Source organism: Daphnia pulicaria, chromosome 1, assembly GCF_021234035.1.
Source record: "Daphnia pulicaria isolate SC F1-1A chromosome 1, SC_F0-13Bv2, whole genome shotgun sequence".
NCBI lineage: Eukaryota > Metazoa > Arthropoda > Branchiopoda > Diplostraca > Daphniidae > Daphnia > Daphnia pulicaria.
Genome location: NC_060913.1, coordinates 37,510,715 through 37,582,803, shown reverse-complemented (window position 1 = coordinate 37,582,803; position 72,089 = coordinate 37,510,715). Strand labels below are relative to the sequence as shown.

The 72,089-nt window shown below is 39.2% G+C and overlaps 3 protein-coding genes, 1 long non-coding RNA gene and 2 pseudogenes across 5 annotated transcripts; all 6 read left to right on the top strand.

Annotated features, from left to right (window-relative positions):
• Positions 1–29,224: 29,224 nt before the first annotated feature.
• Positions 29,225–29,665, top strand: LOC124323834 (speckle-type POZ protein B-like). Its single transcript, XM_046784351.1, has one exon. It carries the CDS (start codon positions 29,225–29,227, stop codon positions 29,663–29,665), a length of 441 nt encoding a protein of 146 aa, XP_046640307.1.
• Positions 29,666–30,300: 635 nt separating this feature from the next.
• LOC124312842 lies at positions 30,301–31,975 on the top strand (annotated as a pseudogene).
• Positions 31,976–32,597: 622 nt separating this feature from the next.
• Positions 32,598–36,068, top strand: LOC124312827 (annotated as a pseudogene).
• A 5,614-nt stretch (positions 36,069–41,682) lies between these two features.
• Positions 41,683–42,444, top strand: LOC124312850. Its single transcript, XM_046777356.1, has 3 exons — positions 41,683–41,871; positions 41,939–42,020; positions 42,119–42,444. The coding sequence occupies exons 1-3, from the start codon at positions 41,767–41,769 to the stop codon at positions 42,352–42,354; spliced, it is 423 nt and encodes a 140-aa protein (XP_046633312.1). The 5' UTR covers positions 41,683–41,766; the 3' UTR covers positions 42,355–42,444.
• Positions 42,445–46,005: 3,561 nt separating this feature from the next.
• Positions 46,006–46,870, top strand: LOC124323818 (alpha-aminoadipic semialdehyde dehydrogenase-like). Its single transcript, XM_046784350.1, has 3 exons — positions 46,006–46,137; positions 46,212–46,737; positions 46,809–46,870. The coding sequence occupies exons 2-3, from the start codon at positions 46,227–46,229 to the stop codon at positions 46,868–46,870; spliced, it is 573 nt and encodes a 190-aa protein (XP_046640306.1). The 5' UTR covers positions 46,006–46,137; positions 46,212–46,226.
• Positions 46,871–46,899: 29 nt separating this feature from the next.
• LOC124312855 lies at positions 46,900–48,464 on the top strand. 2 transcript variants are annotated; one of them, XR_006910650.1, is made up of 3 exons: positions 46,900–46,985; positions 47,049–47,195; positions 47,440–48,464. It is a non-coding gene; the product is annotated as an uncharacterized LOC124312855 (long non-coding RNA). The 2 variants fall into 2 exon arrangements; XR_006910649.1 differs by lacking the exon at positions 47,440–48,464 and having other exon boundaries at positions 47,049–47,228.
• Positions 48,465–72,089: the final 23,625 nt, after the last annotated feature.

The following is a 72,089-nucleotide window of genomic DNA, read 5'->3' as shown; positions in this document are numbered from 1 at the left end:
ACGAACCTCATCATAGAAAGTCGTCTCCCTACCTACCTATGGGCAGAGGCTGCACGATTCACTGTATACACTTTAAATTGAGTGCTCTGTAACAGGCCACTTCCGCTACCCCTTTTTAAGCCTGGAGCAACAGCAAACCGGATGTGTCCCACCTACGAGTTTTCGGTAACGTGGCCTACGTCCATATACCAAAGGTAGAAAGACGCAAACTGGGCCCGAAAAGCATTAGATGCATTTTCATCGGCTACTGTTAGACTAGGAAGGCATACCGTTTCTGGGATCCAGCCACCAAGACCGTCAAAGTCAGCCGAGATGTCACCTTCGACCATCATCATCGACTGGCAGGGACACCGGAAGAGGATCCACCACCACTGGCCAAGAGATTTGCTCACCGCTAGTCAACCGAGTCGAGGAGGAGCCTGCTGTCTCTTCTATCAGTGACCATCTGGTCCAGGAGGAGATTTTGCAGACTGCAGCAAGCAACCTTCGTGGTGAAACAGCCCATCAGAGCAAGTCTAAGACACTGCTGCATTTCCAGAGGATCCAATTTTACAGCTCTCTGTTGTGCCGGCAGTTCAATTGCCAGCTGAAAAAGGAAAGAGAGACAGAACCAAAACTACGCCGATCCTTACTTTGACGCGTACCGGTCAAAGAATGGCCCGTCAAGGTGGCCAGAATGCGGTCGTATGCTGATGAGATCACTATTCCAGCCAGCTATCGAGAGGTCATGTGTAGTCCGGACAAGAAAAAATGGAATTTTGCCACCCAGAAGGAGTTCCAGTCTCTAATAACAACGAAACCTTGTCGGTCGTGCAATACCCTGAAGGAGTGACGGCAATTGGCTCCAATTGGGTCTACGGCATCAAGCCTGGAATAAACGACGAACCCATACTTTAAAAAGCCCGTCTCGTCGAAGGGATAGAGTCAGTGGCAAGTAGAGGAGCCAGAGAGGATTGAGACAGGCCGGAGTGCCGTTTAGCCCTGGAATAATGGAAATAAGGATACCAGGAATGAGAAACTCTAACTGAAGGGACACTTTCAACTATTTTAATTATTGGATCATGTGATGCCCCCTCCATGATATCGTTTTCCTCGGGCAAGTCAATTTATAAGAACTTAAGCTACTAACTGACTAGCTTTGAGCCAGCCGTCTCGCCGTTTCAGCTCTTACCTACTACACCGACCCAACTGGGGCATCTTCGCTCCACGGAAGCAACCATCAACCAACTACACCGCTGCTCTAGATACTACACCAACACTGATCACAACGCTCGCTCCTACTATCTCACCGACTAGTGCCACTTTTTCGACTCCGACCACCAACACCTGGCCGCTGTTCGGTCCCCTTCACCACCTCTAGTAACAGCAGAAAGTTCTGCTCCAACAAATGTTACCCCTCGGTCCTTAACCGAGCTGCTGCAAAGCGCCTAGCAATAATCCGGCATTCTTCCCCTACTGCTACAAAGGAAAACCTGTCACGAAACTACGGCGAGTCTCCATCTCGTTCTCCGGCTGCCAGAAGCCACGACCGATCTTGGGCCCCGTCGCCACTCACGTACCAGTGCCAAGTCCTCAGAGCCGTCAATCCCGGCCGTATTACGGACTCTCGGTAATTGCTGTGATGACGCCATCTGGCACCACAGCTCCTACCCCCTACAGAATCTAGTTCGGCCCAAAAGCCACCTTTGTCATTGAGTCTTATGTAGCTCTCCTTGGCCGACGGTAACGTCAACTCAAATACAGATTCCGTAACCTGACTCTCCGTTCAGTTTCACTTCATCACATGGCGCAGTTGGTTCGTGTTCTTTACCTGACTTACGTTTCTGTGTTTGTACATTTTTCCCTGTGAAAGACTGACTTACCTGGTCCTAAGTTTAAGCGTGCCGCTGTGGGTGTTAAACGACGCACAGAAAACCCACCACATGACCACGCTTGTCGCTACTTGTTGACTCACGTTTTTTCTTACTCTTTAACTGCATCGTATCGGTATTTATCAGTGACATTGCCAAGTGTGTCGAACTTTTTATAGCTTTTGACAGTTTCTTCCATCTCCTTTGCCTGTTTAGTGGCCATTGCCGTAGTAAATCACGAAATTTTTCCGATTTTCCACCCTGGAAAGACAAAGCGAGCTAGACATTGGCTGGCTGTGGGAAGATTACGTCAACATGGCATTCAAACCCTACGGTAAGCAACCCCACTTTCGATCTCAACGAGTACAAAGACTCTTTTGACTTATGGCATAAAAAATGGAAGATTTTCCTCAGTCTGTCGACGATCGACACAGCGCTTGATGAAGATGCCGAGGTGTGTACAAAGCCCACACACTGCTGTCATGTTTGTCTACCGATACCCTTCAAGCCGTCCTCTCCATGGGCCTCACAGACGCTCAACTTGACGATCACAAGGTCGTGATCGGCCATCTTCGCTCCCGTTCCAACGCCGTCCGCAACCGCCACGTGTGGCGCCAGCAGTTCTCCACAAAGAAGCAAGGTGCCCAGCAAGCAGCTGACGATTGGCTGTGTGAGCTACGTGACTTGGCCCGAAAGTGTGAGTTCGAAACCGATTGTTGTGCCCGCTGTGAACCCACCCGCATTTTAGGCCAACTTATTTTCGGCGTAGAAAGTGACGAAGTTCGTGTGAAACTCCTCGAGCAAGGTGATGCGTTGACACTAGACGCAGCACTGACAATTTTACGTAGGCCTACAGCTGAAGCCTCCAACAAGCAGTCAATCAACTTGAAGACCGGAGACGCAGCAGCGATTCAAGGTGCCACTTCAAACTACATGCGATTAAAGCAGATGTCGGACCGGCCACCACCTCGTGAAACAGGCAAACCGCGCACAGGTGACAGTGAACTGGACTTCGAAAAGTTTACGGGCTGCTGGAACTGCGGCTCAAAATCGCCGTGTAGACCCTTGACGGCCTGCCCGGCCCAAGGCAGAAAGTGTAACAAGTGCGGCAAGCCCAACCATTACGCTCAAGTGTGCCGTAGTTAAGTCTACTACCCCAAACATCCCCGAGCGCGTGTCGAACAGTTATTAGTGCTCACAGCACTACTGGTGTGAGTCGTTTTTTTCTTTTGACACATCCCGCACGTGACGGACGGATTTTTTTTTGTATTGTTTTTTTTTTTATTGTGCATACAGCACGAACGGTGTGACTTGTCTCCGTCGACGCACCTAACCCTAATCACGTGGCGTACATTTAATTGTGCATTAAGCACGACCAGTGTGACTCATGTTTCATCGACACACCTTCCCCGTGACAGTGTCGTTGTGTTTTTCTTGTGCGTACAGCACCCCCACCACGTTGCAGGTTTCACGTAGTGAATCATTCACGTGGCGGCAGTTATTTTTGATTTCGTGAGCAGCCTCCCGACTCTCCCAGTTTCTTAGCTGTCCTTGGCCGACGGTAACGTCAACTCAAATACAGATTCCGTAACCTGACTCTCCATTCATCACCATTCCACTCCATTCCACTTCATCACAATTGTCGTAACACAACCTGCCCCAACACCTTTGTAAGTTGTTAAACTGCTTGTTTGTCCAAAGGCCCACCAACCTTACACCCTGTAGAAGATTTAAGAGTCCGATTCTAAACCCTTTCAGGAGCGTCAAGCTAATGTTATCGGAGGTCCCCACAAACCTGTGGGGACAATGATTTGATGACTAAATTTCCGATGATTACAAATAGCGCAGAGAAGGGCTCTTGCCCGCTTGGGTAGAACCACCACCTCCTCCCCCAGCACGAGAACCGATCCTGGACGACCTGTTTTTAGCAGCCGCTCTTGCCCCCCATATGCAAGGAATTCTGCCGATAGCCCGCAGATTCCTCAACGCTGAAGAATTAAGAGAAGCTCTTCACCCGCGTTACTACGGCGACATTCGATATCGGCCAGTAGAGGAACCGGTCCCTCAACCAGTTCCAGCTCCAATTCAGGTTCCATTCTTTCCACACCACTGCGTTTGAGAAGCATTTGCGCATTAAGGCGCAACAGAAGAAGGAGGTCGAAGATGAATTGCGCGCGGTCAAGGATGTTGTAAAACGCGACCCAACGCTGCGCATCTTTGTAAAGCGCATCGGACTGAATGTGCCGATGGAGGCCATTATGGATGTTTTCGAAACATTTGGCAAGGTGCTGGACGTTGAAGAGAATACAAACGTTGGACTTACTCGCTCGGTCTTTGCGACCTTTTTTCACCAGGACGCCGTACACCATGCTCTTACGCATGCCGCACCAATCATCCTCAACCGAGAAGCTCTGAAGATACTGCCTTGGCGGGCCAATGATGAGCCGGACTCGTTGGATGCCGAAGCTGCGGGAGGAAGCCGCCGCTATGTTTCATTCTTTTCGCTGTTGTAGCCCCCGGGCCGATTGTCGTCATGCCTGACGCTTAAAGAAATTTTTCACACTTATATGCCTCTCTATGCCCTACTTACGTCATGTAAACATGTATTTGATGTTCAAAGCACTTGATGCCACGAAGTTCAGCGCGAATGAATAAATTGTTTTTTCTATGGTTTTTAATTTTTCTCTTCCATTCTTTCCAGCCGGAGCACCGACACCAGTACCAGTTCCGCGTCCAGCATTAGTTCCGCGTCCAGCTCCAGCTACGCGTCCAGCATTAGCTCAGAAGTAATTATTTGTTAACTGTATTACAGATTAAAGTGGCCAAAAGAGTGGCAAGACTTGTTATGAGCACGCAACATGTGAGCTTCTCAAGTCTTACTGTGCAAGAACATTTAGAATAAGGAGAAAAGTGGGGAGAGCTCTTAACCATGCAGTCGTTAGCAGCAAGAGTGAGCAAGGTGCGTCGTCTGCTACTGGCTTTGGTTTTGTTCCCGATTCCTTTACTTTCGGTTGCCAGATTGAATAAAATCGACTTGGCCGTTTCTACTGAAATTACGTTGCAAACAAATTTAGTCAAAGTGTTACCAAGACAATGGGTATGGAGATATGGTTTCCAGTCTCCATGTTCAATTTACCATAAGAGGGGGCTCCACTCATTTTAATAAAAATTTTTAGTGGAATTGCGCCACCAAACGGGTGTGTAAGTGGACTACATGCTATTTCTCTTGAAAATGCATGCACATATTTTCATTTTTGCTACAATTGCTATCATTTAAGTAAATTGTGGAACTTAGTGGTGTTAATTAAGAATAGTTATGAAAGAAAGTATTAAGTTTCTGTTATTGTAACGTTCAGGAGTGGCAAAAAAAGTGACTGAAAACTAAACTAGATCTACAGACCACTCCTAGATGTCACACTTTTACCACAAGCTCCATAAAAAATCCCTAGTAAAAAAGTAGCTTCCCGTCGGATCCCCTTATGGGAAATTTAACATTGTCATTGGCAATCATCTCTCCCTACCCCTTGCTAGACAAAATTGCCACCTGGTTTTAACAAGCCGTCCGCCACTCAAACAGACCGTTTTGGGGGATTTTGCGGAAATCATTGCTAGGGTTTAAAGAAAATAAACAAATAAAGATGTTTTTTGTTAAAATTTTGGAGCAAAGAGGAAAAGTCCGGGTTCAAATTCCCGAGAAATTCGAAACTTCTATATATGAATAATTGCTATGAACGATATCAATATCAATTAATAAAACGAAAGACACTTGAAAAGAAAAATAGTAAATACAATTAAGAAATTAAATTGAACCATGCTTTTGAGAAATTCAAAATTAGTTGTCTTCAGACGTCTAAGTAACGTCCAGTCTACATCCAGTTGGATATCCAAATAGATGTCTCACGGATATCTCATTTTGATGTCATACGTAGCGACATTTGGATTATCGCTGGATGTCCAAGGAACATAACACTGGACGTCGAGTTCGTCTGTCGATCCATCTCCTGGATATCCAAGGGATATATCTGTGCTACTTGGGTTTGCTTTGGTTTTTCTGCGTTGCTTTGTGTCATACACATTAGCTTTTGAATCCTCTTTCACTTCAGAAGCCAAAAATAGTTTCAACTGAACTTACGGTGGTAAAAAAATTTAAAAACAGTTCAATCATTCGTTCGCTTTCGTTCATGGTTCTACATATGATTACAATAAAATTTGTCATCAAATTACATCAAATTATACCTAATCAACATATGATTTCACAGTCCATATATCGGATAATGGCAAACTTTCGAACGGTTATGGAAGATTAAAATATTTCGAGTTAAAAATAATAAAAATAAAAAACAGATAGTTTTGCATACCGGCAACTGAGAAATGAGAAGGCAACACGCCAAAAAGACATTTACAGCGAAGTAAGACTTGATGATGAGCTCCTTTTACGTTATTTCTTTGCAAATACTAGACACATTAATCACACTGGGCAAACGAGTAAAAATATTACTGATCGTAGAAATCTTTTCATCCACATCGACATGGTTGATTATGCCCCCGTCGAGCAAACGTTTCCCGTATTTCTCTGCTTGACTGCGATCGCACGCGAGACCTATCATAAGAAGCTAGTAAACCATTTCATTGCCGCAAAACACATTCCAATATTCCTTTAGTTGCCACATAGTTAATCAGTCAATTATAAAATTTCGGCTTTATTTTACAAATTTTACAAATTGAAAATTAATTGCTTTACTCACTTGCGATCGCAAACCAAATCACGGATGCATTTGTCCATGTAAAACATCATAAACTGTTCGCAAGTATGATCCACAATTTGCTAACCCGTACGAAACTTTTAGCTTAAAATTTTTCTGTTGGCTAATAACCGCTAATAACAGCTCACGCGGTACTAGGCTAAAAAATCAAACCTGTTATCATGCTGCAAACACCTCGAAATTTGTCATCTCAAAAAATTTCTCCTTTTTTTAGCAGATATCAGCTTTTATTTTCCAAGCTAGGTCGTTTTCTTATCTTTCTTGAAAAAATAAACCTTAAAACCAGCTAGAATTTTCCCCCCTCAATATATTTCCTAACTGTAAGCTAATTCCAGTATGGAAATTTTAATCTAGGGTTTCACTCCACTTTTTTTTAGCAGATTTCAGCTTTTATTTTCCAAAGCTAGGGCGTTTTCTGATCTTGCTTGAAATAATTAACCTTAAAATCAGCTAGAAATTTTCCCCCCTAATATATTTCCTTACTTTTTCAGCTAATTCTAGTATTGAATTTTTAATCTAGGGTTTCGCTTAATGTGATCGGAATAAATCCTGATATAAAAAATAATAGGTTAAAAAAGCGACATGTGGGGTGGTCCTAGACACAAAATATATGCATACAGATTTTTTTTATGAATAACGTAAAAAAAAGCCTAGTATAATTCTATATGTGTATGGGCAATAGCTGAAATTTTGAAAATATTTGTTTACATTAAAAATGGTTTATCTTTATACAAGCTTCTCATTAGTTTTTTAATTAGAAGTCTATGTGAAGAATTATAGACACAATTATAGTACCATCAAATAATTTTATAGTATAAATATATCAATAGATGCCAGATCAGGACAACCAGCGACAAGGTAAATTAGTGCAGCAAAGAAATTTACGGTAGTAAATGGATGGGTGACCCTGTTAACAATGGGATTCTCTTTTCATCAATTGGTATGGTAGCGAGAAAATTTCAAGCTACCTTCAATCTAAGAAATCTATCTCTAAATCTAGCTCTAGAAATCAAAGCTAAAACTACTCTAAAATTCCCAATGTGGAATTTAAAATTTTTGACCTGAAAATTCCTAGCTATATACCCCTAACTTCGTAGCTATATTCTAGTATAGAATTATAGAAATAGCTAAAAGTTTCGTACGGGAAATATTATCTCTGCTGTTCTCTTTACTGACTTCTGTCAATGTCAATAAACTAGTTATACGTCCTTTGCCTTGCTACGTCGCTTCAACCTGTACGATTCCAATAATTATTTTTAGTTCCAGTTTTTTTTTTTTTCAATTTACTTTTCTTTAGCTGGAGTTTAGTAAAGAATTTTACCCCGACCATGAGGCACCACGTCGTCTCTCGATACAAAGAGCAATTAAAAGTCACCACGGAGTACTTAACAGAAATTAGAATCCTCATTTTTTTATGCTGCGGATGAATTAATAAGTTAAACTCTTTCGTTTCTATTATATGCTGAGCGGGTGTCATATGATGATAGCAACTGATGAAAGAGAATATAAGACAAAACAGACCATCTTGCTTGATGGCTTATTTGCGACATTCAAGAAATGTCACTGTCCCTTTTATCACCAATTTCTTTTCTTTTCTCGAATAACGTTAGAAAATCGTTGGATATTACAACTGTGTGCTGTTAATTAATATTTCGGTTTGTTCGTCGCTTGTATTTTGATGGACATTCGCAGAGTTTGCGTCTCATTAGAAATATAAAGAACCGTCTTATTTAAGTCTTAATTTTTTTTTCCTTTTAATTGGACACTTTCGATTCTCCTAACTCTGCCTTTGCTTATCCTAATAATGTTTTTTGTCAACACCGTCCAGCTAATAATTAAGTCTTGTTTTGTTCACGAGTTCGATTCATCGGCATGTAGCGATATGCTGTTGGAAATTTGTTGTTACAAAATCATTTGTGTCGCGTCGAATGTCAGTTGAACTACTGTCTCAAATTAGGCTACTTATACGCTCCAAGCTGAACAGCATCATCCAGCGTTTAGGCTATCATCTTCCGTGGAGATATTTTTTTAGCTCATATTAATATTGCTGCTGAAGGAGGAAGTAATAAGTCAAACTCTTTCGTTTTTATGCTGAGCGGGTTATGTCATATAGGCCATGATGGGAACTGAAGGATGGGAATAAGCAAAAACAGACCATCTTGCTTGATGCTCGCTTATTTGCTACATACATATATTCAAGAAATGTAACTCAGTCCCGATGCCATAAAATTCCACCAGAATTTTTATTTTTATTTTACACAGAAGAAATAAATGATAATTCTCCTCTATAGGCAGCAATTCTCAGTCTATTATTAGCAGCTCAATAACTCGATTCAATGTTATAAAAATACATCTTGACTTTGTTGTTGGTTTTTCACGGTTTTTCGTCATCGCCGTGCAAGTTCAAAGCTAGCTAATAGCCTTGTGCCTTCAAAAATAATACCTAACATTCATCTCTTTCTAAATCGCTGATGCTTGTATAATATTCCCCAGGGTCAGTCATTGAATATCCCATCCACTCTAAAACGTCTGTCTCAAAAGCAGACAACAACGCTCGCAACAACGCAATTCTTTTGTTCTCTTTAATCGATACTATATTATTTCACATGGTCAGCATCTCCATTTCATCCGTTATTTCCTTTAATAATTCTGTTGCTTCTTAGTCGTGTTGTTCTTTATTCAGGAGAGGTTGCGTGTAGTCGTCGTCCTCCCACTTATAGTTGCGCCAGATTTGATTCAACAGCTGGCGAATTTGTTGTTATAGTGTATGTAGTATCTGATTTTCTGTTATATAAGTGTAGAGTCCTTCAATTGCTAATATTGTATTCAACTTAGGTACAATGCATATGGTCTACAAATAAGAAGAGTCTAAGAGGTTGGTCTTACGGTTCCGGAGCTGGAGCTGGAGCTTGAAGGAGAGCTGAGAGAACTCTGCCTTCAAGTACCAAAACCACGAGTATTTATACTCGAATAGGGGAAGGGAAACATACGTGAACATCCCAATTAAATCTGGGCGTGGATGGTTCCGGTCTCTCGTTTAAAGGAGGGCAGACAAGAAGGAGTTAGAACCTGTTCTTGTCTTTCCAGTTTACTCGTCAATTTACATGTATGAGCTGTGTATGCTCATTACATTCCTCCCCCCTTACAAAGGAAAGAATTAGTCCTCTAATTGTTAACAAACATATTTCCAACACCGAAATAAGAAAATATAGAAAATATTGTTTACATGTCGCTATATGCCTTTAGGCTTAACTATCCATCACCATATAGACGTGTGTCCTTCCCTCTCACTGGAAAGAATTCGTCCACGAATGTCAATCAAAAACGTTATCAAATAACACCAACAAAAGAAACGGAAAACACACAAAAATGGAACTGAATACATGCAACTAGTTCTACAACAAGTTTATACGATGAAAATTTATATTTTTCGGAGTGACGAAAATCAGCCAGATCGTGGAAAATTTCAGTTTTTGTCGATCGTCCTCTTCTTCAAGATGTGCTCTGCCGTTACGCCCTTTGTGATGTCTCCAAACGTGATTTTCGAAAGGAGGCTGCAAGTTGATAATGGGTTGTTCGTTTTTCTGTCAGCGACGGAAAACGAGAACTATTGGTGCAAGCTGACGGAACGACACTTGTCGCTATTTCTTCAAGGGTTTGAAGACGTTGATCCAGGGGTGTTATATCCGGCGTGTCGGCACTACTTTTCTCGTATACACTCCTTGGATTATTATTATGAGTAGGTTATATATTTTTTTTAGTTAGTTATTAGTTTTATGGTTATTTCATGTTCGGTGTTTTATTTTTTTTTTTATTTTTTTTTTTTTTTTTTTTGTTTATATTTATTTTTTTTTATTATATATATCAGACGCTATCCCGGGTATGCGGTTTATCGCAACTTGTATCCATTTAGTTGTGCAAGGCTACTGTTTTGGATGGAGACAGGTATCGATATCTGTTATCCACGGGACAGACAAGCCGACTTGTATCTAGAAAAACTCTTTCTTCCTGCCCAAGAGTTGTTAGAAATCCGGCGACTACACTGGATTCTGGAGGATTATTTCCGCGATCTGTGTTAGTTTGCATAGTTGATTCTATTTGTAGTATTGGTTAGTTGTTAGAAACCCTTTATGTTGGTCATCCTTTTTCCTGGTGCAAGAAATAAACAGTTTTTTTTTTTTCAATTGTTATTGAAGTGTGTTTTGTGGTTTGTGTTTTTTTTTTTTTTTTTTTTTTTAAGGCTTATCTTTTCATTATTTGGATTTAGAAGATAGATCCAAAGGGCTAACTTGGGGCGGGGCTACTGGAATTAGATGGGGCATTTTAGTTGGGATTGGTGTTCTAGATGTGGTAGGTTTTTTAGCTGTTGTTGGTATTTTAAATGTAGTTGCCGTGGCTGTTCCTTGTAGGCTATTCATCAACTTTTCTTTGTAGTCTTGGTATGCTTTCGTGATATTAGACCTTTCCCATAGATATATCTCGTAGAGGTCACGTCTATACCAGGCGCGGTTACAGAATACTATTTTCCTTGTATAAGCGGCGTTTAACAATGTTACATGTAGTTGAAATTCCCTCGGGCTGGTTATAACATATACAATTTTAGGCGCTCGTGCTTGCAAATCTGGTTTGTTATATTTGTTCGGTATAGGTGCCTCTATAGGCATTGCTTCAGAAAGTAAAACTTCTCTAGGAAAACCGGCGGCTTCCAGGTACATGAACGAATTGGTTCTTTTGTCTGAGGGGTCATAGAGAGGAAATCCTTCGATTTCTCGTCGTAATGGTTGTTGAGCAGTTTGTGTGTGTTCGGCCCTCAGGAGCGTTCTCATCAACGCACTGGAGTCTTTTATGAGTGTCAAGCACAGTTGTTTCGATGCCGAGGCAGCAGTTTCTGATGTTGACTTTCTCTTTTCTGCCATGCTATCTCCATCTGTAATCCTCATGCCATATCGTAGAAAAAGGTTTTTAATGTCGCAGTTGGTTATGTACTCGAACGCGAAGACTCCTGTTTTGTCTTCCTCATTGTCGCGTGCTCCGTGATGTAAGAAGATTTCGACGATTTCTACTCTGGATCCCATGACGGCTATGTGTAAAGCCGTCCTTTGTTCGTGCTTAGATATCATGTGGATATCTATTTTGTAGCGTGGGTCACACGCCAGTTTTGCTATTTTGACGTTATTGTATCTTGCCGCATAATGAAACACACTTTCGTTATTAATTGATGGTAAATGTTCTTTCACTTGCCGCCATAGCGATACAAGCACATCCTGGTTGTTGTAGGCCACTGCGGTTAATAAAGGGGTCTCACCAAGCTCGTTATATGCCAATAAATCAGCACCATACGATGCTGCAATGTTAAACAACAGCGTGTCATTTTTCTCCACTGCATGGTGTAATATGGTGCGATTATTCTCCCTGATGTTCACATCAGCACCATAGAAAAGTAGTAGGTCGGTTATGTCATATCGATTTTGTAAAACACTTCCATGGAGTAGTGTTTTACCATCATCAAAAATGATGTTTAAAAAATTTTGTGCGCCCCTTGGTCTTGGGAACGCTATTTTTCCTCGCAAGAATTCACGTAGATACTCCCGTGGGGCATTCAATAATGAATATGCGATAGTATTCGTCTGTAATTCCCTGATCGCAACAATTTCTTCCCGTATTTGTTGGGATCGTCCCGAAGTGTTAGCAGCGAAAGTTTTTAACTTACAATTAATGCAAGAGGTCCTGTTTCTTATAGTTGGAAATTGTTCGGTTGATGGTGATTCCAGCGTATGTTCTTTTGTTGTACTGTCATCTATCGTTTCCTCCAGATCTATTGTAATTGGGGAATCCACTGCTTCGTCGATTGATAGTTCGGGTGGGCTACTAGGTGAGTCGATAGCTAATGGATCGGGTGTCACAATGATGAGTTCCTCTGTTGTATCACTTCTCGAATCATCGTCGACATCACATTGGGTTGGTTTAGTTGATTCTTTTGGATCCATGCTGAATCGCAGTGAAAGAAGTATATTATTGTTCACGTAGTAGTTGTAGCTTTGTATGTCGTTGTAGGGCAACTGAGGGATAATGGTGGCTAGGTGGGGTTGCTTTATAGAATTATGTTAGCCAAGTCTTTGCTAAGCAATCGTTTGTTTCTACTCAAATCCAGGTGGAATAAATGGGTTGACCTCGTTTAATAGTAGGTTGAAGTATATATTGTTAGTGTAAGTTATTCATGTTAATTTCGTTTTTGGTTTATGTGTTCTACTCGACCTTATCATTTTTTTTTAAATATTTAATATCCCCTCAAGGTTAGTGTCGGTTATCTATAGATCCTTGAATTTTTTTGTGTTTGTAAATCTTTTCTTCCCGACCATAATTGGTCTGTCTTTGTGTTACCGATCGTACTCGCACTCACAGTGATGTGTCAGAATAGTTGATTGGGTTATTTTTTTTTTAAATGTTTGAGTGGCAGTAGTATTATGGAAATAAACAATTCTATTCTAGTCTGTGTTTTTTTTTTTTAAGTATATCTGTTTCGGGTTATCTTATTAAAAAGTTTTTGGAATGGCGCCCGAGTCTTGTTCCATGTTGCAAGTGCACAGATCTTCCCATACCATGCCATATCCAGCTACATAGCTGCAGGTGGTGTGAGAACCAGTGCAACTTGGTTTACTGTCACCCTTGGCGGGGCTTGAATGATGATTGAATTTAGGTATAAATTGGCAAAGTCGATTAGCAAGTGAAGGATACATTTTTCCTGTCGGGTTATCTTTTGTTTGAAATTGGGGATCTGATTCTGAAACTTCTTGGTGTAAATTCGGGGCACTCGGTCGAATGTTATGCCTAGCATCTTCTAGTGGTAGTGGGGCATATTCTCGAATAAACGAAGGTTCGTTGATTGTTGTCGGGCTGTAAACTGGTTCTGGATTTGGATGCAACATCTCCTGCATTTCTTCCTCTATTTGTTCCTGTGTGTTAAGATTCTCGTTTCTCTGTCTGCTTGTTCTTGTATGTCGGATATGTGTCATTATTTTACACGCAAAAAGAAGTCTTATGCAGATGATAAACAAAATAAATCCAATGGTACAAAGTCCCATTATTTTCAGCGTATCCATCCAAGAGAACATGGAAGCGATTGTGTTGTCCTGCTCTTCTGTTACTATAATATTTGATAACGCTGTGGATTCAGTCTCATGGAGGCGTCCAACTAAATCATTTAAAATGTTCAGTTGTTCCATCTCCATTACGTTGTGCGCAGGATGAGCTTTTAAAGCGTAATCAAAGTCATTCAGCTTAAGTTCTTCAAATTCAGCAATGAGTTCTAAGTGTGTAGTATGAATGGTTGGCTTTTGTTTAATCCATTCTCCACTGCTTCCATTATGTTCCCATGCGTACGGGTTTCCGTTTAAATTTACATAATGTGTCTTCCAAAAACAATCAGAGTATGGATGGATGGACCATCCGTCCATACCTACAGTGAAGTTATTTTCGGCATATGTAAAGAAAGGTTGGAAACCGCACGAGGTTTCTATAGCAGTGAGTGAAACAGTCTTTACCGCACACTGTTGTAGGATCATAGTTTGTCCAATCCCTTGTATTCGGCTACAAATTGGTAAACCCAATGTTGAAGCAGCCAATATGCCGTTGGTTTGTGATAGAATTATTGCCTGATTACGTTTCATGCTCGAAACCTGGCAATACATATCACGTATTTCTTTTGCCAATCTATTTTCGTGTTCTATCTCAACACTAATTTTATATTGTTCGTGCATTTTACCGATTTGAAACTGGACGACACTATTGAATTCTTGAATATTTTTTGGTAAGTCTGTGTTAGGGCCGTCAGACTGCGTAGTTACATCTTCGTTATTCACGGATTTGACGGTTGTAACAGGTATTTCTGCTTGAGGCCGAGTAGTCTTATTTGCCTGGTTTTCTTTCGAAGTGTTCAACAGTCTTGCAGACGTGTCTGACGTGCTGACTGGTGTTTTAGTGACATTCTTCATTTCATTTGTTGTATTTGTGGTAACTGTTGAATTTTTAAACTCCGTAGGCTTGACCGTAGGTTTAGTTGTAGGTGTGTTAGCTATATGTTGTCGTGCTATATTTGTAACTGGGATTCCTATGGTTTTATTCATAACAGGTTGAATCGGAGTTGGTGCTGTGCGTGTACTAATATTTGTTTGTGTGGTGTTAACTGCTAGTTGATGAGGTAATATATTAGGCCTAATGATTGTTGTGGCATTCGTTGTTTTGACTGAAGCGGGTTTACTAGTTGTAGTTGTAGTCGTTGTAACTGGTTTCTTTGTAGTTGTCGGCAAGGGTGAAGGTAAAAGTAATACATCTTGTCTTTTTGGTTGAGTTGCTGTATGTGTTTTCGGCTTTTCTGGGGATGTGTGTGTCTGGTTCTTGTCAATGGCTCCTCTATCCATGACAGGTGGGATATCTGATGCAGGCTTGTCATTCAACGTTTGCTCTGTATGCCATGCTATTATAGCGGCAGCCGACAAAGCTTTCGTTTGATGCGGGTTCTTGTATTCGAAAGAGAAATGCTGACGTCTTATTCTTTCGTGACAATGTCCAAGTCCTAACTTTCCATTTTTCACTGTTAAGCATTTTCTGTTGGCGCCGGGAGTTTCTAAACCGGTTCTGTCTGATGCCATGAATTGGCCTGTATGGTCAAATGTTCCCCAGATCGAGCTCGTATTTGCGCATTTTTCTAAAACTAACATTGTACTATTTGCTTTTATGCAGTTATTAGTATTAAAAGGTCTAATAGTGAAATCTGGCGAATATTCTAAAGCTTGTCCCACGGTCGCTGCGTTACTACAGTTTGCTACGGATGTTTGTGACTGAACTAACGGGTCGTTACTAGTTATAAGATTTTTTAGACTTGTTTGACAACGTATCCAATTGGGGTCGCATGCTTCCAGTGTTAGTGGACGTCCTATTCCATGATAAGTAATACATTTTATATTTTTATCTTCTCCATTTTTCAAAAGTCCCCAACTAATCAAGTCCCATACTATATTTCCGTATCCTTGGTTGACTTTAAGTAGTCCGCCAAAAATTGGTGAATTTATTGTAGTGGTGACTGCATGTCGTTGTTCGAGGCGAAAAGCTTCCATTTCTTCTAAACTGGTTTCAGGGAAATTTTCGATGATATCCGGGTTTACGTTTATCAGCTCAAATACCCATTGTTGTGCTGTAAGAATATCATGTCCTTGGCTGCAAGTAGTTAATATCAAGGACATTTCCTGCTTGTTTAGTAGCTCGATTGCTGTTAGGCACAAATGGTTTTCTTCGCATATGATTTGATTAGTTTGTTGATCATAAATCCAATGTGATACTTTATATGTACATTCAGCGAAGAATATATATGAGTTATTCGCTGCTATCATGCAAAATGGTTCCTGTTTGATTCGGATTGTGCGATCTACTATATACTCGAAGGTACGTCCTTGGGGCAATGTTGTTTCTGGGTCAATGTGACTATATAGCTGTACTTCGCGTTTTGGGTCAGATGTATTGTAATACATGAACACCTGTACCTCTTTGTTGATCTCGGACTTTGTAGAATCAGCGATCAATCTGGGGATACCTAGTTGTATGGTTCCCCAAGCGTAAGAGATGCTATATAATCTTTTCCCTGGAACTGTATCTTCGTCTTCGTGATTTAACAAGAATTTAATCTCTTCGTTAATTGATCTTTCTGCTCGGTGATCACGCCATTCGTTATCTTTTGGGAGGCTTCTGCATAGGGGAGTGTTTGCATGTGTAGCCATGGTATGGTTTTCGCATGGTGCAAATACATTTTTGTAGATTCGATAAATTCGTTCGCTTGTAGCTGTTGGGAATAGTAAAAACGTTTTGGGAATTCCTTCGACTGTGAAGAGGGGTTGACGCAACTCTCTTACTGCTGGGATATTGTAGAAAGTGATCTCGATCTGGCGAAAATTATCCACTAGGCGACTGCGGTTGGTATTTTCGTCCCAGTGGGTTAATTCCAGGTATGCTTGTCCGTGCAGGAGAGCGGTTGTTCCACTATCGGTCATTGTTAAATCACCCCATACAATTGTATTGTGATTGTATGTTATCTGGTGGTCTGTCTGGGTTGCATTAAGCATTCCAAACGGACTTTCGATCGGGCTTTCCGTGGTGTCTTGTCTGAGTGTGATTTCTTCCACTAGGCAGTTTAGGGCGTGGTATTCTCTGGTTGCGTACCATTTTCCTTCTCCTACTGGTGAGGCTGTAAAACTTAAGGTTGTTGCGCCAGCTTGCATTGCGTTTTCTCCACATTTCTTGTTGTTTACCATTTCCCAGCATTCCAAAGGGCTTACGAGATGAGTCTCCTGCGAATAAGTAGTATCGAAGGATCCGACCCAAAAAGGATCCAACAATTTTCTTTGATTTGGTCCATTGTTTGCAAGACCATCCTTTCCAGGTGAGGGTTGGTTTCTGCTTGGTGATGAGTGTATAGTTCGTGTTGAAGCGGTTTTTGTGAGAAACACTGGTCTTGTCTGGTTGGCAATAGTAGGGTTTATTGATGTCAAGAATTCCTCGAGTCTTGGCTTTGTTGCAGTCGCAAACAGGCATGTATAAGTTCGTAACGGTGTGTATAATTATTGCTATACAGATGAGCACTGGTATATGGTTGGCCATCTGCGTGAAAAGAAATTCAACTATTTACAAAATCCTTTATGATGGGTTAATATCTTCGTCGTAGGTTGTATCGGGTTTGCCGTAAGGGTGATTTGTCTTGGGATTCGTTGTGGTTATAGGGAGAGTCATCGTAAGTTGAGACCTCTCTCTGTCTTTGGTTATAAAAATAAGGACGGCTGGGATGGGCTACAGGTATATGGTAGATTAGTCGTCCGTGCCCGTCCCGTGTTACTGGGAAGTCCGGTACTTCTCTTTGGGGAACTCTTTCTGTGAAAATGGGTCTTTATTCAGGGGGTGGTATTTTAGGATGTTCTGAAGATTGCTGTGGTCTCCGCTGGGATTGTGACTTTGTTGAACGCGTATTCGGGTAGTTATTATTTCTTCGTTGTATCAGGTGAGCATAATTAATTTCGGGTGTTTCCGATCTCCGTGATGAGGCCTGATGTATGTTATTTTGGTGGGGTGGTGTCCTTCGACTGGGAACGCTGGTAGGAATAATTTTTGGTGCTGGGTCTGTCTTCCTAGGTCGTCCTCGTCCTCGCTTTACGGGTTGGTTGAATGTCTCTGCATGTGGTGATATTCCAAATGTAATGGGTTCCGTTTTATTCGGTTCGGTCATTCTTTCTCTCTGGGTATTTGGTGGAATTTCAGGCGCTCTTGCCGTGTATGGTTTTAATCTATTGACATGAACTATAGCACGTCGCTGTTTACTTTTGGGAATACTTTCTATTTCATAATTAACGTTAGAGAAACTTCTGGTGATTACAAAAGGTCCATTCCAACGATTAATGAACTTTCCGGCTGTAGGTGGTGCTTTTACTAATACCGTTTGTCCGACGGAATATACGCAGGTTTTTGTTCCCTTGTCATAGTATTCTTTTTGTTTCGTCTGTGCTTTAAACAAATGGTCGCGAGCTAATTTCTTGGCGTTTTCCCATTTTTCTGCGTATACGATGCGGTCGTCGTGTCTGGTGTCGTATCTACTGTTGATCTTTATATCGTTTGGTAAGAGAGGTGCTCTACCAAAGAATAAGTAGAAGGGGCATTCCTTTAAGGTGGATTGGATTGCTGTGTTATACGCGAACGTAACGAAGGGTAGATATTTGTCCCATTCTTCTGGCTCGTCGTGTACGTAACACGCAAGCATATCACAGAGTGTCCTATTGAATCGCTCAACTAGGCCATCTGTTTGTGGGTGGTACGCAGTTGTTCTCATTTGTTTTATTTTGAAAAGTACACAGATTTCGTTTACTAATGATGATAAGAAATTCGTTCCTCTGTCTGTGAGTACGTGTTGTGGGGCTCCATATTTTGTTATAATTTTGTTTACGAGGCATCTGGCTATAGTTTGTGCTGTCTGATTCTTCATTGGAATAGTGAAAACGAATCTACTCGCGTAGTCTGATATTACTAATATATAGCGGTAACCTTTGTTACTTTCCTGAATAGGTCCTACTACATCCATTGCAATCCTTTCCCAAACTGATTCTACTGGTGGAAGGGGTTTTAATGGTGCTTTGGTTGTCCCAAATGATTTTCGGCGTGCACACAGTAAACAACTATTTACATGTAATACGACGTGTTGTTTCATCTGAGGCCATTTATATTGTCTTTTGATCCTGGCTAAAGTCTTTGCTATACCTAGATGTCCTGCAAGCATGTGATCGTGGTTTGCTTCTATAATTTCTTTTACTTTAACTAATGGCACTATCAATCGGTTATGTAAGTCAATTATTTCTCCTTTATCATTATATTTATATCGCTTAGTTTTTATTTTATCTTCTGTAATTTCACTAGTTTCTTTTTTCACTTGGTCCCCGTATCTATTTCTGGCTTCAAGTGTATTGCGGTCCCTGACCCCATGGGTAGCTTCGCTCGTATTACGGTCCCCAGCCATTTGGCTGGCTTCGTTTCTAACTTGGTCCCTATGATTAGCTTCAAGTTTTACTTGGCCCCTAACTTTTTTGTTAGCTTCAAGTCGGGTTTGGTCCCCAGCCTCTTCGCCGGCTTCAACACCTATTTTATCTATTAATGATTGACAATATTTATCGGCACGCTGTAGTTTTGCCCATTCACTGATTTCGGTTTTCTTAATATTATCTGGAAGGGGAGGGTCTTGGTTTTGTTGTGCGTCTCGTCGTTCGTTAATTTCTCCCCATCTCTGTGGTTTTGGTATGGGCGGTCTGTGAAGAGATACGTATCGCACTATTTTTTCCGCTGCTTTTTCAGGATTTGGTTCGAAAAGTATTGCCGCAATTGTGGACGGCGGGGGTACCGCAGGGTCAAATGGAACAAATGGAATACGGCTTAGGCAATCAGCATTTTGGTGTGATTTGCCTGGTCGATATCCAATTGTCATATCGTACTCCTGGATCTTAAGTGCCCATCTCTGGAGTCTTCCATTTGTGCTTGCTTTCCCGAATAACCATTCCAATGGTCGATGGTCGGTGAATACAACAAACTTTCTCCCATACAAATAAGTTCTGAAAACTTCTATCGCATGAACGATGGCAAAACATTCTTTTTCAATCGTTGCCCATTGTGCTTCTCGCTCATTCAAATGTTTGGATGTATATGCTATAACGACTTCCTGATCTTGTTGTTCTGGATACCAAACTGGTTTTTTGGACTTGTCGGTTTCTTCTGGTGGGGGAGGAGTCTGCATTTGGGCCAATACTGCTCCTATGCCGTATCCTGACGCATCCGTATAGATGATAAATTCGCGCGTGAAATCCGGGTAGCTTAGGATAGGTTTAGAAGTCAGACATTGAATAATACAGTTAAAGGCGTCCCTTTCTTCTTCCCCCCATTTCCATTGTGCTGTTTTCTTTGTAAGTGCCGTTAGTGGGTGTGCCTTTTCTGCAAAAGATCGTATAAATTTTCGGTAATAGCTAGCCAGGCCTAAAAAGGATCCTAATTCTTTTTGGTTAGTCGGTTGTGGATATGTTGTAATAGCTTCAATTTTCTTATAAATTGGTGTTATGCCTCTTCTTGAAATGATGTATCCTAAATATTCGATTTCTTGTTTAAAAAATTCGCATTTGATCCGTTTTAGTCGTATTCCTGCCGTTTTTAATATGCAGAATACTTTTGCTAAATGTCCAAGGTGTTCTTCAAATGTTTTACTATATACAATAATGTCATCCAGGTATACTACGACATATTTGTATAATACTTCTCTAAAAATGTCATTCATTGCTCTTTGGAACGTACTTGGTGCGTTTGTTAATCCGAACGGCATTCGATTAAATTCAAATAGTCCTAATTCGCAAATAAAAGCCGTTTTGTGTTTGTCTGCCTCATTGATCTCTATTTGCCAATATCCACTGATTAAGTCTAGAGTGGAGAAATAACGAGCTCCGTATAAAGCATCAATGGTGTCGTCTATGCGTGGTAGTGGGAATTTATCTTTGATCGTGATTTTATTGAGCCATCTGTAATCGATGCATAGGCGTAGGCTGCCGTCTTTTTTCAAAGTCATTACAATAGCTGCTGCGTACGGGCTTGAACTAATCCGTATGATGTTATTATCTAGCATGCTACGTAGTTGTTTCCAAACTTGTGGACGTAGTGCTTCGGGTGTACGTCGCTGTCGCATGCTTACAGGGGCATTGTTTCCTGTATTGATGTAATGTTTTACACCGATTGCCAGTCCCAATTCTGAATCTTTATCCGAAAAGAGTTGCCCATGTTTCGTAAGTAAGTCAAGTACGACCGCTGTTTCTTGTTTGTCTAGGTGTTTGAGGTCAAATTCAACTTTTTCTACCGGTTTTGGTGACAGTGTGTTGTTAATTTGGAACTGTTGGAAAGGTTTTAGGTTAAGGTAGTCTTTTCCAGTTAGTGGGGCATCGTCAATGCTAGCTAAATTATTTTCTACATCAGCTTTGTTTATTCCGACAATTGGTTTTCTAACTGGTACAGGGTATGGGATTTCGAAGCATCGCAATTTTGAAACTTCTGCTCTACGATTTGTTAATGCTCTATCGATGGAATTCCGTATTTTACTAATCGCGACAGTTACTGGTTTTGGTTTCGGTATTGGGTTTGTGGACGAAACTGCGTTTTCGTTTTGTGCGTTGATTGGACCTAATACAGCTCTGTTTCCTTCTATGTCAGGTTTGTGAAACATGATCTTGGTATTTTCTGGCTGTGATGTTATTAAATCTTTTTGATAGGAAATATATTTTTTAGTACCCGCAAGTGCTCTATCAAGCGAATCTTGGGCATTGCAAAGTTCAAAAGGTCGTCTAATGAACGATAATTCCGGTAAGTTGTTGGTTACTTCACAATGTGGTGTTAGTGGTATCTCATGCTGACTTTCGCCAATAGTCAAGCTATATATGGGACAGACAGTTCTTAGCATTTGCTGGTTTTGCGCATGGTCGTAATGGATTTCCCTATTTTTAGCGTTTACTTTTACGTTGTGGTGAGAAAGAAAATCTATTCCAAGGATGCAATCTTCCTGCAAAGCTTCTATTACGTAGAAGTAATGAAGAAAAGTATGATCTTTATTGATTGTAATCGGGAACTCAAATTTTCCGAAAGTTCGCAAAGCCTGTCCTGACACTGTTTTAAAGATGGGTGAATTATCATTATTAAGCGATTTTCTTATGTTTTTATCTCGTAGTTTGAATAAAAGTTCAGAAGAAAGAAGACTGGCGGCAGCGCCGGTGTCTATCAATCCTTTGGCATTAATATCAAAGATTAAAATTGGGATTCTAAGAAGGGGTGGTATAATATGTTGGGCGGGCGGGGTCAAGTTATGGAGAGTTAGGAGTGAGTTAATTGCTACGTTTTCCCAATTGTTTAATTCTGACGGTATTGGCGGTTGATGCGGGCCATGTCGGTCCAACATTCTCGCGCGATGTGTCCTCGTTTGTTGCACTTATGACAAACTATATCTCTCTGACCTAGTCGTTGGTTGTTACTGGGGTTTACGCTTCCGCTATATGCGTTATTATTCTGTACGGTAGGCCACTCTCTTGGTGTGTTATTATATTCGTTTCGTTGTCCACCGTATCCCTGTCGGGGCCGGAATGGCCTATTTGTAAATCTGGGATTATAGTTATTATATTGGCGTTGTTCCCTAAATCTGTTGTTATTATAGCGGGGTTCCCTGTATCTATTATTATTATATCTTGGATCTCTAAACCTTGAATAAGATCGTCCGTTATCACGCGAATCACTGCGCTCCCTGTTACTCGATGGGCTCTGATCCCTGCTACGGGAGTAGCTTGTGTCCCTGCTTCGGCTGTAACTGGAGTCTCGGTTTCCTTGTGGTCGGGGAGATCCTTCTGTCCTGGGTCTGTCGAAGTGGACTCGTGCGTCCTCCTGTCTTGGACGGCGGTCCAAGGAAGTTGTTCTCCTGGAATCAAAACGATCCACTGCGCTGATAGTCGCGATATTTTCCTGTGAGGAGTGTCGTCTTTTAGTAATGGCTCCTAAATCAGCCAATTGTTGCTTGAGTAGGTCGATTTCAGTTTTTTGTTGGGTTAACGCATCGTCTTGTTGCTTCTCATGGTGTGTAATACCCGCAATTACCGCTGAAATTTCCTTGTCTTCGTTATTCTCTTTATTTTGTAAAATTTGTTCGGAAATGAACAATTGTTTGCACAATTGATCAAAATCGTTAAAATCCTCTGGCATTCGCAAATATAACTCGGCTTTTATTTTTGGCAATAGTCCTTGCAATAGCGTCTTAATTTTAATATCGTCCCTCATCTTTTTTACGACACTATGTAGCGCATCTTCTACTTCGGTTTTGTTGTTAGCGTCTAATTTTTCCATCTTTCCTTCTATGCTGTCGTAGAGACTAGTGAGCCTTGACACAAATGCTCTACAATTTTCTTCTGGTTTTTGTTTTAGTTTATTAAATTTCTTTCTAAGGGCTGCTATGTCGAAAGAATCTTGGAACCGTTCAATGATTTCATATCTCCAATCGTCGTAATTTAAATCGTCCCCCTGCTCTTCTGCATAATTATCATGCCATTCGAGGGCTTCCCCCTTAAGGCGATCTGAAAAGAAACGGATCTTTTGGTCGTCATCCCAATCATTATTCCGCGCTACGTGTTCTGCAGCCTTAAGCCATTCAGTAATGAGTTTGTCCGTACTTTTGCCTTTGAATGTTGGTATAGATTTTTTATCTTCCCGAGAAAATAATTCGCCTAAAACTTTTACTATTGGTTTTGTTACGTTGTCCATGATGGTCGCATCAGGAGCGGTAAGTAAAGTCTTGCTTAATCGTGATGTAAAAGTGGTTTTTGATGTACTTGCGTCGTCGTCACCGTTTTGACCTGCTCCGGTTCCTACTCCCATGTTTGAGATACTGACTCTACGGTTTTTCTTTAGTATTGTGTTGTGTTTTTGTAGTTGAAAAATGGTTGTTGCCTGTCTATTATTCTGTGCAATGAGGTTATCTATTATTTCCTGGAGATTTGTTATTGTATCTGTTTTTTCTGTTTCAAGTTCTGTATGTAGAGATTTATCAAGAGAATCTCTTCCCGTAAAGTTTTGGAGTTCGTCTAGGAATTTGGTTGTTTCAAAAGTTTTATTTGCGATGTCCTGAAAGTTCCTTTCGTATTGGTCTTCTGCTTCGTAATAAGCTTTTTCTCTTTCTTTTAGATCCTGAATCCGAAATTCAAGGTTGACTATTGTATTTTCTAAAGTTTCCTGTTTATCACGTAGATCTTTTATTTCTGTTTCGTATTTTCTATTTTGAAATGTAGCGGCAACGTAATTATTATGGAGTTTCTCTTTGGTCTCAGTTGTTTGGGTGATAACCTGTTTAGCTGATTGGACTTCAAGTTTCAATTTAGCGAGTTCACTGTCGAGTGTCTCGTTATGTTTTTGGGAGGCGGTCAAACGAGTTTCTAGTTCTGTTTTTTCGGTCTCAAGGGTACTGTTTGCTTCTATACTATTTGTTTCTACTGCGGAAACGTGTTTCTGATTGAGGTCTAAAGCTTTTTTAAGTTGTTCACTGTTTTCTATCGCAGCTCTGAGCTGTTGTTCAAGTTGTGTTTTCTGAGCTTCGAGGTCAGTTGTTAATTTTTCACAGTCTGCGTTATGGATCGCGGTATCCTGTATGTATTTTTGTAATGTTTCTACGTGTCTCTGAGAGTCGTCTAAAAGTTTTAAATTTGTAGAATTATCTTTTCTTACTTGATCTAATTTATTAAGTTCGTCTCTGTTTTCTTTAAGTTTTTCCTCAGCGGCTTTCCACTTTTTATCTGCCTTTTCCTTTTATTTGATTAGTTCAGTATTAACTTTCCGAAGTCCTGCCTGTTGTAAAAGTGCTTCCCGTTGTAATACTGTAGTTAATTCGGTGGTGAATTCGCGCTGTTTACCGTGAACGATTTGCAACTGTTGTACTAAGGGATCTACGCTATTTTCGTCTCCTGTGAGAAACTTAATATAATTTTTCAGAGATTTTGTGGTTTCCCTTATGGTTTCTGGGGTAACGGTGGATTCAAGTTTATCCTTAACAAGAAGATAGACGTATAGGTTTATAGTGTTATTCGTTGCTTTATGCGCTTTCTTTCGTTCTTCTTCTAGTTGTGACGCTAGTTTACGTACGGAGGATGTTTGGTGGGGTTTAGTTATTTCAGCCAAGTAAGAAGATTCGATTTCTACTGATGCCTTCCAATTCGTTAAAAAGGTATTACGGGCAGCAATTATTTCGGGGCTTGATAGGAGTGTAGTTTGTGAAGGTGAAGGGTTGGCGGTCTCTAATGTTGGGTGTGTGGAAGGTGGGTTGTCGTCGGATAGAACAGGATAGAGGGTGGTAAAGAAGGAGTTGAGAGTAGTCTCAGTAGTACTCAGAGTATCAGGCATCCGCTTACCTCCAATAGGGTGGTGCGTTTCGACTTTTCCAAATATACTTTCTATTATCGCAACACCGGTATACGTCAGTACCGAGAAGAACACAGATAGCAAGAAGTCTCCACTTTTTAAAGTCTACCAACAATGACTGACTTAATCTAATTTCTTAACTAAAGCGTTCAGTCTCGTTGGGACCTCCAATTGTAGAGTCCTTCAATTGCTAATATTGTATTCAACTTAGGTACAATGCATATGGTCTACAAATAAGAAGAGTCTAAGAGGTTGGTCTTACGGTTCCGGAGCTGGAGCTGGAGCTTGAAGGAGAGCTGAGAGAACTCTGCCTTCAAGTACCAAAACCACGAGTATTTATACTCGAATAGGGGAAGGGAAACATACGTGAACATCCCAATTAAATCTGGGCGTGGATGGTTCCGGTCTCTCGTTTAAAGGAGGGCAGACAAGAAGGAGTTAGAACCTGTTCTTGTCTTTCCAGTTTACTCGTCAATTTACATGTATGAGCTGTGTATGCTCATTACATAAGAAATGAATCAAGTTGGCAAAATTAGCGAATCAGCGAAACATGTGTTAATGCCTTCCGCAGTCTTTCGACCGACAGCAGAGAACTGGTGCATTTCTAAATGTGACACAAAGAAAGTTTATTTTGAGTGGAACATTCAGAAGTTTTTGCTTGTAACTGCCGAGGGTCAAGATGGAAAATCAGTTGAATTTCAAGAAAAGAAACATCCTTCTAGGATATGGTGTTTATCATTCGATAGCAGCGAAGGTGACGTTATTTTCTCTGTGTCCCAGCCGTCCCGTCATTATACACAGACCAATCCTACCGCTCTCTAAGAAACGCTGTGTTGAAAAAGGGAAACATGACCATGCTTTGAAAATATTCTAAATTCTATGTTTTCAAAACGGAAACACAAAGTTTAAAAAATGGAATAAATTTCTTTTTCTCATTTTTACCTTCGCGCCACTTTTGACATTAAACCTAATAAACGCCCCTCATTAAACGACACATGATTTAACTAAACATTGCGTTAAGAAAAGGTAAAAATGTTAACTTTTTGCATCTCTTTTGGCGGGATGTAAAAAACAAACATTTTGAAACATCAATAAATGAAATAAGTATATATCGCGTGAATTGATTTGATAATCAAGTTTATTGCAAACCTTATCTTTAGTTTGAATACATCCTAGCAGAAAATTATCAACGGCTTGTTTCCTCCAAATTTCACACAGCGGCGGTAGAATAATTATTCAACATATTTAATAAAAGGCCCATGCCATTCATTTGATATGGCTGCGATGGGTATTGAACTCGGGACTCCCGGGTCCCAGTTCAATGCTGATCCACTGTGCCATTCTAGATATATATATAGAATCTTTCACAATCATGGCATATTAGACGATGACGATGGGCGTTGGGACCATTGAAAATTTTTCCGAATATCCAAACATCACTTCCAATTCGCTTCGTAGCACCCATCACACACACCACACAAATGAATTAAAAAACATTATGTGAGCCATTTGGCGACACACTCGATGCATAGATATGCTTAGTCAACTATATCGACGGACAAACTAGATGTATAGGCCATTTCACGCACCGTGCCTATGCACGTTACGTATGTTTAGGCAATACGCATACATATAGCATACGAAAGAAACAGTACCTAATGAAAAGCTTTTTTTACACTAATTGTATTAAAGTATGTTGACTGATAGTACTTTTGGGACTTAAAGTACTTAATCTCTTGAATCGTAGTTATTTGAAAAAGTTGTTTATGGCTTTCTTGAAACTATGTTTGGATTTGTCCCCTCAATGAATTTTTTTTATCTAATAAAATGAATATAAAGAGGATGCAGAGGATTAGATTTTCACCAAACTAAGTATAAATGCATTAGCTGCAAATTAAGGTATTCAACTTTAAAGTTAATTCATTTATTTATGTAGATAAAATTTTGTAAGAATTTCGAGAAATATGCAAATAAGGGGAGGGATAACAAGGCCATGGCTTTCAGCATAGCCTGGGGTTCTTTCGGGGCGGTTAGGTTAAAAACAAAAAGAAAACAAATGTGTTTGGTTGGGGGGAATCATTTTTGTTTCGAAAAAAAATTCTAAACATCGTGTGTCGGAGGAGGTGACAAACAAGGGGTCGCCGACTCTTTTTTCCGTGGTTCACTCGTTGGAAAAAATGGGAAAAGAGTTTGGAAAATTTGGGAAAATTTGGGAAAATTTGGGAAAAATGGGAAAAAATGGGAAAAATTGGGAAAAATGGGAAAAAATGGGAAAAATTGGAAAAAATGGAAAAAATTGGAAAAATTATGAAACATACTGAAATATCGGATTTTTATGTTTAGTATGAATAAATATGACATATTTGGCGCCTCTGTACTGGATTTAGCTTTGTCAAACAAATGGCAACAGCGTGTTTTCTAGCGTTTCTAGGCTCGTTTCTAGGACTTGTTGGTTGCTAAGGACTTGTCAATGCTGGAGTCTAGTAAATTTCCTGAGTACTTTCGAGTACTTTAAATTGCCCTGATTCAATTTCACTACCTTGATTCTTTGATTAATAGGAATCCGTAGGTATCGTAAATTATGATTCTTATTTTGTTGGTGAATACTTATATATCCGTAGGTATCGTGTTTATGATTCTTATTTTGTTAGTGAATACTTATATCATGGTATAGGATTTTATGGTACGCGTTCTTCCCAGAGCCGTTGACTGCCAAAACGGACAGAAAACTGGAATCGTCAACTATCGGCAACTCTGGCCGGGTGTGTAACTAGAGGGCCCATTTTAACATGGAGTCTTATGGGACTACCTATTTTGAAGCCCTGCATTTCTGTGTTTAAATTTTTTTTTTCAATTTGTAACATTTTTTATTGTATGTAGAATAAATTTATATACAAAGTTCATGTAATTTATTTTTAGTTAAGAATGTCGAAGTATTTTTTAAAATATAAAGAAAGTGGCGAAATCGCCGCCACCAACAAAAAAGGGGGTGGACTTTCTTTTCTTTTTGGCGCGCAGTGCCTGATTCGGGCTCGCGGTGCCTGGGGCACCGCGCGCCAAAATGACAAGGAAGTCCACCCCCCTTTTTTCTTGGCGGCGGCGATTTCTCCACTTTCTTTATTTTTTAAAAAATACTTCGACATTTTTTTCTTAAAATAAATTACATGAACTTTGTAGTAAAAATTATTCTACACATAATAAAAAATTTAACAAGTTGAAAACTTTTTTTAAACGCAAAAATTTAGGGCTTCAAAGGGGGTAGTCCCATAAGACTCCATGTTAAAATGGGCCCTCTAGTTACACACCCGGCCAGAGTTGCCGATATTTGAAGATTCCAGTTTTCGGTCCATTTGCGCCCTCTCATCTAAGCGTACCATGCAATCCTATACCATGCTTATATGAAGGAGATTTTGGGAAATAAGGGAAAAATTATGGTTAAAAGGGAAATTTTAGGAAAAACTAAGGAAAAATGGGTAAAGTTAGGAAAAATTGGGAAAAGTTAGGAAAAATTGGGAAAAATGAGAAAAATTTGGGAAAATATGGAAAAATTGGGAAAAATTGGAAAAAATGGGAAAAATGGGAAAAAATTGGAAAAATTGGAAAAAATGGGAAAAAATTGGAAAAATTGGAAAAAATAGAAAAAAATATTTTCCCATTTTTCCCTTGGTTCACTTCCAAAAAGAGTCGGCGACCCCTTGGTGACAAACAAGTCATGTTTAGATATAGCAAAACATTAGTTTCCTTTTAGAACACAGCGTTTCTTAGAGAGCGAGTGGAAATATTAGGAATTCTGAATATTGAAGAAGGGCAAACAATTTGCAATCGGGAAGTTTTCGTGCCAAAAAAAACTGATTGGAATTATGAGATTTATATAATATTTCCAAAGAATTAATAAGGACACGCAATATTTTGCTAAAGGATGGCAGTCTAACCGTTAGCTGCGAGATTGAGTATTATAACTAAGGAAGAATCCGTATCAAATTTGGACATTACTACTTGCGCTCAGCCATTTAATTGCAACGATGAAATGGCCACCACACTGGAACGATTATTTGAAGACGGGCAATTAAGCGACGTCACTCTTAATGTTCATGAGCGCCATTTTCAAGCTCACAAATGTATTTTGGCATCCATAGAAGCAGCAAAGTATTTGAGGCCATGTTCAACCATTCAACCAAGGAAAATATCACTAATCAAGTCGTAATTGAAGACATTCAACCTGAAGTATTTCACGAACTTCTCCGTTTTATTTATATCAGCCGCTTGACTTCAGAAACGATGGAAACTATGCTGGCCCCCAGACTGTTTGTAGCTGCCGACAAATATTTGCTGGATCAACTGAAATCCGAATGCGAGTCACATTTGCTTCGTCAAATGTCGGCCGAGAATTGCTTGGAATTGCTTCTGCTCAGCAGCGACCAGATCCACCCAGCGGATAATTTGAAGACAAATGCAGTGGATTTCTTCCGGCGTTATCCACGTGAAGTGATGGCGACCGACGGATGGAAAAAGGCGAGACAAGAACATCCCAATCATTCTATTTGGAACATGTTGTAGACATTTTATTTACGCGTCGCATTGTTTTATCTATATAATGATATGTAATACAAACAAATTCATTAATATTTCCGGCTTTTTTTTATTTCATAGATTTCATATTTTTTATGCTGATGCGGATAAATCAATAAGTTAAGCTCTTTCGTTTTTATATTGAGCGGGTGTCATATGATGATAGCAACTTGAATGAATGGGAATATAAGCAAAAGCATAGGTATTGCTTGATGCTCCCTTATTTAGGCCTACTACGTATACATTATTCAAGAAATGTCACTCTGTCCCTTTTATCACCAAATTCTTTTCTTTTCACTCGAATAACGTTAGAAAATCGTTGGTTTAAAACTGTGTGCTGTTAATATGTTTTAAAGTTATTATTAAAATTATTTTAAAATTATTATTTTTTTTTCTCTCCATACCCCTGGTTGTGTACGTGCAGCACGTTTCACATGTTCACTTCGTAGTTCGTTCTGAGGGCTGAGACTGATTGAAACTGAAACTCTTCCGAAACTGATTAATTGAGTCGAGAAGCTGAATCGCTGAATCACACAATTGTTTTTTATTGACTTATTCTGCTTTGCAACAGTGGTTTCTTTAATCATTAGCTTATCATAAGCTTATAAGTTATAATCAGTACGATGGCTACTGCACTTCGAAATCTTAATGAAGAAGAAGAAAATGTTGTCGAAGCTCTCGAACAAACTGTTTTTTTCAGCAATAGAATTAGTGGTGCAGATATCAAGAAACTGCAAAGAAGCGGGGTATCACACAGTTGAATCAGTAGCCTATGTCCCTAAAAAGACGTGCACTCATGACCATCAAAGGAGTCAGCGAGGCCAAGGCTGATAAAATCATTGTACAAAACTATTCATGTAATTATCCATAATTAGCTCTTATTAATGTTTTCCTCCTCACAACTTTCAGGCTGAAGCTCAAAAAATGGTTCCCATGGGTTTTTCTACTGCCACAGAGTATCATTAAAAGCGTGCAGAGCTTGTTCAGGTTACTACAGGATCCAAAGAGCTTGACAAATTGCTTGGAGGTGGCATAGAAACAGGGAACATCACAGAAATTATTTGGTTTCGTACTGGAAAAACTGAATTGTGCCTAACTATTGCAGTCACCTGTCAAGTAATAGATATTTCAGAAGTTCACCAATTCAAATTCTAATAAGGTTTTATCCATGTTAACTTTTTAGTTGCCCATTGACAGTGGAGGAGCTGAAGGAAAGTGCTTGTACATCGACACTGAAGGAACCTTTCGTCCGGAGCGTTTGTTGGCTGTAGCTGAACAATATGGCTTATCTGGCTCAGATGTTTTGGATAATGTAGCTTGCGCCAGAGCTTTCAATACTGATCACCAGTCACAGCTTCTGATCCAAGCCTCTGCCATGATGGCCGAATCCTGTTACGCTCTTCTCATTGTCGATTCCGCCACAGCTCTCTAATCCTCAAAAGGATTCTTCTTTCTTTCTTCAAAGACATCATGTATGGCATGCAAACATTCTTTTATCTTCCTAGGACCGACTACTCGGGAAGAGGAGAACTTTCCGCGCGCCAAATGCATCTCGCTCGTTTTTTGCGCATGCTCCTTCGACTTGCAGATGAAGTAGCCTACGTGTATACTATAGACGTCGTAAATAACCATTCAAATTTTCTTAAATCACATTTGCTTTTTTATGTGTTCTTCAAGTTTGGCGTGGCAGTGGTTGTAACCAATCAAGTAGTTGTTCAAGTCGATGGTGCTGCAATGTTCGTCGCTGACCCAAAGAAACCCATCGGTGGAAACATCATGGCTCACGCGTCTACTACTCGGTAAGTTTTCACTTGTTGTTATTTGCATCCCTTTGCCCTGGCAGTAATAACTTTCCTTTCTGTAGACTTTACTTGCGCAAAGGTCGTGGAGAAACCCGAATTTGCAAAATCTACGACTCCCCCTGCTTGCCAGAGTCTGAAGCCATGCATGTTCGCAATTTTGCCCGATGGCATTGGCGACAGCAAAGAGTAAACTGCCACAGAAGGGACCGTCCTCCGCTACAGGTTACCCCTTTTCTTGCAAACCCTTTTATGTATTCTCCGTTTTTAGTTGTTCAAAAAGTTTCGATTCACCACCGCCCCAGAAATATCAATTTGTCTTTGTTTATAAGATGGTGGAAAATCGAAAAAACGTCAGTGTACATGCAACTGTATGGTTTACTTGTAACTTTAAAATATCTTACGCAATCTACCCTGTTCGCATTCTGTTCAACATTGTTCTGAGATTATCAGTGGCAATTACTGCTTGAATTTGAATACAAATATTTTTTTTTCTCAATTTAGGACTTATTCCTTGTAGGAATTAGCCCGTAACAGATTTAAAACGGCAATCGGTCGTATTTGAAAGAATTAAATTTTATAGTAGACGCGCAGAAAATATTCAAACTCGACTGTTCCTTAAAAACTAGCATATTGGGGTCAGTCTGTTTTAGAAAATTAATGAAAAGACTTGCTGACTTCACTTGTAATCTCGACATGACATTCAAGTGCGACGTGCGCAGTTTTGACGAAATGTTTACAACGCTGGCGAGTGGCGACGGAAGATAAAAGTCATATCAAACCACGGTATCAAAGACTCGTGAGTATCATTTTCGAACATGTATTTATGTTTGGATTTTCCCAGCATTTTAAAATATTTAAAAGAAATTGAAAAATCAAAACTGCCACTTTAAATTGGCCATCTCTAACCGACTGAGGAAAAGAGTGGAGAATGCTGTGGGCCGTTTGTTTTTAAAAATAGTCGGGCGAATTGTGCGACAAGATCAAACTGCTATCGAAAATACAGCGCAGGGCGGTTGGTGAGTGTCGGATCAAAGAACGTTCTGTAAAAAATTGATTTGAATTTAAAATGTGTAAGCGCTCGAGATTAATCTAAAGTTACTGAATGTAATATTTTATACATTTTATATTTGTATATTTTATTGGTGTTGGTATATTATCTTGTTTGAAAGAATCGAGAATCTGTTTGTATACTCGGAGTATGTTCTGTTTATAAAACCTTGGCGGGAATATTGGATGACATTTCTGCTTTATCGTCTACACGACGCTGGACTTCGAAATCTGGAACCCGACACACTTGCTTACAAAATGTCGAAAATCTGGAAAAACCCATTAGAATGAATCTGCCTAATTTTTCTGTATAAATACGCAGTAATTCGTGAATTCCCGCTCAGTTTGAAACGTACGTCAAAGTGCCATACATCGAAATTTACTGTTCCCCAGCCTCATCTATAAATTAATTCTTTTCAAGTTTCCTTTTTCATTCTTGGATGCAAATGTCTACGAAATCGATTGTATTAAGGTACATTTTCACCATTTTATTTGTTTCGGTCATTTGCTGTAACTGCCAATCAGACAACCCCGGTGGTTCTTCTTCTTGGGCGAAACTGCAAATCTCGCCCGATACGTTAAGTTCCATGGAGTTCGGCAACTTTCTCGTTGAAATTTACGAACACGCCAATAATCACAAGGCAACGACAACTGCCAGCGAGAAAAAATATTTCTACTCTCCTCTTGCGCTGCTGGACCACAAAAGTGCCGTTAGTTCTTACAACAACGTTACAAAACAGCCAGAGATGAGATTTCGCATTGAAATGTGGAACGACAAAGTCCAAAATGAAGTGGTCAAACATTTAAATGAAATCATCGGCCATGAAATAAAATCCAATAAAGTGAGAGTTATTCCCTTGGAGAAGGTCATTCTTGCCACCAAAAGAGCCACAGTTGATTATTCGCTATCGCCAGAGTGAACCAATTATGACAAGAGCAAAACTTTAAGACTTTCTCTGTCGTGTTTTGAACAGAAAATCTGCGACGAACTGGCCAGTGAAATGCGATCGGACCCCGAACAATTTGACCATTTGAAACTTCTGTACAGTTTGTCATCGCAGACGTTGCAAACCAAACAGACGACCATCCGCATCGAAAGCGTCACTTCCGGTCAATTGTTCTCGACTCTTTTACAGAAATTTGAAGACAAAAAAGAAATTTTTCTGACGGCCAACGACGAGAAGAAAATGTTGGCGGAAACGGCCACCAACATCCGAATGGACACATTTGACGACTACGAGGTCGGGTCGCCTAATACGGAATCTAAAATTTTAAATATTTTAAAAGGTTTGCTGGTCACGTCCAGGACGACCACTAAAGAACAAAGTGACAAAATGTGGGACTCTGTTTTCTGGAATGAGGAAAATTACCGGCCGGACAAGACGACGAAAACTTTAAATGAAATCCTCAACAAAATGGACAAGGAAACTCAAAAGAAATTGGCGGACATGTTTCAGAAAGCGGAGAGGCAGTCAGAAATAACAGAAAAATTAACTTCAAGTAATAAAGACGAGGAGAAAAGACGTGAGGAACAAGTTCGTCGTGAAAATCAATCGAAAGATGCAAATGAAAATGAAAGGAGAAGATCACAAGCAACGGACCAAGGGCAATCCAGCCGCAATAAATCCCGGGATGACAAATCGAATACAAACAAAGTTGAAACGGAAGCCAGTGGCGATTTTTTGGGCGGCAGTTTTGGCGCTAAACTCGCAGTAGATTTTAGTAACACGCACAATACCGAACGAGAAAACGAGAAGAGTGATGAATACGCCAAGAAAAATTCTGATGAACACGACAGAAAATTAGAGAATAAAGAAAGAATCCAACACAATTTCGACTCAAACAGCTGGGCTGACGTGGACAGAATCAGTTCAACAATTTCAGGGAAAATGGCAAACGATTCCGATCGTTCCCGGCGTGTAGAAATTTCAAAAGAAGAAATCGCAAAATTATTAAAAGAAAGTAAAGACCACGTCCAATGGGACGGAGAGAAATTCGTGCCGAAACCGATGCAACTGAGCAGAATCAATTTGAGCAAATTTCGTGATTCTCAATCGTTTCAGAATAAAAACAATCGTGTCCGTTATATACGACCGCCGAACTGTCGGCACCGATAAAATTTTTAGAACACACAGAATTGACCGTCACTGACGAATGGAACAATTTGAAGGAGGAACTGAAAGGTTTTTCAAATAATTTTTTCAGAAATAAATTTATTAAATTTAAATTGAATTATTGTAATTGAATTTTAGTCACTACTAAGCTGTTAAGTACAACTGTGAACAACTTGGTGAAAACGAACACCGAACTGAGAAATGCGAAGAGCGATTTAAATAATAAATTGGAAGGTATTTTAAATTATTTAAGAATTGACGAAAAATTAATTTTATAAAATGTTGTGATTGAACAGGGACTAAAAAGGAGTTGGGGAAAACTAAAATCGACTTCGAGAAAACGTCAAAACGAAGGCCAATGTCTATGATCTCTCTATAAAGTTAAAGGCCAAGAATTAATAGTTAATACCGCCAAAAATTTTAAAAAAGATCTAAGAGGTAAAATAATTATGTTTTATTATTTGAAATTGTTTAAATTTTAATCGAATGAAATGGTTCAGCAACCAAAACTGATTTGGAAACTACAAAAACAAATTTGGACTCAACGAGAACGGAATTGAACAGCACAAAGTCAACCGTTGCGGATTTGGCCATCGAATTAAATGGTAAATTGGAACAATTGGAATTAAAAATTTTTAATTTATTGACTATTTAATTGATAGAATTTGAATTTAACAGCCCGAACGAGTGAATTAGTTTACATTGGTAAAATGCCAACCTCGTGTGCGGATCTACAACGAATGGGACATAAACTGAGCGGATTCTTTTCCGTAAAAGGATCAAAGAAGATGGAAATGATTTACTGCAACTTTTTGGCTAATCAAAATGGTACGACGTGTTTTAATTTCATTTGATATTTGTTCATCTAAATCTTTTTTTTTTACAGACAAACAGAAATGGATGGGATACGCCGACGTCAAATCGGCGCCCGTCCATTTCTACGTCCAGAGAAATTCTTATTTTGACACAAAAGACACTCCGATTCCGTTTCCTTTGGCGCGGCTGAACGAGGGAAACGCCATGGATTTGACATCGGGGAAATTCACGGCACCGCGACCGGGAATTTATTTTTTCTCTTTCACGGGAACGGCGCGTTTTGAATCTTCATCTTTTGTTGATTTTTATTCTTCTCTTTATTTGAACGGGAATCTAATCGGGAGGAGTAATGTTCACGAGAATAACGGCCCCGTTGATCAATGGAGTCCGTTGACCCTCCAGTCGACGCTGAACTTGAAAACAGGCGATCAACTCTGGGTAACAATTGAATATACTGGTTCATCCTCGTATTTGTATGACAACAGTCGACACCAGACCCATTTCACGGGTTTCATGTTGGAGGAGGAAATTGCCGCGTCTCTTTGAGGTTTTTTAACCAAAATTTGACTGTGGATGCAATTACACTTATTGAATACACACACTAAGTTTCAAGTTTCCATCTGCAAACTCTGGATGCGACCATCAAAAAACCAATTTTGTTTGCCAGATTTACAAAAAACGGGAGGCCTTGAAATGGGAGAAAATTTATTTGACCGTAATTCGTTTACGGTTTGGAATTTTCAAAAAATTCTTTTACAGATGAATTAACATTTCAGTTATGCACTCGTCAACCAAAAAATAACTGGTCCATCTCTAAAATCAAGGGCAGGGCACGTGAAAAACTCGATTTAATTGTCAGGTATAAAAAATTATTTTATTTTTTATTTTTAAATTACTCACGGAATTAACACGAAAACGATGCAACTACACATCTCGTTTATCTTTAATTAAGTTTTTCACTTTTTTAATTTGATTTAAATAAATTTTAATTATTTTCTTCTCACGGTCGCAGGATGAGAAAAATATGGGAAGGGGAAAAAATTCGTTCGACTCTTATTCATTAAGGAGTGGGAATATCTTTAAGAAAATTAAACAGTAGATGCCACCAAACATTTTCAATGCACACACCAATTTTCAATTTTCTATCTGTAAAAATGTGGACGCGGCAAGTAAAAAACCAATTTTGATTGCCAGATCTACAATCTTCAAGTAGCCTACTGGAAATAGAAGAAAATTCATTTGCCTCTAATTCATTTACGGTTTGGAATTTTTCGAAAACAACTTCAAAATTAAATATAGCTAAACCGCACGTATAGCTGAACACAAATTCGCTTGGTTATCATAAAAATTATTTATAAAAATAAAGGGCGGGGGACATGAATCCTCAAAAAATTTAAAAATTTCTCAATTTGTTTTCTTGTCGCAGCTCAAATTAAATAAAATCATCACGAGAACGAAACTCTTTTAGTGTCGTTGTTCTGAGATTTTATCAGTGGCAATTACTGCTTGAATTTGAATACGAATAATGTTTTCTCAATTTATATTAGCCCTACTTCTATTGTAGGAATTAGCTCGTAATTGAATTCCTTCTAATTAAGTCTATGTCGGTCGCTGATATGACTCAAATGTGGACTGACTGCTGAGGCAGAAGGTGTATTTGTTTTGAACACTGTTAAAAAAGAATATCGTTTTTCGATATTTTTAATCTCTAAAACCGATTTCCGCCAGAAAGACATTTTTAAATAACTGTTTTCAAAAAACGATAGTTCTGCCTAAAAATGTATTACATAATTATTGAAAAATGATATTTTAATTATCTCTCTTATTAACATTTTAAAATCCCTGTTACCGTTAATATAGATGCATGTAACCCATACAAAAAAAATTTTTGTATTACGCATATGTATTACAGAATTGTCCGGCTGTTGAATAAATTGTTTGCGGCGCTCAGTTATGGGAAAGTAGTATCTTCGAGAATTGTTTTATTTCAGAAATTAGAGAAGGTAAAGTTGGAAATTGAACCATTGATCTTTAGCTTGCCAGGCCACTGCTCTACCACTGAGCTACTTTGACAATTAGAATTAGAAATTTGGTTCTGATGTATCTGTTCTGGTGATTTGGGGGCAGCTCTATAGGGCAGGTTATTTAACTACTCACGATTCTCGATAAGATAATATGGTTATGAATTTATGTCCCAGTTAAAGTAATGTTTGATTGTTGTGAAACGGTACTTAATAAATGTTTTATTTCATTAAATAAAAGTATCAATATCTGTTTTTTGAAAATCAATAGTAAAGATTTCATATTAACGAATATGATTTCATTTTTAAATATCGGAAAATAGTACATTTTAATAACAAATTTGACTATAATAAATTGTTTTTAATACGCAGATTAATTTCGACATAAAAAAGTATCACATTTTGTAATATATTATATCATTTTTCGGCCTTAAAATATATCTTTCTCGTAAATGTCTTATTACGTAATTTATTATTACAGTTTTAGCAATACTTATATCAGAAAATTTTAAAAACGATATATGCTATCGTTTTTCGTTACCATATCTCTATTTTAGACATATAGGCCTACATAACGTCGAAAAAAAAATACATTTTTAACAGTGAACTTATTTTTCTTGGTATACATTTTCTAATGATTGTCATTCATTTACAGGATGGTGGCTATGCCCCACTATTTTTCGTCGATGAGGATAGAGTAAAGGCGATTTATATTCTTGAGTGGTTAATAAAGAAGAGCTGTCTGTTGGAAAACGGATACGAGAAAATGAACCCGTCCAAGACTTACAGCTTGAACAAACTCTTTTTCATGAGTTGCGCCGTTATGCCGATTTGGACGACCCGCGGTTGAGATTCACCAGTACATCTGAAGTGGATGTACATTTTAGCAAACAACTGTTTCAGTTCTACCCAAATATGGCTTGTCAGGTATATTATTTCAACCCTAACGGCGGTTGTTGGTTGAAAACTGGTAATTTACCGGTGAAAAAAACCGGTAAATGGAATTTTACTGGTATAATTTACCGATTTTTACCGTAAAGTAACCCCTTAAGAGCGTAAACCCAACCGAGAAGTGCAGTAATAACACCGTGTTTTTACGCGCCTGAAAAATTTTCGATTTTGTAAAAAAAGCGCTTATTTTACTCGAAAAAAACCAAATTTTTAAACGTGTAAATTAACCCCTTAAGAGCGTAAACCCAACCGACTAATACGGTTTTCTTTCCGTAAGTTTAACCATCAATATTCAGTTTATTTTCCTCGAAATACACCAGATTTTTAAACGGGTAAATTAACCCCTTAAGAGCGTAAACCCAACGGATAAGTAGAGTAATACATTAGTTATATTGACAGAGAAATCCAGAGTAAATAACCGGGAATTTACGGATTTTTTAAACCATTTGATTTTTCAGAATTTTGCCCTTCACCTGTCCACCACCACCTCTCCCCGTGGGTGGGATAAATTTTAATTGCCACCTGTCCACCACCATCTCTCCCAGTGGGTGGGACAGATCTCGATTTCCGCCCTCCGAAATTAGAACCATCCAACCAAAATGTTGTATGATCCTAGTTCCGAACCTCGACTACTCGAGAGAACCATTTCCTAGCTCAGCTTGCTATCCACTCAACTACCAGTTATGTGAAAATGGTTCGTATACGTAAGAATAGAACCGAATAATGCAATGAGGACTTAGAAAATTTTTCATTCTTGTCATCGAATTTTCAGTATTTTTTGAAAACACAACCAGATATGATGTCTTAAGTTGATGACACTTACTGAATTGTGTGGGTAGTATACTACCCTCCTAATTCTGGTGTTAAATGACAACCATAAACCACAAAAATGTTGAAATTTGACAACAACATACAAATGCTGCGTCGACTTGGTAACTAAAAATGTTTACAACGTGGTTTTAGGGTGGTAAAACCCCACTAACCCCCCCCCCCTCCTTCTTCTTCATTCCACCCCAACTGCAACGTGGTTTTAGGGTGGTAAAAACCCCCCCACCCCTCTTCCTTCTTCTTCATACCACCCCCAAACTGCAGAGAGTTTTAGGGTGGTGAAAACCCCACTGATTACCACCTTCATGTACTGCAAACCATGTGGAAACTACCTACGAACCGCGGATTTGGCCCACCCCTTTTCAGTCGTTTTCCTACCCCCGACCGTCTGACATGGTGTTCTGGCGGGACATTTCAGTGGGTTAGAAAAACCGCGATTTTACCAAGAAGAACAACCGGTAAAAACTAAGTGTGAAAAAAGGCGTAAAAACTGGTTAAATATTTCAATACAAACCCGTAAATCTCCGGTTTTTCTTCCCTCAATTTGTCAGTCAAATTTACACTGTTAACTTTGCGCTCTATAACATTTAGAAAGTTTATTTCTTCATTGCTAAACGGGTTAGAAATACTGCCAAACATTGTAACCAAATTTTGAAACCCTTATTAAAACCAGTAAATTTAAGGTTAAAATAACTAAAAATTTTGCGGTTAATGTTATCCTTCATAATACTGTCGCTTAAAAACGTTTTTTTTTTATCCGTTGCCATCCGGTTTGCCTCTGGTTTTGCCAACGGTTATTTCTACCGACTCAAATTTTGTCGTTTAAAGGTCTAATCGATTCACCCTTAATTTCTCGGTAATTTAGACGAGTTTAAAACTAAAACTTAAAAAGGTGTTTTTCTCCATTGCTTTCCAGTTTGCCAATGGTTATTTCTACCGACGCAAACTTATTTTTAAGGGGAATATTTAGGTCCAAGTAATTCGTAATTTACCGGTAAACTATGTCCAACTTTAAACGAGTTATGCAACTAGTTTTTTACCCATTTTCATTCAGTTTGTCAACGGTTATGTACACTAAATGAAATTTGGAAGTAAAGGGTAAATTTTAGGTTAAAGACACTGGGTTTTCTTAAGTAAATCTCGCCCATATAAAACCAACGTTCGAAAAGGTTTATTTTATACGTTTTCATCCAGTATTCTCAAAGGTTTTGCCAACGGTTACATAACCCTTTGCAAGTTGGTAAAAAAAATCTTTTGCAATACCGGATGAAAACGGATGAACACAACCTTTTCGAACGTTGGTTTTATATATGGGCGCGGTTTACTTAAGAAACACCAGTGTCTTTAACCTAAAATTTACCCTATATTTACACATTTGAGTTGGTGTATGTAACCGTTGATAAACTGAATGAAAATGGGTAAAAAACTAGTGGCAATAACAGTTGACAAATGCGGTTTTTTTCGCCAGTAAATTAAAAGTTGTATGAACCCAAAAACTACCCTTTGCAAGTTGGTAAAAAAACCGAAGGAATACCGGATGAAAACGGATGTATTTCAACCTTTTTGAACGTCGGTGTTACACATAAAATATTTACGAGAGAAAAACCCGTGTTTTTAACCTAAAATTTACTCTCAAATTACATATTTCAGTTGGTGTAAATAACCGTTGGCTACCTGAATGAAAACGGGTAAAAAACCAGTTGCATAACTCGTTTAAAGTTGGACATAGTTTACCGGTAAATTACGAATTACTTGGACCTAAATATTCCCCTTAAAAATAAGTTTGCGTCGGTAGAAATAACCATTGGCAAACTGGAAAGCAATGGAGAAAAACACCTTTTTAAATCGTAGTTTTAAACTCGTCTAAATTACCGAGAAATTAAGGGTAAATAAGACCTTTACCCGACAACATTTGAGTCGGTAGAAATAACCGTTGGCAAAACCAGGGTCAAACCGGATGGCAATGGATAAATAAAACGTTTTTAAGCGACAGTATTGTGAAGGATAACATTTACCGGAAAATTTTTAGTTATTTAAACCTTAAATTTACTGGTCTAAAATACGGTTTCAGAACCCGGTGAAAACGGGTTGAATAGCGCTTTATATTTGTTAGTATTTCTAACCCGTCTACAACCGTTTATAAAGAGGTAATTTCACACTTCTCTCAAAATTAAGTTTTGGGGTTATAAATACTGGGAAAAAACTGAGTTATAACTGGAAATATTGTGTCTGACTTGTCTTTGAAAAATTTTCAATTACTTTTGGGTAAAGGTTGTTTTTCCCTTCAAATTACCGAATTTTGGGCCGTAAAAAAAGGGTAATCACAACCATACCGACTTTCAACCGAGAACCACCGCTAGGGAACAAATCAAATATGTTTCATTTGTATTACATTCAAATCCTCAATTCTTAAACACAGTGGCATGAAGATCAGGACAATGTGACGTTTTGTTCGTTGACGCAAGTGAAAAATTAGGCCTACACTATTTCTGACTTGTGTTGCGAGTGTTATGACTTGTCTTTGCTGCCTGATCGCCACGTTCCTGCTAACCTTGCTGCTTGACGAAGATCGCTACGTGGTAGTGCCTAAAGTTTCCAAGATGCAGGATGCACAGGTGATAAATTTGCTATTTACTATTTTCCAATACGATGAATATTACATTTATGACCATTTTTCAGCAGACACCCTTGAGAGTTGAGAAACAAGGTGATGAGAATGAAGAAGAATCTTTTGAATCTGTTCCACACTTGCCCAACACTTTGTGTAAGTTTCTTAATTTTCTCAATGTGTTTTTTTAAATATTTGGTTGCCACTATAATTATTTGCTTGTTCAATCACTTCAATGATCTGCACTTCTGCAGCGAAAGTTGTCACGCAATCCGTCGGGCCGCGCGTAGCAGCCAATTCTGGCGGTAATCCCCTAGGTGTCGTTCGTGGAGCTGGGCGAGGTATTTTAGCAGGAGCATCACCGCTGAAATTGATTTCGAAACGCACCATCCCATGCAGGACCACCAAGGCACCAACGCAAGAAAGTGCACCACCAACACCCGCTGAAAGTGGCCGTGGCCGCGGATTACTCTTTAAAAATGATGATTAAATTCTATTGATTTCGTAATTGTAATCATTATATCCTTGCACGGAAAAAAAGAAAAAAATCTCTTCGTTTTCTTAACAGATAAGAGATAACAGCAGAAAATATTTCGCGCCAAAAATGTATTTCAAATGCTAATTCCGAAATAAATTATGACAATGTTATATGAAAATCAGCATGTTTCTTTTTCCAGTAGGGGATTCATTGATTTACTTCATTAAGATGCTAACTAGTAACTACCGCCACCGCATTGGCATTTAGAGTCTTCAAGTCGGCATATACGTTTGGCCAGTGCCAAATGCCAATAAAGACGCCAATTTGCCAATTTCGCCATCACATGGAAGGACATGTAAGCAGCATCGCCGCACGCATCTTCTTGACTCTTGACGCAAAACGGATGTACCCATCATAACGTACCCCGTCAAAATGGCCATAATGTTGTGCAAGACGTGATGACTTGCTGGGAAAAGCGGGAAAAGCTGGCCAGCCAAAGAAAGCAAAAGGATACAAGGCTTATAGCTCCTGGCGCCTGCCGCCTGACGGTGTGTCTGCGGATTGTTCGAGACTCGGATCGTGCTCGGATAGTCGGATGCACTGAGTGATCGTAATCGTATAATCATTAATCCATGTTCCAACTAATTCAATTTGCTTGCGTCAGAAAATAAATAAGAAGATAAAATCCCCGAGATAATTTATTGAATGAAAGGAAGACAATAAAAGTTTCTGCATTTTCCATATCAAGAAATTACATCATCAGAAAAAGAAGAAAATAATAAAATTGGCTGATTAATATAAATTTTTTAATTAATTGCTGCAACCGGGGACGTTGGAAGCTTGGTTGGAAGGCCAGTCGCAGCCTCGCAGGCGTTGATACTCATCCGCCGGTAAACCCAATCCGTTAGCGCACGTCTATAAATCAATCATGAATCAACCCAATCAGATTGAATGTAAATTAAATGTCCCACTTTCATCATAGCTATTTCAGGGTCTATGAATAATTCAATCTATATAGTCTTTCGAAGTTAAATGTACTACTCACGAAGGTGTGGTAATTGTATTAGGAGCACATGAAGAAATTCGGCGAGCAACTAGCCGTCGGGTAATTTCCGGACGATTAGCCCAGCAGCAGCAGGCAACTGAATTCACCCATTTCGTGTAACTGCACGTCAGTTTTCGCCTTTCGGCGGCCGTCTGGTCGTCGTTTTCAACGCTGTTGATTTTATTGTCGTGTAAGTCTCGGGTAATAACGTCGCGAATTGCCTCAGCCGATTCTTCCTCTTCTTTTTGATATTGGCAATTGGCGGGAGATTTGACGTCGGCCAATTTGCTGGACGGAACCAGGCCCGAATGGTCGCGCATCAAATACAGTTGACTGCGGACGCGGGTCAGAAGGTTCGGCCTTTTATTGTCGTTCATCCGCTTGTTGGTCTTCATCCGGCAGCTTCCGGAATTGGCTCTTCCGGCCACTCCGACGACGAACCACTTGTCCAATTTCCAGCCAATTTCGGGTTGTAATAATTCAACGGCTCACCATCATCGCCCTGTTTTAAAAATGAAACGTTTTTAAAACATATTTATTTCATTCATTTTGATTGTTAAATACAAAAATTACGTACAACAGAAATACAGAAGCGACGATTTTGGGATCCATCGGTGCAGACGACACTGTCGCCGGAGAAGGGCCCAACTTCGGCCGTTTGTTGGCAATGGCCGTCGCTCCTGAACGAGCGCGTAGGTGTTGAAAGCGCCACCGTACGGGTCGCACTGGCCGTTGAGGCACGAATGATTTTTGTAGACGCTGGTCAAACTGTTGACCTCCCAAATGTCCAGCTCGGCCGGCTGAGAGTCATCGCAAGAGCCCGTGCCGTAAGTGGAGCCCGTGTAGCCGGAACTGGCCTGGCTGCCGTCGCTCTCCATCAAAATGAAACAAAGGGCCGAATTAATGCCGCATCCACAGGCCGTCACGTCCACTTCGAACGACAGCTCCTTGTTGAGTAAGCGTCTTCCTCACTCAAAGTAAATTAGTGGAATTCAATTCAACAATTAGATTTAATTTGAGAAATGAATTGGACTCAACCGATTTGAATTGGTTCCAGTGGTGCGGAAGGTTCTAGCCTCGTTGGACGGCCAGTTTGGCCAATGTCATTTGATTGCCGTTACTGAACGTAATGTCCCATCCACTTTCGTATTCACTCTGACTGGGATTCTAATATTATTTCATGTACGTAATTAATCGCATAAAATAAGATTTAAATTTATTAGGTCGTCACTTACGGAGTATAGCTGCAGTTGTCGACGTCTGCGCAGCCGGTCCAACGATAGTCGAGGACCACTCCACTGTTTTCTACCTGGCAATTGCCGGGCCCGTAAAACACCTGGATGCCCATGCTGGCCTGACGCGATTCAGGGACTCCGTTGACGGCCAGCACCAGCCAGCAGGCCGGCGAGGAAAATCTGTCGGATCATTACGTCAATTGCTTTTCGAATACGTCTGAATAATCGAACCAGACTATTTTTTGACCGGTCCTTTTATATTCCAACTGCAATTTGAAAATTGCGCAATATCGTATAAGCGTAGAGTTTGTTTAATGATATAATGATATATGGGCACATGTGCACCGAGTTTACTATTCAAATAGTCAATCAAGGACGTGGGAAGTGGGAACACTCCAGCATTTATTGCGACAAAATGAAAAACTATTCGAATGATGAAAATGAACTTGGAGTTCGATTAGACTGTAAAAACAAGCGTATACACATTATAGATTAAATATATCACTGAGAAATACGCTGAGCCAAAAGTCAATTTTGATCAATTTCGGTGTTTTTGAATTTACATTTGCTTTTCCTACCATCTCTGAGGGCCTCTATTGGCTGTTGATTCAATTAATTAATGTAATATTTTGCCAATAGATGGCAGCGAAATAAGCAGACGAAAACAAGAAAACGGAGAAGAATCGAAGAATCCACAAGCACAAGGATCATGAATGAAAAGAATCTATACCTTAAAGACTTGAATACGTAGAGAAAAGAGATAACTGCAATTGAGATAACCTTAAACTTTCAGATTGACCTGAACCTTCAACTTTTTGATGGACTCACTTATGCCAATTTCTACTGAGATGAATGTCAAGACAAGGTTTCTTTAGTAGAACGTCCCCGTAACGCTTTCTTCACCGAAGATCTTGACCTAGAGCTATTCAATCGTGAGTTTATAATGGGAAATGGTTCACCTATGGAATGGTAAGATTTGAATAATTTTAGTAATTTCTTTCAACTCACTACTTGACATTTATGTTCATTAACTTTCAGGTGGTCCAATCAATTTCACCAGCCACAGGTGAATCATTGCTGAAGTCTCTCAAGGAAATGTTGATGATTACGATACATGTGTATTGTGGAGGCCAGAAAGGCCCAACCGAGGAGAGATAGTTAGGCAGATGGGAGTTGCGATGAGAGAAAAGTTGGAGCCTCTTGGCAAACTTGTCTCAATGGAAACTGGGTATTATCGCTTGTCTCTCAATCCCTGTTTGAAAAATATTAACTTTCTTTTTTATTATTTTATAGGTAAAATTTCCCCGAAAGTGTTGATTAAGTCCAAGAGTATGTCGACTATTAGGACTACGCCTTAAGCCTCTCACGAATGTTTGAGGTCAAAGTGATTCCATCAGGGAGACCCAATCACACCCTGCTGGAAATGGGAAATCCTTTGGGAACCATTGGAATCATTTCGGCCTTCAACTTCCCTGTGGCCGTTTATTACGGCTGGAACAACGCCCTGTCAGTATAGTCAGTACTCAAAAAAGAAAATCTATTTCTTTATCTTACAGTTTAATTAACATTCGATCTTTGACTTCATTCAGATTTGTGGCAATACAATGATCTGGAAAGGCGCCCCGTCGACACCCTTGTGCAGCATCGCCACCACCAAGATTGTGGCCCAGGTGCTGGAAAAGAACAACCTGCCGGGTGCCATTTGCAGTCTCATCTTTGACGGAGCTGATGTCGGCAGTGCCATGGCCAACGACCCCCGTCTGCCTCTCATCTCGTTCACTAGGAGCATCAAAGTTGGCAAACAGGTGGCCGTGGCCGTCCAGAGCCGATTCGGCCGCAATTTGCTCGAACTGGGCGGTAACAACGCCATTCTGGTCGACGAGAGCGCTTCAATCGATCTAGTATCCGGGCGTCCATTTTCCCGTCTGCTAGAACATCCAGCCAGCGCTGCACCCTCCACCTGTCGTCTCGTCTTGCACGGAAAGGTCTGCGACACCGTCCTGGCCTATTTGATCAAAGCTTACGAGCTGCTATTGCCCAGAATGGGTGATCCCCTCCAGTCCGGCCTCCTGCTAGGCCCCCCTTCACAATCAGCCGGCCGTCGACTTGATCGCCGTCACCATCAAGGAAGCGGAGTCCCTCGGCGGCAAAGTCATGACGGACCGTCCCGCGGCTTCTTCGTCCAGCCGACCATCATCACGGGTCTGATGCCGACGGCGTCTGTGGTCATGAGCGAATGTTTCGCTGACATTCTCTACGTGCTCAAGTGCCAGGATATGGACGAGGCTACGGCCATCAACAACAGCGTCGACCAGGGTCTCTCGTCCAGCATATTCACCAAGAACCTCAACCACATCTTCAAGGTAGAAAAAAGTTTCTCGATTTTCAATGGAATATTCAAATTGAATGCATTTTGATTGGAACAGACACAGTGGCTGGGACCGAAAGGATCGGACTGAGGGATCGTCAACGTCGACATCGGGACGAGCGGAGTTGAGATCGGTGAGATGAACACACAGCAGGCGGCCATGAATCGGGATCAGATTCATAGTATTACTAAACTCTATTGTCACGTAACGCGTACTATAATACAGCTAATGTTAACATATGGCGCCGATTTGTTTAACTTTTACAATTCGAAATGCTTAGCTAAAAATTGGATGGTTGATTTTTTGGATATTTGGATATTTGGAGATTCAGTTGAAAGTTTTTCTTCCAAGAAAGTAAAACTAGGTGAACTTTTTCCAGTTTCTCTTTAACATTACTTCATTACTTCCAGCTTCCAGGGTATGTTTTTTTTTTTTTCGTTCACTAAAGATTTGTTGGCGTCTGTCTCGATGATAGACCTTCCTCCCCCCCAACGGACCCGACTCTCTTGATCTGTTCGCTCGGATCGAGTTTCATTAATGTTGGACTAAGCAGTTGCGTCGTCACTGAGAGCAACGCCGACCCGACAATCTTCCCGCCTTTGTTTCCTGAATATCATCCGCCGATAACAGCAGCTCAGTTGTTTTATTCCCGAGCTATTTATTACTGCCCTTTTTGGACCCTCGCCATCAACTGTGAAACTGATGTATAGATTAGGAATATTCCAAAATAAAAATAATTTCATTCTTATCATGTGTTTCAAGTAATTAAACTATTATGTTCCAGTTACTAGGCCTATTTCACATGTGATACACCACCATCGCATCCTAAAATCTCCTTGTTCGCAGCTGAATTTCTGTTCGTCTCCACGATTCCTTTCTGTCGTCTGCACCCCCACCGTTGCCAGATTTTTTACCTTTGGCGCCGGTGCGCCACATCACAAATCTTCTTCACATTTTCAGGCGTTTGACTTTAATGACGATGAAAGCGATGTGATAATACGGGCAAACATTTATTAGGTCAACTGAAAACACAGTGTGAAAAATCATCTACGTACGTTTTGCGTTTGAGTTTTCAGCTGTGTTCTTGGCGGATTTTTAATTTTTTAATTTTCTCGAGTTACGTCTACTCAAAGCTCCGGCTAATAAACTTGTTGTAAGAATCGGTAAGAATACTTCAGTCGAGTTGTCTCACACAGGTGACGATACGGCGACGGTATGGACGGAAAAGGCTTCGACAATATCTGCCCAGCACACCAGAATCCTGATACCAAAAAATCCCGCTATGATATCACAAATAATTTACAAATATATCTAGATCTTGGGACACTGTGTATTTCATATAAATTTGTCAGAAGATTTCTAACTGCAATAACTGCTGCGCTGCGGAAAATGAATGAACTTAATAATGATGAGCCGGAAACGATCGAAACTTAAATCACTTAAATCATTTCAAATTATCACAAAAAGAACCACTTGAGAGAACAAATGTATCAGCTAGGCTTCATCTAATATCGGCTGCAGCAGGTCACTAGACTTTTGTCTTGAAACTCGTTGGCTGGCAAACAAATGTTTATTGTATTATCAACCGAAAATCCCCAAAAGAAAATAATTTGCGTCGTCGCATTTCAGTCGATAATTTGTTTCGAATTACTTTTAGCATGTTCCAAAATTTGAACATCATCCGGCGTTCATCATCATCTTCCGTAGAGATGTTTTATATAGCTTGTTGAAGTGAATAAGTGGAATAAGTGGATTTGAAGTGAAGTGGACATGAAGCAATAAAATCAGCATAAAATCAGCAAGCTTTTCGTTCGCATGCTGGGCTGCTGGTGAAATATGAAATATATATACTGATGGCAACTGACGTATGGGAAAAAAGCAAAAGAAGACCACAACATCTTATACATTGCCCTTGCGTTATTTAAGAAATGTCTCTCTGCTATCCCGATGCTGCTGCCGGCTGCTGCCAAATAATTCCGCTATGCTGCCAATGAATGATCAGCATTCCAGCAAATATAGATAACAACAATCTTATTGAACGCTTTTTCGTTTAATCTGTAACTCAGTAGATATTAAGTTGATAAAATTCTCGAAAAAATGGAAATAAATGGATTTAAAGGTTCCAGTATATTTCATTATATCCATCCAACGGCTTACCGATTTTTTTTTAGCAGAGTAAAGTAAATAAAAGGGCAAGAACGAAAAAGTTAATCTGGCTGTATATAGCAGCAGCTCAACTTGATAGCTCAATGTCCTGAAATTACGCAAGTTTAGCCTACAGCCAGTGAGTGCCTGTCGGAAATATCGATAAAATAATAAATATTGAAATAATGAATTGAAATAAGAAAATGGCCGGAAAAAATCGATATAATAGAGATTAAGATAAAAAGAAAAATTATACGTCCTGTAAGATTAGATCCACATCCGCGGTACGCTCTTCACGGTCTGGAACAGATGACCGATGCGCTATCCACTCGGCCATTGGGATCCAATAAAATTTTATTTTAAAAATAAGATTTCCTTTCAATCAAATAAAATTGATTGAAGTGGCTGAGACTAAATTTTTGTCACTCATTGATTTTAATTTTGTAACTGTCTTTTCCGTATTCCCTGATCTATATAAATGACGTCGCTGACGCTAAAAGCATCAGGTTTACTACGGCAATATGCACAATTTGCACATGTATGAGTGACGCTTGAAAAGTAAAAAAAAAACTCTGATACAATCGTAGCCAACCCTAACTTGCACATCACGTTTCTCAAGTCAGGTTAAATGTTTATATGGCGACGGATAAAATATATGAAGGCAAGTTTCTTATAGACCTACATTATTTTAGAATAGCTGTAGAAATTCATCGAAGTGTCTTATTTGCAAAAATTTGAGACGAATGCCGAAAACCATGTTTCTCACGTTCCATACATTTGTGCAAAACCACAGTTGGCTGTAAAGGTATAACTAAGAAACTAACATTCAAAAAGAAACTATACTTCCATTACAACTTGAATAACAACAAACAAGAGAGGTAAATGCCACATTTTCAATTTAAAAACTTAAAATTCTCACATATTTTAAATTCCACTTTATTTTTTCTCACATTTTATATAACGCTCAAAACTAGAATAATAAAATGGGTTTCGTCACTGTTGTGATTCAACTGGCATTATTCCTCGTATTCTCAATTAACTGTCAAAATACGACCGGATTGGAGCAACATGAACATCTCGCATTGGACACAGCATTAATCTTGGCCAAAGTCGATACGCAATGCATAAGTTCCCGCTATGTCCCATGCCGCAAGCACATGAAAACCACGACTGTTTTTTACTGCTGCGAGTATAATGAGAACAGTTAGAGACACTATAAATTTGATTTGTGCAGGTGTTCATTTCGAGACGACGGATAACCAGTTGACCAAGAGCATATCAACTGCTCTCAAAGTTTTTTTCAATGGAGTGGTGGGCTTTCACCGCGAGTGCATCGACTCTGCTCAGCCCCTAGGTTTCCTGTGAAGACTCGACATCCACGTCATCTCGTTGGGCTCAAGGCGAGCAGCTCTACAAGTTTCAAGTTCCTGTTCCATCCGTTTCCCTGTCGTCGATGTAGATTTTTCGCTATCAGCACAAAATTCATTTCAGATATCTATACGAGAGTCTAGTTGTTTTTAGTGTTCACCGTAAACACCTAAATTAATCAGAGGAGTCTAATAAAAGTTTATCGTATTATTCCCTGTTCTTCTGTTGCTCCGACAACAGCGCCAGACTCATTACTATTGTACTGGGCCATATAGAAAAAGGAAGAGTCAATCTTCCCGAAATGGACGAGTAATGCTCAAATAATATAAACTTTAACTTTGTTATCAGGTGCATGCGCTTTATGTCCTAAGCCGAGTACTCTAGCCTAAAAGCTGTGTCTGACAGCGTTTCAAATTTCCTTGACGGAGAATAAAAAAAGGAACCCCACTTTGACGCGCTTTGACGGCCACCCGAACCGCGCAACTTAAGAATCAATATACTGTAAGTAGCTACTGGATATAGTGTGTGCATGTATAGATCATCTTTTTTAGAATCCAGCACGGAGAACAAACACAACGGAGAGTGTGGCTGCAAACACACAATGCCTTGCAGAGTACAGTGGCCGATACACACAATAAGATTATCCCTGAGTCTTTGAGTTAGACAAGTTTTTCAACCTTTGTATAGAAGCACCAATGCTTTAACTTGAAAAAACAACTTGCATTTACAAATACCACAGCATATACAGAGATAGGGGGTGGCCAGACTTAAGGCAGTTTTACTTTTTAGACCATTGGTAGAAGAAGAAGGAAAACAAAACTTGTGAAAGAACAACTTTGCTTTCCTGTTGTGCCAGTCAGGGATTCGCCTATAGTATTATGTTATTGTGCGGAATTCCTTTCGTGATAGCGAGCGGCCGGTCGCAATGGAATGAAAAAAAGGGACCAGCTAGTGTAGCTATTATTATATAAGGATGATGTTTTATTTGACTTCAGGAGCGTGGGTAGTATTCTCTCGATAACCTTATTTTCCCCCTTTTTCATTCACTTTTCAAAAATATCTTATTTAAAATGTGCGGATTGATGTCGATCCTGGCCCGATCCTGGCAGGCCGTCGTTGGAATTCGACGCTGAGTCGCTGACTGACTGTTGCGCGTTTTTTTTGGACACACATTTCCACCACATTTGATTATTTGTTTATCACTTGCTGCTGCAGCTGCTGCTCTAGGCCACGATTGCATTATTTTCAACCATCGACTATGTGTCCATCAGTGACTTTGGATCCGCTGGGATAAATCTTTGCGTGGGTTTGGTGATGTGTGTGATTAGTGTGTGTGAGAAACTCATTTTAAAAGAAAAGAAACACTTGTCTGTTTGAGACGAAAAGACAAAGATTTTTGGCTAGTGGAGGAAATGTCGCATCCCGTGATAATGTCCACCAACACCAGGCAAAGGAGGAGGAGGAGTAGAGATGAGAGTGAGAAAAGGACGTCACCTCGTTTCTCGTGGCAAGAAGAAGTTACCGCGCCTTCTGGTTGCCGCTGCTGGTCGTCTGATGAGTTGATAACTCGATTTATTTTCCAAACGGGGAAAAAAGGTAAACAAGGGAAATAAGCTGACGCTAGAATAATGCTAGGAGACGTTTCATCGATTACATTCGAATTGAAAGAAACCTATAGCTATTATTATATATTCAAAAGGTGTGTATGTATAATAGAATACAAGTTGCATTATGCCTCAACCATATAGTAGCCTACTGCCTACCGTATGATTTCTCAGCTTTCATATTATTTATTACCGCCTCTTCTCCGTATAGATTTTTCTCTTCAAAGGGACGAATAATATAATTTTAAAAAATCCTGAATATTATACAGAGTAAATTGCTAGTTTCCGAAATTCTTCCTCCTATTCACGAGGGGGGGGGGGAAAGGAAATGAAATAAGATATTCACGTCAACCATTTATTAGATGCTTTCGTCTTGGATCTTGCGGATCACGTATATATATATTGTTTGGCGGAATAAGTTTCAAGACGGAAAAAAACCCGCGATAACAGAAAAGAACATACAAACCCTTCGCAGAATTTGATCTTTTTAGATTTGTTTAAGTAAAAAAAAAAAAAAAAAAAATAAGACTGGCATATCGGACGTTATTAATGACGGTTATTTCCTATTACCGAAAAACGAAAGAGATTGAACTATTGCCCTTCGGTGTCATATTATTGTGCTGTCTCTTAGTGAACATGGAATACGGAATCCTGATTGGAGCTGAAATTCATCACTAGCTTCTGTTAGCTTACATAGGAAATCGACTTCATCCTGAACTTATAAGACTGCCGGTAAGTTTGATAACATAACCTTTTTTTCGCAGGAGTCATCGCGCGTTTTCATTATTAGGATATTCCACGCCAATACGACAAAACCTTGCCGCGGTCATATTTCCGAATTAATTTTTTATGACAAATCTTAAATATAGGTTAAAATAAGACTTTTAGCGGAAAGGTTTTGAAAAATAAGGGGATGGGTGGGCATGGCATCGATTTTGATTTTTCGTGGACTGCTGATAGGACTCCCGTATTCATTTTAATTGTAATTTTAGTATTTTCAAGTAAAACATAAGAAAAAATACTGATCAGAACGCGTTTACGGAATGATAACTTAATTTTAGAAAAAATTTCGTCGTTATCGGTCGGAAGACCCAGGTGACAGCACCATCGATCTTTCAGAACCCTAACCCCCCCCCCCCTACTTTGAACTATGCGCTAGGTACGACGTCACAAGTTTTATAAATTTTTTATTCGATTGTAATGTAGTTTTACTCTACTAATTTGAGTTCTGTCAACTGTCATTGCAGTGACTGCTCAGCAGTGAGCAGTGTAAACAAAAAGAAAAAAAAATTTGATCTTCCCAAGCAATACAAGTTTTCTGCTATGGGAGTGGAGAGTATGTCTTATTTAATTTGATTTGGTTTTTATGTTCTTGTTCGATTTCGTCTTTATTCTTCTTTTTACTTTGTATTTTCCAACAATTACTTTTTTTAACTCTTTTGTTTTATTATTACCTCTTTGTGTTTACTGTTTTTTATCTTGATTTTAATAAATTTGGTTGTTTAAGTAAAATTTCTATGCCTCCTTTTTTTAACAGTTAGTCATCAACCAAGAAGTTGAGGAACATTTTAAAAATGTTAGATTATACTCATTTTGAGGCTGTGGGTCATCTCTCCCTTCTTCCCCTGTCCTCTCCTCGGTCATCAAGATCTTCTTACGGTCGTGAAGAGTTACCACCGATCTTCCACTTCCATTTACCTCCGAAAGATTTTTAAGAGTTATTTTTCAAAAATTACAAAATTAGTTTTCCTTTCCGACTTGATCGAGAATCGAACCCCGAACCATACGAATAGCAGCCCGGGTTGATGACCACTAGACCATCTTATTTATACTTTATAAAGGGAAAAAATGGGTATGATGGTAGCTCGCTATCTATTAGCCGAGACTCATGTAATGCAACATGTGACATCATGATATAATTGTATTGTTACTGTAGTAATAAATGTTACTTTAACTTAATCTTAACATGAAGTGCGACGTGGGGTGGCGGGGCGAAGCCCCCGTCACACCTAAGTCGCACCACCATATTGACAGATAATAAGTCAATTAGTTAATAAGAATAAATTAATTTAAGAGAATAAAGGGAATTTTCCAAACATAATAGTATGTATTTATCTACTATTTAACCTTGATTTTCTGTCTCTTTAACGTTTAAAAAAATTCCCGAAGGACATTACCGAAGGAATCTTGTTTCGCCCTGTCCCAAATAAACCCCGAATTTTTCAACGCCCTTTTTTTCCGCAACTTAAAAAACCGGTAGCGGGTAAACTAACGACTCTAAAATAAAATTAAAAATACTGGAGATGAAATACTGAAGTGAATTCAAATTAAATTCCTACATTAGATTATCACATTAAATGGGTAGAGCAATTACAATTCCTGAAACGAAGATTCTACGATCAGTGTTTGGGACTCCACGGCCATCTTTCTCTAGTACCAACTCATCAGTTTAAGTATGTTTTTCGATGTCCAACTCGTCCATCTTCCCTTGGAACTCGCACAGCGTGTTGTCAAGTTCAACCAACTTCTTGGAGCTCCCTCGACTCTTAAGTTTAAGCTCCCTCAATTCTTCGTTCAAACAATCAACAATGATGCTGGACTAAAATGGATTAATAGTGAGTGACTGAACTTCAGAACAAGATTCTAACAACATATGAGACGGCGTCGGCATTGGATTTTAAGGAAATGTCCTCAATCGCTTTTCTATCAGAAGAATGTGTAGTTTCGCCTTTATTTAAGCCAGTTCATTATTCTTTCATGTGGCCGGAACATATAAGCAAATGATTTATAGCGCCAGTTTTCTATTGCTACACAATGTTACCTAAAAAAGAAAAAAAATGAAGTAAGAATTAGTGATAAAGGGAGTAAGGTAACACAGCAACTAGTTGGTTCAGACATAGAAGCATTGAAACAGTTTCAGAAAAAGTTAATAATACGCTACAAATCTAACCCATCATTGGAAACAAATTTAGTACTACAGGCCTCAACCATAGCTATCTACAATCTCCGCATTGACATATGTAATTTAAAAGGCGAATTTTAGGAACTTTACGAATTGAACCCAAAAATCAAATTATTAAATAGCAAAGAAAAATTAGTTTAAATTTCTTTTTCGGCATCCCATGCAAACATATGTTCCCAAACACGGAGAAAACATCCTTTTTGGCACCAGTTTTGTTCGTTTCGTCTTATTTCGCGATTAAGTTTCGGATAAATACCCGAGGCTTGTTTGGACCATTCGCCAGCTATCCCCTCGGCGTCTGTTTGCTTCAAGATGAAACCAAGGCCGAAAAGTCGATATGCGTCGACGTGTAGAGTGTCAATCCAGCCGAAATCAACGAATCGTTGGCGCGCTCATATTTTATAATTTAGCGAAATTTGGACAGCAGGTTTATACTGTCGAAAATAACTTATGTTCCAAATTTCGTCCATTTTGGACGATTAGTTTTTAAAATACGGCAAAATGAAAAAATCGTTTTTTTCATTTTGCCGTAGTCCATTTTTCCCGTGCGTTTTTTGTTTTTTCAATTTGTAGACCCATTGTTTGCAAAATTATGTTTTTTAAATACATCTTTTTTAATTAGATTTTCACGGGCTATCTTTTGGTTTAACTTTTTTTTATTTTTTTTTTTAGTTTAAGGTTACTATTTTCAGGGCAAAGTTTTTATACCCTCCCCTCTTCAAAAATCAATATCTCCCCCGGCTGCAAAAATTTTAACAAGCCGTTTTCACAATTATATAGAGGAGATATTCTTTTATATTATATATAAAAATGAGAGAGGTGTTATCTCTCGTTGGTTTGATTTAATTAGTTTAGTTTTAAGGTTTTTGACAAAAAATGCCGTTATTTCTGTCCCTTTCGACCTTGAGGGGCGGAGCTTCAGCTCTTTCGTTCCGCCGCTCTCAACCCCTTTATTCCCCCAGGCTAACGAGGGGAGCTTTCCTCTCCGCGCGACTTTCAAGCACTCAGTTTCATTTCTAGATCATAGTGTTACGCATTCATTAAGAAAAATGGCAGTGAATAGTTCAAACAAGTGCTCGGTTGGCATTTTTATTCAGGACGAGTGCTTTCTTTCAACTTTTGTGCCAGTTGATTGCTCTATCAAATCTATTGATAGCTTAAGTGAATATTTAAGAAAAACCATTTGTTACAGAACTAACATGACGACAATACCCTCGATATGTAGACATCATTTAGTGGCGTTCTCATCGCATTTTTCTAAATTCAAGCAATCAACAAAGTGCTCAAATCCTTTAAGTATTCATTGCGTCGACGGTGTGAAATCTTGAAATATTCCCAAGGCTGGGAAAAATCAATTTCTCTGGAATCATGTGAGGCCATTAAGTGTCATCGTCCTGATCTTCACGTTTATCCTGGACAAAAACTTTGCACCACATGTATTAAACAGTTGGTGAAATTTAAAACTAAGGAAATTATGAAGAAATCTAACACGTCAGAGTCCGAGTTAGAGGACATGGAAGAGGCATTTGCTAACGAATTTAACGATAACAACGATAACAACGATGTTTTTTCACCGATGAAACCGATGTCTCGATCACTTCAAGTTACATCTACGCTAGAAGTAACACCCGTCAACCTCGATCCCAAAAGATCCAAAAAAAAGCAATCAGATGTGATTATTCAGAAGGCAGAAAAAGTTAAAAATGCGTTTCTCCAACTTCACGAACCTCTTATAGGTGAAGAAATGTTACTTAGTTCGAAATCCAACATTGGTAATTGCGATTTTTCATCGGCTGATTATGAACAACTCATGGATGGCATAAAGCAAAAATGTCAAGACCTGAAAATGAAACCGGAGTCTTCTATTGAGATCATTTCTCTTTTAACCCTTGCACCAGTTTCGTGGAGCCAGCAACAAATATCTACCTTCTTTGGCGTATCAGATCATCTAGTCAGAAGATCAGCAATATTGAAAAGGGAAAAAGGACTGCTGGCGAAACCGGATAAAAAGCAAGGTCGACCAATAACAGAAGATGAAAAAGAAATTGTGCGTGATTTTTACTTGTGCGACGAAAATTCAAGACAACTACCTGGAATGAAAGACTACATCTCTGTTCGTACAAGAAAAGGTGAAAAAAACCAAAAAGTGCAAAAACGATTAGTTCTCATGAACATCAATGAACTTTACGTGAAGTATAAAGAATACTGTGAGCATACTTTATATTTAAAATCCTGTGGACGTTCAACATTTTTCATGCTTAGACAATGTAATGTGATTGAGGTTGGTTCTAGCGGATCGCACAATGTTTGTGTTTGTGAGAAACATCAGAATGTTCATTTAATGGTCGACACAATTTGCGGCAGCAACAAAGAAAAACTGTTATTGATGGATAAAGTTGTTTGTGATATTTTAAATCAAGAATGTATGTTGAAGCGTTGCCCTAGATGTCCCGGTACGGAACCACTTAAAACCTTTTTAACAAACATTGTTGCAAACATTCCTGTTATAAAGTTTAATCAGTGGGAGACCACAGACCGTTCTATGCTTGTACAAAAAGAGTTGCGGAATAATGATTTTGTTGAAGAACTTGCTAAAAAAATTGACACCCTTACTAGCCATCATATCATTTCAAAGGAGCAAGGGAAATACTGTAAAGAGTTGAAGGCTAGATTGTTGGAAAATGAGTGTATCTTACAGGGTGATTTTTCACAAAATTACTCGATGATAGCGCAAGATTCAACACAATCTTCTTACTTTAATCCTGCTTCTCAGGCAACCATCCACACTTATCTTGCAATTTTAAATGTTGCTGGTAAAATCAGTAATCATAGTATTTGCGTAATTTCGGACTACATGGGGCATAATACTGTTGCTGTATTTTCCTTTTTTAAAATTGTGATTAACTACATCAAAGAAATTAATCCAAATGTCAACAAGATCATTCATTTCACAGATGGTGCCGCTAGCCAGTATAAAAATTACAAAAATTTCCTTAACTTGGCTTATCATAAAAATGACTTTGGTATTTCTGCGGAGTGGCATTTTTTTGCCACCAGTCATGGCAAAGGCCCGTGTGATGGCATTGGGGGTACTCTGAAAAGATTGGCTAGACGTGCAAGTTTGCAGAATAGGATAGGTGGCGTAGTAATTCAAACACCTGAATCGTTGTACGATTGGTGTTCTCGCAACGTCCATAACATTAAATCGTTTTTTGTTTCTCAAATTGATGTTCAAAGAAATGAGGATATGCTTGAAGAGCGATTTAAGTTTGGTAAACGGATTCCAGGCACTCAGTCATTTCATTCATTCATTCCCATTGACGGAAATAGAGTAGAAGCAAGGTTTCTATCAATTAGTAATGAATCGAAGATATTTACTGTAAATTCCCAACTGGCTCAAACCGCAAATTATGTTGAATATAATGATTGTGTGATTGGTTCCAAAATTGCATGTGTATATGATTTTGATGGATTGTGGTATATTGGTGAAATTGTTGAAAAAATTGATATGGATTGTGATTTGAAAATTGAGTTTCTCAAACCAGATGGTTATGAGGCTCAAAAAAGAGGTTTTATGTCATCTAACAAAGATGTTGCTTTTGTTAATATTTCTCATGTAATCAAAATTGTAAAAACTTTGAAAAGTAAATCAAAAGCTGGGAGAAACTTTCAAATAAATCTTTCTGAAAGAAAGGAAATTGAAAAAATATACAGCGCAATGATGTCGTAATACACTGTCAAACTTCAAAATTCACACATCGATTAATATCGTATACATTTTACATTTTAATGGGTTCATTTCTTTAATTTTGAAGCTTTAGCTATGATCCTAAACTGTTTTGAAAGTCGCGCGGAGAGGAAAGCTCCCCTCGTTAGCCTGGGGGAATAAAGGGGTTGAGAGCGGCGGAACGAAAGAGCTGAAGCTCCGCCCCTCAAGGTCGAAAGGGACAGAAATAACGGCATTTTTTGTCAAAAACCTTAAAACTAAACTAATTAAATCAAACCAACGAGAGATAACACCTCTCTCATTTTTATATATAATATAAAAGAATATCTCCTCTATATAATTGTGAAAACGGCTTGTTAAAATTTTTGCAGCCGGGGGAGATATTGATTTTTGAAGAGGGGAGGGTATAAAAACTTTGCCCTGAAAATAGTAACCTTAAACTAAAAAAAAAAAAAAAAAAAAATTAAACTAAAAGATAGCCCGTGAAAATCTGATTAAAAAAGATGTATTTAAAAAACATAGTTTTGCAAACAATGGGTCTACAAATTGAAAAAACAAAAAACGCACGGGAAAAATGGACTACGGCAAAATGAAAAAACGATTTTTCATTTTGCCGTATTTTAAAAACTAATCGTCCAAAATGGACGAAATTTGGAACATAAGTTATTTTCGACAGTATAAACCTACTGTCCAAATTTCGCTAAATTATAAAATATGAGCGCGCCAACGATTCGTTGATTTCGGCTGGATTAACCCATTAGAAGATTGGGGCATATTTAAGAACGTTATTGGCCTTTGTTTTGACACAACCGCCAGCAATACGGGGCGTTTGAAACGCAGCGCGGCAATCATTAAATCAACTGTTGACCACTCGGTGGCTTGCTTGTCGCCACCATGTTTACGAACTTGATATGAAACACGTATCGGATTCAATAATTGGCAAGAGGAATAGTCCGTCAGAAGCTTGATTTGTCAGGTTTAAAAAAGGTTTCAAAAAATTCTTTTGATAATTTTGACGATGTTTTTAAGTTTGTCGAAAGACTTACTTATGAAAATTCTATCCGTCTTCGTATTACAGATCTATTGAAAAGTATGATGAGTCTCTAAAATTCAAGGAGTCGTACAGTACCCACCACAAGTATTGGCTCACCCCCTGCCAATTGTGGTGTTTTAACCCGCGCGAGATAGGCCCTACGATGTCTCGCACGGGAATTTTAAAAAAATAATTATTTTAATCGTACAGCCATCGTTTTTTTCATCAGAAAGATAAGAACGCTTCTTTATTTGTCTGATTTTTATTTCTAATATTATTCGCGGGTGTAAGGAGATATTGGATAGACCACAATTATTGGCTCACCTTTTGTTTCACCATTTCTCCTTTCTTTGTTTCCCTACATACCCTCGGAATATGTCGTGGGTAGGGACACGCTGAACTAGATTTCCCTTAGGTGAGCCAATATGCGTGCGTGTCAATGTCCTTTTTAAGGTTTTTTATGTTTTAACACGAAATAATTTTAATCAAATCTGATTGTTCTAAGCATTCCAATCACGCTATGTCTGAGGCTACTATCGATATATTTCGTAGGAAGGAGTACGTTTTTATGAATTTATTCCATTGATGCAAGATATGACTTTTCTTTGTGATGTTTGAGCGATGAAATTGTGATGTCACTGGTTTTATTTAAGACTCTCTTTTTGCTGGCGCACAGCCGACTCTAATCTGAAAAAATTAGTAAAAAAATTTCTGGTTAAAAATTTTAAGTTTTTCCTTTTGTGAATTTTATATTATTTTTGTATTTTAATAGGACCACCTAAGGACGAGTGGATTAATGCCAACGAGGTTTAGCAGTCATATGCAGAGAAAGATTAAAATAATGCTATCAAAGTTATCCCTGGTGAATACGATGAGAATACCCACATCTTAACTCCCGATTCATCTCAACTCTCGATTCAAAAGGATCTTTTTTAAAAATTTCGACATCTCGTCCAGATTGGCGCCACTCATAAAAACAGTAAGTCTGGCATGCCGCTATATAAGTTATCGGTGGAAAAGAAAAAAATTCCATCACATTTGACCAGGTGATTTTACTTTAATTATAATTTCGTTAGCGTGTTTTTTTTCTTCTTTTCCTCATTAAATTTAATTTGCTCGGATAATGATTGTGAATACTTTTTAATTGCGTAAATGGTTTTATTTCTGATTTTCCACTGCTATTTGTGGTGAATATTTTCAATTTTTTCACGATCTTGAAGTATAATCTGTTTGTTGTATAATTTTCATATATAAATAACATTTATTCTTTGTTAATAAGCCAATCCTTGCCTTGCTGCAAGAGTTCTGAACAGGAAGATCACTCTACGTACGAGTGGGCAGCCAAACCCCCCAGTTCACCCCCCTTAAAAATGGAGTTCCCAAGGGAGTTGCTCAGCCCAACCCTATTCAACTTCATGCTGACGGACCTCCCTAAACTCCCCCCATTAACCAAGATCTTTCTCTTCGCCGACGGCGTCACCATCATCGCATCCTGAAAAGAGCTATCTGACGCGGACGTTATCATCTAACCCACCCTAGACAGGGTAAACCGGTGGTGTACCAAATAGAAGCTTTAACTGGCGCCGAAAAATCTGCCACCGTGGTTTTTACGAGATCATACAAACCAGTCCCTGACCCCCTCCTTTTCATCAACGGCCACCCCATCCTCTCTAAGCCAAAATTCAAATTCCACGGCGTTTGGTTCGACCAGAAACTACTGTGGAAATTCCATATTGAGCAAGTTCACGCCCACTGCATCAAACTTAAAAACCTACTCACGATAATCAAGAACTCTAAATATGGATCCCCAGTCCAAACACTAATCCTACTCTTAAAAACCCTGATAGGTCTAATTTGACGTAATTTGATGACATCTTTTATTGTAATTATATGTATGAAGAACCATGAATGAATGCGAACGAATGATTGAACTGTTTTTTTTATTCTACATTTTTTACCACCGTAGGTATGTTCAGTAGTTGAAACTATTTTTTATTTTTGCCTTACGAAGCGAAAGAGGATTCAAAGCCGATGTGTATGACGCTAAGTAATGCAAAAAAAGAAAAGCAAAAAAGTAAATGCCGGCTTTTAGGCCCGAATGGCCAAAAAAGCCGACGACTTACGAATTTTTTAATATGTATTTGAGGAATCTCATTAATATCTCGGCTTCTGAGCCAAGTATTAAAAAAATGTGAAATGTGATGGTTTGAAGATGTTGGCTATCCCATAATTTTAAAATAATCACAATATTTTAGGTGAAGCAGTTGACAAGAAAAAACTGCTGCACAAAAATAAAAATAAATAAAAATTTTGATATCCCCCACAGTTTTTATGAAATATCTCCTAAAACGTCAAAAGCTATGCGATTGTGGTTTTCACCAATCGACTAAGCGAAAAATTTGAACAAAAACCATATCTATTTGTTTATTTTCTTTAAACCCTAGCAACAATTTCCAGAAAATCCCCCCAAACGGTATGTTTGAGTGGAAGGCGGCTTGTTAAAACCAGGTGGTAATTTTGTCTAGCCAGGGGTATGGAGAGATGGTTGCCAAAGACAATTTTTTGTTGCCAAGCTCCTTTTTTACTAGCGATTTTTTAAGGAGGTTGTGGTAAAAGTGCGCCATCTATAAAGTGGTCTGTGTATTTAGTTTAGTTTTTAGTCGCTTTTTTGCCACTCCTGGATGTTACAATCACAGAAACTTAATAATTTATTCATAACTATTCTTAATTAATACTATTAAGTTCCAAAATGTACTTAAATGATAGCAATTGGAGCAAAAGTAATAATACGTTCATGCATTTCCAAGGGAAATAGCATGTAGTCCACTTACACACCCGTTTGGTAGCGCAATTTTGCTACAAATTTGTAGTAAAATGAGTGGAGCCCCCCCCCCCTTATGGAAAATGCAACATGGAGACTGGAAGCCATTTCTCCATACCCATGGTCTAGCTAACACTTTGCCTAAATTTCTTTGCAACGTAATTTCAGTAGAAACGGTCAAGTCGATTTAATTCAACCTGGCAACCGAGCCGAGAGTAAGGGAATCGAGAACAAAAGGAAAGCCAGTAGCAGACGACGCGCCTCGCTCACTCTCGCTGCCAACGACTGCAGGGTTAAGAGCTCTCCCCACTTTTCTCCGTTCCAAACGCTTTAACATTCTTCAACAGGGGAAACTAACATTGGTTAATCTTTGTACAATTTGGGGTACGATCCGGACCGAACAGTGGACGATCAAACGGCGGTTACCGTAGCGCTGGGCCAGTTGGCACAACTTCACCAGAGAGGGCAAGCCGTCAGCCGTGCTGTACGCGGTGGAAAGGGTACCAAAGTACGAATATTGAAGCATTTCGCAAAATAAATCATACGGGCGTCATACGGGGGATTTGTTGAACGCTCGCTTAAAGACGGTTTCGTGTAGCGGAAGGAACACGAAGTGGAGTGGAAGCAGACGCGTTGGTTGAATCGCCGCACCTAAACGTAAACGGGAAATCACGGAGGTGAACTAGCAATACAGACGAGTGCGCATCATAAGTTTTCCCGTCAGGAAATTGGAACGTCACTTCACAGCTTTCCTGGGCATTGCTTGCAGACCCCTGCAGAATGGTAAGCGGGCTATCGAATAGTGCAAGTGAAACACGAGCGAGGAATGCTGGTTGAAGTCCATGTAAGCTAATGGCCAATCTCCCAATTAGTCCTGCGAGTTGTGTAGAACGGTGAGTAGATTCAATCACCGTTCTCCAAGAAGACGTCGCGTGGAATGCAAGTGACGATACCGCGGGAGTATTCACCTGTTCTTCCAAGGGTCGCGAAATAAGGGCCGTGGTGATCCACGACGATGTTGAAGAGGCGTGCAACATTGCCGTAGACACTGCGATCCTAGATGCCTTAGAACCTGCCTGGCTGTGACATGCCAAAACGTTGTGTGATGATCTTCAGGGACAGAAAAATGGATGGGTTTGTGTTGGGGGGGGGAGGGGAAACGGGGAAGGTAGACAACAACTGCATGCAAATCTCGCTTTTTCGGGAGTGTCCCCGAAATTTTCCGGAACTGTCTGTGCAGGTGAAAAGAGAAAACCTTCGTTTGTTACCAACTCTCTTCAAATCATTATTCTCAGTGAGTGTCTCTGACATTTACAGATGACATTGAACATTTCTAATTACGTTCTTGGTTTTTACAACCCAGAAAATAACATCTTTTCCAAACCCACATTATTAAATTATGCCAAAGAAGAAGCAGATTGGTTTGACTTTAGTTAGAGATCGAGTTTGCTCTCAGCATCATGCATCATGCTGTGATAGCTTGGTTGGAATTCGAGTAGTGGACTCTATGACACGAGTATATTTGTCAAGCACGAGAATCAAATCAGGAAGTGTATCATCTATCATCAATCTAAACACGGATAAAGTTAGTGAGGGAAAATCAGTAGAACACGTAACAATGAATAGTTATCTTGCAAAGCTAGCTTGGATGAGAATAAAAAGGTCCCGATAAAAGGTGGGCCACTCAAACACAGTGGGTGGGCACCAGGTCAGTGGGGCAAGAACCCCTTAACACAGCAACTGAATAAATACATGGTTAAATACAATAGACAAGATAGCTCTAACAGGTGTCTGACTAGTACCTTGCTTGGTGTTCTGTCTGACAAGACTTCAACTCTAGTCAAGCCTCAGTGCAAATCAACTTCTAGTCACGTTTTTGAACAATTCTAGTCAGGGCTATACAATTCTAGTCAGAGCTATAAAGGGAAACGAAGTTGTTTGACTTTAGGCAATTTGACAGAGACAAATATACCAATATACTAGCAAAAATATTTTCAAGCGAAAGGGGAGATATTTTTCACAAACATATTAACTTGTTGTTTTCGAAGATTTTCTTCTACTGACGACTTCCTGTTCTTGGAACGGCGCCACTACATTCCGGGGGATCTGGTTCATCCTCGGGACGCCAGGCAGAGATCTTCAATGAGACACGGTTCAAAACAACAGGTTCGGGGTGCTGAAATGGAAAAAAAAATTATTAATAAAATGTAAAAAAAAATTATAATAATTAAAACTTACGTTTAAAGCAGCCACCACTGCATCCTTATCGAAAAATGTTATTGTGACCGAGCGGCTTAGGCCTTGGTTCAGATTTTCTTCAACTTCCATAACTCGGCCAAATACACTAAACTTATCCTAAAAAAACATAAAAATTAATTTAATTAAACAAATAAATTAATTCAATATTACTCTTATGGCCTCAAGGGGCACACTCATTCCAATTCGCTTGACGAAAAGACGTCGGATCCTTCTTGACTACCTCTTCAACTTGACGTAGCTCCTCCTCAACTTCTTTCTTCTGGAGGTTTTTGAGTCTTAGATGCTTTTCAAACGCTGCTGTCAGCTTCTTGATTACCTCCAAATCGTCTTGGTTCAGGAATCGAAGGAAAAATCTCCAAACCACAAAATGTTTGCAACTTAGAAAACCCCATTTTTCTCAGAGGAGTTTTAGTTCACAAAATTTGCCAATTTTCTTTTCTCTTTTTTTTAATGTGTCATGAATCATGACTTTAGCCCTACCGAAAATCAAATTCTTAAAATCAAAATACACATTTTGTTGTCTAATTAATAAACTTGAAGTCTAGTCATGTACTTCTATAGTCACGTTTTTGACTAATTCTAGTCAGGGCTCTACAATTCTAGTCAGAGCTATAAAGGGAAACGAAGTTGTTACATGTAAAACAATTACACATCGTTAAAAATGGAAATACCTGTGCCAATCAATTGGAATGTCAGAATCGCAAAAAAGACACTGGGAAAACCGAAGAAGGCGTAGCGAATAACATCTTTGAAAAGAGGATGTGAGACAATAGGGATGGCTAAATTGCACCCGCTGGTGGCGAAATTACGGAATAACAAAATTAACAGAACTAAACAGGAGTCGCCGAACCAAGCTGTCTTCATACTGAGTCATCTTTTGCTGAGTTAAAAACATATTGGAACGAAACAGATTACAGAAATAACTCACGACATCATCATTTAACATGGTTGCAAATATTTCGATTTCATCAAATGCATTTCATTGCTGTCGATTGAAAGATTGACACAAACGAATCGAATACTGCTTATGATCAACTTGGCACAACGGATTTGTCTACTTCCGACGACGGATGTGAGTGAAAAATTTATTATGATGACAAATTTTGGTGTGAGTTACATCCATTTAATTTCTTTACATTCATAAAAGATACACAGAAAATTACTCGGGACAAATCACATTTGGAATCCTCAAGCCATACCTTCCGCTGATCACGATAGTAGTGAGGAAGACAAAGTGGGACAGGTTTCTTTAGACTCATTGCGTAAACTGCTCGAACATGGCGTCAGTCTACCTCCTCATCCGGTTTTGGAAAAGTAGAACAACAAGGATGGCTTGAAATGTTAGAAAAGATCGAAGATAAGACGAACGCTGGATTAAGGACATTCACGCAAAGTCCGTAAATCATTAGCGCCGTTCATTTTCCTCATAATTTATTAATTAATTTCGATTGTAATTGCGCAAGAGTGCATCTTGTTCTACATGGTGGAATCGATGGCTTCTCACGTCTAATGTTTTTACGCGTGGCGAACAATAACAGGTCCAGGGCCGTCTTTGACGGATTTTTGGAAGGAGTCAGGAAATTTGGCATTCCTAGTCGCTATAGGTATACATTTCTTCAGAATTACCCCATAATAGAAGTTTCAACTATTGGTTTTTCAGGTCTGATCTTGGTGGAGAGAATGTTCTCTGTGCCAGTTCATGCTAATGCATCGTGGGTTGAACCGAGGTAGCAACATGACCCTATAATAATAATTCAAATTTCGAATTAAATAAATAAAATCTTATATTTGCACAGGAAAAATCGAACGAAAGCGCATCCTCGATAGGTTTTCAAACTTGATCAGTATTTTCTTCATCTCGTCTTCCTTCCAATCATCCAACAACACATGGAAGAAATCATCGACGCCTGGAATCTTCATGGCATTCGCACTGCACCGTCATAAATGTCCCCCATTCAGATGTTTATTCGAGGGCTGACATCTTTACGTCGAAGATCTGTTGCGGAAAACACAAGATTTACCGAGCTCGTACAGGTTAGAGTTTGTCATCACAAAAATTGTTGTTTTAGGATATTGAATTCTAGCAATATGTTGAAGAAGACTACTCAAGTGATGTCGATTCTGTTGAGGTCCTGAAAATTCATTTTGAGATTGGTTAAAGAATAGAACGGCGCCTGAGAAGAACATATCACCATTTAATGTTTAGAATTCCATTAGCGATTAAAAATATCACGGACTTCATCAGGAAGTGATTAATTGGTATGAAAGCCACTAATTCTTTATCCCCTTTTTCTGTTTTCAACGTTAACCCTCATTGTTTAATGTGCAATCAAATCTTGTGGGAATTATTGGCTAAACCCTTTTTTGTGCCAACTTTAAATGAAAATATGCAAAATAAAGACTCTGAGATAACGAAAGAGACTGTATTATTATTTTACCTAACATTCCGGTGATTAAACTTAACCTACTTAAGAATAATAACACCTCATCATCAATAAAGTCCTGGCTATGATCTCACCGTTTTAAGCCTGTAACCTCAGAGAGAGGTGAATGCACCTTGTGTTTATTGATAGGTCTGGCAACTCATTCTAACTAATTAGAAGGGTGGCGCTTCTTGATTTATAAAACGTATTTGCGCTTCTCGTGTTCGTTAGAAAACTTTCGGTACAACACGCAGCAAGACGAGATAACTATAGAAACGAGTTGCAAGTTACGAAATTTAATAGAAGGTGGTGACCTTGTAACACCCCACCGCAAAACCATACTCTTTGCATGTAGTCTTCCCCACCGAACCTGTGACCTTGCTCCTGAAAGAGGGGCAATTGAACTTTTTCATATAAACACGGTCACAGCAGACTCAGCCTACAGTAAGTTTTCACCAACAGCCACGCTAACATGTCGGACAACAAAAGCTATATCGTTACATGTTCCGTGTGCCACAATGAGTACGATAGTCGGACGCATCAACCTAAATTCTTTGAATGTCATCACCGTTTCTGCTTGGAGTGTTAAGTAGTAAGTAAATTTTTTTGATTGCATGTTTATTAGCAACTATACTGGTATGAATGGCGACTATTCCTTGAAGTTTTTAAAATTTCTTCATGCCCATCTACATTGTTTGTTTTGAATGTGATACTTAGAACTTAATGAACCACGACGAAATCAAACTCCCGCAGTGCCGCAAAATCACCTACATTATGACCTGCCGTTTGTGTGTGGATTTGGAGCTTCCTACAGATCATGATTTTCTGACCTTGTTGGTCAACGTTAATCGATCCGCTGTTGTTGCAGCCCCAGAGCCATCCACATCTAGAGAAGGAGAAGCCTCGTGAGAAGCAAGTGATATGCGAGGTGCATGCAAGCCGGAAGAACTTACCACTGAGGTGTCCTCCGATTAATCGTCCAGCTCGTCAACCGAACCACTTAAATCGGGTAAAGGGAAAGCGTTGTGGAAAATTAATAAAAAGAAGAATAAGAAAATGGCGAAGAAGGGGACAAAGCGTTCGGGGAATTGCGCTAGCACAAGTGATTCCTCAACTGAAGAAACTTCATCCGATGCTGATTTTTCAGACGAATACAAGAAAAAATCGAAGAACGGAAAAAGATTGGTAAATCGAAACTTTACTACAGTGAAAAGTGAATTGGACGGCCTTATGAGGAAATCAAAGTTGGCGGTACTAAAAGGGAGAAAAGGTATTTTTTTTGCTTGTTTTTTTTTGTTGCGAAATAATTTATTCCTTTTTGTAGTTCACTCCGAGCGTCAATAATGTATTAACACACCAGTTTCAGAGCAGACATTTGTGGACTACACGTAAGTTTACAGATGGCTTATCGTACCGCAACAAGAAAGTATAATTTCACAATGGGTTCACCATCTGCAACGAAATGCCGCGACCGTGAACACCTAATAAAAAAGGGCAAATACAATAAACGTAGGTTTCAAAAATAATTCATATCAAAAGTGGTAGAAATGCACGTGGGGGATCGAGAAGAAGAAAACGGAAAACTTATAATTCGTGTTTTCATTTTCAATTTCCCTACTATAAATGAAACTTAAAAAATGTAATCTTATGACCACACATAGAGCTAATGCAGCTCTTTTTTTAAGAACTTTTCCACCCTATAATATTACGTAGTTACCGAATAACAGGCCTCCAAAATAAGCCCATTCCCTTCTTGGCCTCTCGGCAGTACGGACACTTACGCAACGCGATAAAAACCGCATATTGCGTTGTTGAAAAATTCCCAAAAAGAAATCACATGATACTTCGCCCTAATATCAACCTTTGAAAACAATTTTATTAAATTCCACCGAGAATTCGAGCCGTACGGATACTTTTGGTACCCACAGTAGGTGAAAAAGCCGGTGCCATGCCAGTGCCAACCAAGCACCCTAAGCTCTTCCTAACATACGCTTAAAAGGGAAAAGAGGGTAAGGCAGCTGTCAGACGGAATAGAGAAAAGAGAGTGGTCACTCATTCTATGGGTAGCCACGCTTGCAAACTTACAAGAGCTTAATAAGGGTTTTGGTTCCCAGATGGCACCGGTGTTTCCACCTATTTCAAATTTTTTCGTAAAACAAAATGAAATATGTCTGTAACAATGAATTTTAGGTATAGGAACGATATACAGTTCAAAAGTTATTTTTAAATTCTGATTCCGATAATTCCAGAAAAAAAATTAACATGGCCGACATAGGAAAACGTCGAAGAGCCCCGTCCTTTAGTTAGAGTAGTCAATGGTGCGAGCTTCTTTTTCTTTACAGTTTCTTGGGGTTGCGTTAATTGGAAGGGCTGGGCGTGGTTGCCAAGTCCACGACAAAGTTCCTCCCGTGAGCGCGCCTCACCCAACAATCATATTGACTATACTGCACAACTATACCTTCTGCGCCTGCCTTTATTTCCTGCAAGCCACCATCCCCTACATGCTGTGTCATTTTACAAACTGCTTATGCCCGTTGTATGTCTTCTCTTCGTTTACAGGTTGACTAAAGAGGGTGACTCATATTTCTTTTTTAAATTAACATTAAAATTACTACAGTATCTAGCATGACAATTACACGCTTTAATAGTCTACGTATTTGTTTCATTCTTGTTGCTTTGATTAGTTACTGTTCGTGGAATAATTTGAAATACTGCTTCTGGTTTTCTACATGTTCCAATTATCTTCGTTTCTTCTGTAGCCCATTTCTTATTGTGCTATCAATACATTTGCATTTTTTAGTGTGAAAATCTCTTAAGGATATCTCAGAAACAGTAAAAAATACAGCCACCCAACGGTTGATAACTGCTTCATTCCCCCCCTCCCCCTCCTTTTATAGCCAGGTAACTAGAGCAGAGCGCTCGCATCTAGCAAAAATTGAAATAATTCTCGCCGTTCCCTACTGCAGCAAATGTAGCAAAACGTTCTACGAACGAGAATACTGAAACGTAGGCCTGATGTGCAAAATTATATGCAATTCAGACCATTATGTGATTTATGAAAAGCGCAAGCCATAAAACATTTTCAACGTCACTAAACGCGCTTCGCACTACACATTCGAGTAACAGGTGCAACAGGTAGAGTCATTGCGACGACTGAATGAACAAGCAGCGAGCGCCAATCCGCTATTTTACGGTAGTTGTGCGTCGATTCGCTATCCAAGAACTAAGGAGTCGCTCGTCCCTGTGTAAAACATAATCAAGTCAAGCATTTCGCGATTGATTTAGCGCAGTGTAAGCACCCATAATTCAAATGACTTAGCTGCAACAAATTTCCGTACCACGAGAAAAATTTAGCAAAATTCCCTATAGTCGCTCGTTGTGTTATTTTCTAAACGGGCAGGCTGAAATATATATATTTAGCGCTATGTAACGCACATAGCCCTAATTTCAATGCAACTATCGCATTTCTCGCAAATTTTCGGCTCACATTCATTGATGCAATGTGTCGCCGGTAAAAACGATCCTCTTAAACTAATTTTTTTTAAACAAAACTACAACTAAAATTAACAAATATGCGAAAAGAAAACATTTCACCAAATTTCGCCTTGGTGGCAACCCACCGATGGTTTGAAACACGCCGACCCACCTACATACCGTAGGTCGACACCCAGTGACGGTTTTTATTCATCATGGATTGCTTGTGTTTCTTCTCTGTTATTTGCAATTTGCTCTCAGTTCAAAATATTTATTTATGTTTAACGTGTGTTTTATTTCTTTTGAGATACGTTTGATCCACTTGACCCAGGTTGATTTATGTGTTAATACATTGCCATTCCTTTTTAATGCCGATAGAAAAAAGAAACGGCACCCCTTACAGGATACCTCACGGCTGACGGATCTGAGCACAAACATTGGCAAATAGCCAAATACCGGGGGGGAAAAATATTAGGCTTAGGCTATCTGTAATTTGCGTGCACTAACTAGGGTGAATCATGTATATAGAATGTAGTTGAAGGACGCTGAATGTTGTAAATGTTGTTATTGGAATCTGTGAACTACCTTGATAATGGAGTGTAAACGAAATTGTGCGACTTCTCTACAGGAGAGTAGGGAGTCAAGAGAGAGAGAGAACAGATTCTTTTGTCATGAAGACACAAGAAAAACGTCGATAGGAAATATTTCGGCCACACACACAAACGTCTGCAGCCAAATATAAGGTCGAAGTGAAGGTTAAAAACAAGAGTAAGCTATGACAGTCCTGTACGTTTCTATGAAAAGCCGTGTATTATGCCTCAATAATCAAAACCTCACTTTCTGCTACTCCCACATAGGCAAAAACACTTGTAGACTCACGATCCTGAGGGCCACTTGCAACTAAACGCACGGAACTTGTTCTTTGCTTTTCAAGCTGAAGTGCTGCGGTGTGCAGAAAGTGAACATTTGTTTTCAGAGAAACTGAAACCCACAACAAGTCACCGTTTCCAAATGAATAACGGGAGTCATGCCGCTGAAAAACCGAAGTGGAATAACGTGAGCCACATGCAACTCTCTAAGCTTGCATCAGTTGTTGAGCACACATTTTCCGGCGAAAAGCAATTATAACACAAACGTCGTTTAAGGGAACCTAAAAAAACATGTATTCAACAAGACGACAAAACAGCCAATCCCCGTACAAATAAAGCCGATCTTTTTTCGTACACGTGACAACATTGCTATTTGAGGGAAATTAACAGTGGCTAACATACTTTTAACTCAC

Bases quoted from the DNA above. Each gene is read 5' to 3' on its own strand.
- LOC124323818 (XM_046784350.1), top strand. From the start codon at position 46,227: ATGATCTGGAAAGGCGCCCCGTCGACACCCTTGTGCAGCATCGCCACC. The intron at 46,738-46,808 runs GTCACCATCAAG...TTCTTCGTCCAG, and splicing joins CGGCCGTCGACTTGATCGCC to CCGACCATCATCACGGGTCT.
- LOC124323834 (XM_046784351.1), top strand. From the start codon at position 29,225: ATGTATTTTGGCATCCATAGAAGCAGCAAAGTATTTGAGGCCATGTTC.
- LOC124312850 (XM_046777356.1), top strand. From the start codon at position 41,767: ATGACTTGTCTTTGCTGCCTGATCGCCACGTTCCTGCTAACCTTGCTG. The intron at 41,872-41,938 runs GTGATAAATTTG...ATTTTTCAGCAG, and splicing joins CCAAGATGCAGGATGCACAG to ACACCCTTGAGAGTTGAGAA. The intron at 42,021-42,118 runs GTAAGTTTCTTA...GCACTTCTGCAG, and splicing joins ACACTTGCCCAACACTTTGT to CGAAAGTTGTCACGCAATCC.